Raw genomic sequence first — 71,127 nt, 5'->3', positions numbered from 1 at the left:
TCTCTAGTCATCTAAGTGATCACGTGATCCAAATCAACTAAACCATGTCCGATCATCACGTGAGATGGAGTAGTTTCAATGGTGAACATCACTATGTTGATCATATCTACTATATGATTGACGTTCGACCTTTCGGTCTCCGTGTTCCGAGGCCATATCTGTATATGCTAGGCTCTTCAAGTTTAACCTGAGTATTTCGCGTGTGCAACTGTTTTGCGCCCGTTGTATTTGAACATAGAGCCTATCACACCCGATCATCATGTGGTGTCTCAGCACGAAGAACTTTCGCAACGGTGCATACTCAGGGAGAACACTTCTTGATAATTTAGTGAGAGATCATCTTAAAATGCTACCGTCAATCAAAGAAAGATAAGATGCATAAAGGATAAACATCACATGCAATCAATATAAGTGATATGATATGGCCATCATCATCTTGTGCTTGTGATCTCCATCTCCGAAGCACCGTCGTGATCACCATCGTCACCAGCGCGACACCTTGATCTCCATCGTAGCATCGTTGTTGTTACGCCATCTATTGCTTCTACGACTATCGCTACCGCTTAGTGATAAAGTAAAGCAATTACAGGGCATTTGCATTTCATACAATAAAGCGACAACCATATGGCTCCTGCCAGTTGCCGATAACTTCGGTTACAAAACATGATCATCTCATACAATAAAATATAGCATCATGTCTTGACTATATCACATCACAACATGCCCTGCAAAAACAAGTTAGACGTCCTCTACTTTGTTGTTGCAAATTTTACGTGGCTGCTACGGGCTGAGCAAGAACCGATCTTACCTACGCATCAAAACCACAATGATAGTTCGTCAAGTTAGTGCTATTTTAACCTTCGCAAGGACCGGGCGTAGCCACACTCGGTTCAACTAAAGTTGGAGAAACAGACACCCGCTAGTCACCTGTGTGCAAAGCACGGCGGTAAAACTAGTCTCGCGTAAGCGTACGCGTAATGTCGGTCCGGGCCGCTTCATCCAACAATACCGCTGAACCAAAGTATGACATGCTGGTAAGCAGTATGACTTGTATCGCCCACAACTCACTTGTGTTCTACTCGTGCATATAACATCAACACATAAAACCTAGGCTCGGATGCCACTGTTGGGGAACGTAGTAATTTCAAAAAAATTCCTACGCACACGCAAGATCATGGTGATGCATAGCAACGAGAGGGGAGAGTGTTGTCCACGTACCCTCGTAGACCGTAAGCGGAAGCATTATGACAACGCGGTTGATGTAGTCGTACGTCTTCACTATCCGACCGATCCAAGCACCGAACGTACGGCACCTCCGAGTTCAGCACACGTTCAGCTCGATGATGATCCCCGGACTCCGATCCAGCAGGGTGTCGGGGATGAGTTCCGTCAGCAAGACGGCGTGGTGATGATGATGATGATGTTCTACCGACGCAGGGCTTCGCCTAGGCACCGCAACGATATGACCGAGGTGGAATATGGTGGAGGGGGGCACCGCACACGGCTAAGGAACGATCACGAAGATCAACTTGTGTGTCTAGAGGTGCTCCCCTCCTCCGTATATAAAGGGGGGAGGAGGAGGGGGGCGGCCAAGGGGGTGGCGTGCCCTAGGAGGGGGAAACCTACTCCAAGTAGGTTTGCCCCTCCCTTTCCTAGTCCAAGAGGGAGGGGAAAGGAAGGAGTGGGAGAGGGGAAAGGCAAGGGGGGCGCCCCCCCCCCCTTCCTTGTCCTATTCGGACTCAAGGGGAGGGAGCGCGCCTCTTGCCCTGGCCGGCCCCTCTCTCTCTCCACTAGGGCCCAACAAGGCCCATTAGTTCCCGGGGGGGTTCCGGTAACCCTCCGGCACTCCGGTTTTCTCCGAAATCACCCGGAACACTTCCGGTGTCCGAATATAGTCGTCCAATATATCAATATTTATGTCTCGACCATTTCGAGACTCCTCGTCATGTCCGTGATCACATCCGGGACTCCGAACAATCTTCGGTACATCAAAACTTATAAACTCATAATAAAACTGTCATCGTAACGTTAAGCGTGCGGACCCTATGGGTTCGAGAACTATGTAGACATGACCTAGAACTGTTCCGGTCAATAACCAATAGCGGAACCTGGATGCTCATATTGGCTCCTACATATTCTACGAAGATATTTATCGGTCAAACCACATAACAACATATGTTGTTCCCTTTGTCATCGGTATGTTACTTGCCCGAGATTCGATCGTCGGTATCCAATACCTAGTTCAATCTCGTTATCGGCAAGTCTCTTTACTCGTTATGTAATGCATCATTCCGTAACTAACTCATTAGCTACATTGCTTGCAAGGCTTATAGTGATGTGCATTACCGAGAGGGCCCAGAGATACCTCTCCGACAATCGGAGTGACAAATCCTAATCTCGAAATACACCAACCCAACATGTACCTTCGGAGACACCTGTAGAGCTCCTTTATAATCACCCAGTTACGTTGTGACGTTTGGTAGCACACAAAGTGTTCCTCCGGTAAACGGGAGTTGCATAATCTCATAGTTGTAGGAACATGTATAAGTCATGAAGAAAGCAATAGCAACATACTAAACGATCAAGTGCTAGGCTAACAGAATGGGTCAAGTCAATCACATCATTCTCCTAATGATGTGATCTCGTTAATCAAATGACAACACATGTCTATGGCTAGGAAACATAACCATCTTTGATTAATGAGCTAGTCAAGTAGAGGCATACCAGTGACATTATGTTTGTCTATGTATTCACACATGTATCATGTTTCCGGTTAATACAATTCTAGCATGAATAATAAACATTTATCATGATATGAGGAAATAAATAATAACTTTATTATTGCCTCTAGGGCATATTTCCTTCAGCTCCGGTGCTCCACCATGGTCCAGAAGGAAGATCACCGACTACACAATGTTCACGTCGGAGCGCTGTTACGAGATCCAGCGGGAGATTCGGGCGAGAGAAACCATGCACGCCGCCCGCATCGCTGCCGGGCTGCCTCCAGACTCGTCGGAGCCGGAGGAGGAGGAGGAGGAGGAGTGAAAGGATCGATATGGTTGACTAGAGGGGGGGTGAATAGGCAACTAACAATTTTTAACCTTTTCTTTACCAAATTAAACTTTGCAACAAAATAGGTTGTCTAGATGTGCAACTAGGTGAGCAACCTATATGATGCAATAATGACTACTACACAAGAAAGCAAGGGATGAAACAACAAGTAAGCTTGCAAGAGTAAAGGCACGAAATAACCAAGAGTGGAGCCGGTGGAGACGAGGATGTGTTACCGGAGTTCCTTCCTTTTAAAGGGAAGTACGTCTCCGTTAGAGCGGTGTGGAGGCACAATGCTCCCCAAGAAGCCACTAGGGCCACCGTTTTCTCCTCACGCCCTCACACAATGCGAGATGTCGTGATTCCACTATTGGTGCCCTTGAAGGCGGCGACCGAACCTTTACAAGCAAGGTTGGGGCTATCTCCACAACAATCGGAGGCTCCCAACAACAACAACAACACCACGAAGCTTCACCACAATGGAGTATGGCTTCGAGGTGACCTCAACCATCTAGGGTGCTCAACACCCAAGAGTAACAAGATCCGCAAGGGATAAGTGGGGGGAATCAAATTTCTCTTGGTGGAAGTGTAGATCTGGGCCTTCTCAACCAATCCCGAGCAAATCAACAAGTTTGATTGGCTAGGGAGAGAGATCGGGCGAAAATGGAGCTTTGAGCAACAATGGAGCTTTGGGGGAAAGAGGTAGGTCAACAAGGAAGAAGAAGACCCCTTTATATAGTGGGGGAACACATCCAACCGTTACCCCACTGAGCAGCCCCGCACAGAGCGGTACTACCGCTGGGGCAGGGCGGTACTACCGCTGAGAGCGGTACTACCGCTCCCTGCTCAGCGGTACTACCGCGCAGAAGGGAAACCCAGGCCACTGGCCCCAGAGCGGTACTACCGCGGAGTAGGAGCGGTACTACCGCTCGGAGCGGTACTACCGCTACCACTACCGCTGGTAGTGCCGCAAAACCCGACACGAGAAAACATCGTCCCGAATCGAGGCGGTAGTAGGCGCGGTACTACGGCCGAACCCTCGAGCGGTACTACCGCTCAATGGAGCAGTACTACCGCTGAGAGCGGTACTACCGCTCGGTGGAGCGGTACTACCGCTGGGGGGCTTCGGCGGTACTACCGCTATAGATCGCGGTACTACCGCTGGCACAGGACGAAGAAGGAACCGGAAGAGAAGAGCAGCTCCAAAGTTGCGAAGGGAAGACGACGGGTGAGATAGGGATGTGTACGTGTTGATTCCACCCTAGTCTTACCAATGCGGATCCCCTCTTAATAGTACGGTGACTCCTACGAAACTAGTCCACCAACAACGAAGCGCAGGAGTTACACCGTCTTGAATAAAACACCGAGGGGAGGAAATCGGCTCGTGCCAATGGATGATTCTCTGACAGAACTTAACGCACACGATTAGTCCGCAAAAGTATTGTCATCAATCACCAAAACCACTGGGGAATAAATATGCCCTTACAATCTCCCCCTTTTTGGTGGATTGATGACAACACGGGATTTGCATAAACACGATATATATATGTAAGCATACAAACCCCACGGTCCTAATATGTAGATGGGCTCCCCCTAGATGTGTGCTAGTTTAGATAAGTGCTTTGGACTACACAGTACACATACTAGGATCAAAGCTCCCCCTACATTTTAGAGACCAATAATCTAAGCATTGTGTATGAGAGCAGCATAGATGATATAACAGGATAAGTACGCAACTCATAAGCTAGATAGACATAGATAATGATACTGGAAATGAAGGTAGCATATGTCTTACACCATATGAGTCGAACTTAAGTCTCACTCGAACTTAGGTCTCACAGAAAAACCAACCAAAGCAAATGCGAGGAAAACACGAACAAGACACGAAGGGAGACGAAAGACACACTCGCAAATCCCTAAACTCTCTCCCCCTTTGGCATCGAGACACCAAAAAGGAGAGGGAGTGTTGCTATGGCTCTAGGTGAGAGCAAATGTGGAACACATGCATCAGAGCCCAGCAGAACCATCGGCACCACCATCGTCAGTCTGGAAGTGCTCGGCCTCAGAATTAGTCCACGGGCAGTGCTGCTGAATCCACTCCTCCTCCTCAGTAAGCTGGTCCTCAGATCCACTCTGGACAGTAGCACCCAACTGGCGCATGAGCTCCTTGTGACGACCTCGAGCCTTCTTCTCAGCCACATGAGTCATGTACTGACCGTGAGCCTCCATGCAGAACAGCTTCTTCATCTTAGACTTGAGCTTCTTGGCCCAAGAGGGCTCTGTCGCAGAAGGCAAGTAGTCATCATCCTCATCATCATCAGCTGCAGGCTCCTCCTCTGTCTCCATGGCAGCAGCAGACGAAGGAACTCCAGACTTAGGGGCCTGAGTGCCCCAGTTATCCTTCTTCCTCAGACGCTTGACATCGTGAGAGATCAACTCTCCACACTCCAGAGGCACCTTAGGGTATACATGATCCCAAGCCTTCTCAATGAGCAGCATGATGAACGGACCATAGATCGGGCACTTACGCTCGGAGATAGCAGACAGCAGCTCAGATCACATAACATGAGAGATATCCAAAGACTCTCCGGTGGGATTTTCCTTCTCACGCTGGCAGAAAAGAAGCATGTCCACGAGATAAGAGTGAACCTGGTCCAGATTCCCAATGCGAGGGAAAAGAGTCTCTCTGAAGATGCGGTGAAGGATATCCAGATAGGCAGGCAGCTCATAGGTTTCCTTGTGTGTCTCAGGGTTGATCTTCAGAGTGCAGTATGGCCAGAGAGCTTGCTTGTGAGTGCAATGGGTGCGGGCGTGAGGTCGAAAGCCCACAGGAGACTCAAGCCCTAGATCTTGCACCCCAATCAGCTGCATGAACGCTTTCCACTTGACAGAAAGCAGCTTGCCATTGGTCATCCAGGTGAGAGTCCTGCCCTCATCAGTCCCAAGGTGAACTGTGGCATAGAATTGGGCCACTATATCAGCATCAAAGTCCTTGTTAAATTTCAGGATCTCAAGAATGTTCAGTTGAGTGCACATCTGAAGAGCTTCACCAAAGTAGTCAGGATCTTGCTCCATATGGTCGGTGTCGATGGAGTGCACGTTGACATAGAAATTCTTCTTTGCTTTGAGAACATCGAAGAAGATGGCAAACTGGAACCTGTTCCAGAACGGACGGTTGACCAAAGTGGGATCTTGGTCATCTTCATACGGGTTGCAGCGGCGCCTTGCCCAGAACTCTTTTGGCGGCATTTCTGGCACTGTCTTGCCGGGATTTGGCTTGACTCCTGGCTTCTTCTGGAGTTGAGGTGGAGGTGGAGGTGGAGGTGGAGCACTTGAGGATCCTCCGGCAGGCTCGGTAGTACGGTAGCGCTTGGACGTTGCACGTCCGGGATTGACATGACGAGCCTGATGCTCAGGGACCTCATCACCTGGAACCACACACCAGAACACGCAAACAACCAGAAAGCACAAGAATAAGCCACAAAACACGAGCAAAAAGATCACTGAGAGGTAGTATTACAGTGGAATTTGGTAGAGGGCGGTAGTACCGCGATCTGATAGCGGTAGTACCGCCATGAGCGGTAGTACCGCTCCAAGCGGTAGTACCGCCCTGGAGAGGGCGGTAGTACCGCTCGGGGCGGGGAAACAGCAGTTTCCTACTACCGTGGTCAGATCCGGCACTACCGTCTTACCAAATTCAAATATACTCCAACCAAACATCAATCCACACTGCCTAGAATCATTCTCCATCCCACTTAAGCCTAGATTTGGCCAAAAATCTAGAGATGCAACTGCTACTGCCCCTAAGATGCTAGATTGGAAACCTAGACAAAAAGAACAAGAGAACGGGGGCAATACCGGCATCCATGACAAGAGGACGAGGTGGGGATCGTTTCCACCGAAGGGAATGGAGAGGGACGGCCCGGAGAGGGAGATCCGTCGGAGCCCTCCCACGGCGCCGGTTGCTGCAGAGAAGAACAGGCGAGGGGGCGTGCGAATGGGTATGGGGGAGAAGAAACTCCCCCTGCCCCGATATAACCCACACCTCGCGCCTCTCAGCGGTAGTACCACGCTGGCGGGCGGTAGTACCGCTTGGAGCGGTAGTACCGCTCGCCAGCGGCGGTAGTACCGCCAGCAACCGAAAACTGCTTCTAGACCCCCAAAAAAACGCACGAAAAAGGACGGGAATGCAAAGATACTAACCAAAGATCAACAAGACACCAAAAACATGAGTAACGAACCGGAACCCACTCTGTCAAGGCAATCAAACAAAAAGAGATGGGCTCTGGCCTCTCTCAAGAGAGGGCGGTGGCCGGAGCCACCTATGTTTGAGTCAATTGGTATGGCACCGCGAAGAATTATCCTTGGTCCCATGACCAAAACTCGTCTTTGAAGCACAAGTACCATCAAAAATGGCTAATGTGAAAGAGTTGATCGTTTTATGCATAATGGGGGGAGGAAGAGTTCATTGAGAGAACAACCCTCCCCCTATGTCCATGCCTACATCTAAACTAGACAACAAGTTGAGTGTGGTGGGGGGTGCACGGGTTCAAGTCACATTGCTCGAATCAATGATATTTAGCTCATGCCTTAACTCGCGAAATCTTGCTTCATCCAAGGGCTTCGTGAAAATATCTGCAAGGTTATCATGAGTGTTGACATACTTGAGCTCGATCTCCCCTCGCCTAATGTGATCTCGGATGAAGTGATACCGAATCTCAATGTGCTTCGTCTTGAAGTGTTGCACCGGGTTGAGAGAAACCTTGATGGCACTTTCATTATCACACCAAAGAGGCACTTTGTCACAAATGACACCGTACTCCTTTAAAGTTTGCCTCATCCATAGGAGTTGAGCACAACAACTACCGGCCGCCACATACTCCGCTTCGGTGGACGAGAGAGACACACAACTTTGCTTCTTGGAAGACCAACTTACCAAAGAGCAACCAAGAAATTGGCACCCTCCGGAAGTGGACTTCCTATCCACTTTGTCTCCCGCCCAATCGGAATCCGTGAAACCTTCAAGCTTGAAGTTTTCTCCTCTTGGGTACCATAAGCCAAAGTTTGGGGTATGAGCCAAATATCGAAAGATTCGCTTGACCGCCACAAAGTGACTTTCCTTTGGTGTGGCTTGAAAACGTGCACACATCCCCACACTCAACATGATATCCGGTCTAGATGCACAAAGGTAAAGCAAGGAGCCAATCATGGAGCGATATACCTTTTGGTCCACCGCTTTACCATTGGGATCTATGTCAAGTTGGCACTTGGTAGGCATTGGTGTAGTAGCTGGCTTGACATCACTTAGCTTGAATCTTTTAAGCATGTCTTGAGTGTATTTGGCTTGGTTGATGAAGGTTCCTTCTCTTCTTTGTTTGATGTCGAAACCAAGGAAGAACTTCAACTCTCCCATCGAAGACATCTTAAACTTGGAGGTCATGAGAGCGGCAAATTCTTCATTGAAAGCTTTGTTAGGGGAACCAAAGATAATATCATCAACATATAGTTGGCATACAAACAACTCCCTGTTGACCTTCTTAGTAAAAAGAGTGGGGTCGATTAGCCCCACCTCAAATCCACGATCTTGTAACAACTCGGTAAGGTGGTCATACCACACACGTGGGGCTTGTTTAAGGCCATAGAGTGCCTTATCGAGTTGATACACATGATCCGGAAGGTAGGGATCCTCGAACCCGGGGGGTTGCTTGACATAGACCAACTCATTAATAGGACCATTAAGAAAAGCACTCTTCACATCCATTTGTTGCAACTTAAAGTTGTGATGGGAAGCATAAGCAATCAACAAATGAATGGATTCAAGACAAGCAACGGGAGCAAAGGTTTCACCGTAGTCGATACCCTCGACTTGGGAGTAGCCTTGTGCTACCAATCTTGCCTTGTTGCGAATGATGTTCCCATGGGCATCTTGCTTGTTCTTGAAGATCCACTTGGTTCCAATGATGTTGTGGTTCCCGGACGGTCTTGGCACCAATCTCCACACCTTGTTGTACTCGAAGTTGTTGAGTTCTTCATGCATGGCATTGAGCCAATCCGAGTCTTCGAGCGCCTCATAGACCTTTTGGGGTTCAACACAAGAGACAAACGCGTGATGTTCACAATAGTTTGCTAATTGTCTACGAGTGCTTACCCCGTTTCTTAGGCTTCCAACCACATTCTCCATGAGATGGCCTTTGGTGGTGAGTTTGGAAGCAATCTTCGCGGCACGACGCTCTAATTCCTCCTCGGATGTGGAAGGAGGAGGGTTGACTTGATCATCTTGAGCGCCGTCTTGAGCTTGTTCTTGATCTTGAGGTTGCCCTTGATCTTGAACTTGCTCGAGGGGGAGAACTTGACCTTGGGCATCATTTAGAGGTTCACCACCGTCTTGAGGTTGATCTTGCCCTTGGTCTTGTTCATGAGGTTGAGGGCCTTCACTTTGTTCTTCGGAAGCGTGTGGGTCTTGATGAGGTGATGGCTCTACTTGAGTAGAGCATTATCCTTCTCCTTCGGCCACAAGGGGTTCCTCAATGGGTAGGATTTGACCAATACCCATTCTTCTTATGGCTTGGGGAGGAATTTCATCACCTACATCACAAGTACCACTTTGCTCCACTTGGGAGCCGTTATTTTCGTCAAACTCCACGTTACACGTCTCCTCAATGAGTCCGGTGGACTTGTTGAGGACACGGTAAGCATGAGAGTTTGTAGCATAACCAACAAATATGCCCTCATGAGCTCTAGCCTCAAATTTAGACAAACGAACACCTTTCTTGAGAATGAAACACTTACACCCGAACACCCGGAAGTATTTGAGGTTGGGCTTGTTGCCGGTGAGTATCTCATAAGGAGTCTTGTTCAAGCCTTTGCGAAGATAGAGCCGATTGGATGCATGACATGCGGTGTTGATGGCTTCGGCCCAAAAGTTGTATGGAGACTTGAACTCCGCCATCATGGTCCTTGCCGCATCCATCAACGTCCGGTTCTTCCTCTCCGCAACACCATTTTGTTGAGGGGTATATGGTGCAGAATATTGATGCTTGATCCCTTCATCACTAAGAAACTCATCTAAGGTGTAGTTCTTGAACTCGGTGCCGTTGTCACTTCTTATTGTCAAGATCTTTGCATCATGTTGGCATTGAGCTTCATTTGCAAAGTCGATGACGGTTTGTTGAGTCTCACTCTTCCTCTTGAAGAAGTATACCCAGGTGTACCTTGAATAATCATCCACAGTCACCAAGCAATACTTTCTTCCTCCAAGACTATCAAAAGATGGAGGCCCGAAGAGATCCATGTGAAGGAGCTCCAAGGGTCTCTTCGAGTAGATGATGGTTGAAGGAGGGTGAGCCTTTTCATGAAGCTTTCCTTCGATACAAGCACTGCAAGCACGATCTTTGGCAAAACTAACATTTGTTAGTCCACGAACATGGTCCCCCTTGAGAAGACTTTGCAAAGATCTCATATTGACGTGGGCTAAACGGCGATGCCAAAGCCATCCCACGTCAACTTTATCCATTAGGCATGTCGCGGTCTTAGTGGGTTGCTCCGAAAAGTTAACCACATAGAGACTGTTCTCGACATGCCCAACAAAGGCTACTTTAAGAGTCTTGCTCCACAAGAGGGCCACGGTATCAATGTCAAAGAATGTAGCAAAGCCCATGAGTGCAAGTTGACGAACGGAAAGTAGATTGAATGCAAGGGACTCAACAAGCATGACTTTCTCGGTCGTTAGATCATGAGAAATGACAACCTTGCTGAGACCCAATACCTTAGAATGTGATGCATCACCCCACTCGACATTGGTGGGCATAGATGGAATCTCTTGCACGTCCACCACCAAGTCCTTGCTCCCAGTCATATGATTTGTTGCTCCACTATCGAGCAACCATGATCCCCCACCGGAAGCAAACACCTACACGAGATCAATGCTTGGTTTTAGGTACCCATTTAGTAATGGGTCCTTTGATTTTAGTAACAAGGGTCTTGGGAACCCAAATATACCATTCAATGTACTCATAAGAAGAACCAACAAATCTAGCATAAACATGTCCATCACTAGCACGGCACAACACATATGAAGGGTTAAAGTCGTCGGCTTTGTTTGAGGAAATGCTTTTGCCCTTTTGGACATCAACTTCCTTCACTTTCTCCTTCTTCTTCTTAGAAGCACCCTCTCCCTCTTTCACGAAAGTTTGTTTGAGAGGAGGAGGACGATTGGTCTTGTTGTTCTTCTTCTTCTTGCTCTTGGACTTGGGTGCAAACCCAATTCCTTCTTTGGCCACAACTTCCTTTTGATTTCTTAAAAGGTCGTTGAGGCTTTTCTCACCTTGAATGCAAGTCACAAGGCCTTTCTCAAGTTGATCCTTCAACTTGGCATTTTCCTCCACAAGATGCACATGCTCGCAACAAGGGTTAGTAGCACATGCATTATCAATTAATACCATATGAGGAAAGGTGGCCTTTTCCTTGATTAGCTTAACTTGGAGTTGAGCATGAGACTCTTTGAGGCTAGCATGAGTACCCTTCAAGACCTTGTGGGCCTTGTCAAGTATCTCAAACTCCTCTTTGAGTCTAGCATGATCAACCCCGAGTTTAGCCTTCTCGGAGGTTAGCACACGAGACATGACAAGAGCATGATCAAGATCTTTCTTTAACTTAGCATGGTCATCATTGTGTGACTCCTCAAGAGTCAAACGATGCACACGCTCTTCCTCAAGAGCATTAGAGAGATCCGATATCTCATCGGCATAGTCACGACTATGACCTTCCATCTTGAAGATGGTTTCTTCGTGAGCCTCGATCATGTCATTGGCCTCACCAAGTTGTTCCAAGAGAGCAACAAAGTGCTTCTTGGACTTTCCCTTGAGCTTACTCATAAAAGACTCAAATTCATTCACTTCCTCATTAGACTCAACATGTCCATCAATGCAATCCTCCATGGAGGGATTAGTAATGATGGTGGTTGTGATGTTGGGGGTTACCTTGTTTGAAGCCTTAGCCATGAGGCATCTAGCGGTGATGTTTTCGTTGGGTGATTCGAAGAGAGACACCCGGGGAGTAGCAATGGCAATGGATGCCATGGCCGTTGCCTCTTCATTCTCATCATCATCGTCATCCTCTTGGTATTCTTCTTGAACCACCAACCCACGAGTGGGAGTCTTCTTGGCGAAGTTGTTCTTGTTGGGGAAGGACTTGGCTTTGTCTTTCCGAATGAACTTGCCACCATTGTCTTCCCGCTTCTCGTAAGGACAATTCGCAACGAAATGGCTCACATTGCCACAGTTGAAGCAAGTTCTAACTTGTTGCTTGCCCTTGACGCCACTGGAGTTGTTCTTGTTGAAGTTGGGTCTAGAACTCTTCTTGTTCCAAAATTGTCTTGAAGTAAGGGCCATGTGCTCATGATAATCAAATTTGGTGTCTTCGGGATTGCTTTCCTCATCTTCCACTTCTTCCTCTTCTTCCACAATAACCTTAGCCTTCAGAGCAAGGTTGGGCTTCTTAGCCCTTTGGGAACGAAGCACCGCATTGTTGGCGGTCTTATCCAAGATGTTCATTGCAATAAACTCATCCAACACTTCACTAGAGGACATGGAGTGGAAGTCCGGTCTTTGGCGGATGACAGAGGACATGGCCTTGTTGTAAGGCATCATGGCCTTGAGGAACTTGCGCTTGATCCAGTTGTCATCCGTGTCCTTACTCCCATGATCTCGGAGTGCGACCGCAAGTTTGGTCACTCTTCGAAATAGCTCACGAGGTTCTTCATCCTCTTTCATTGCAAACTCATCGGCTTCATCTTGCACCACTTCATAGTTGGAGCGTTGAATGCTAGCACTTCCTTTGTACATACGCTCGACACACTTCCATGCGTCTTTAGCCATGGAATGAGGTCGAAGATGAGGAAGATCTTCGGGAAGGATAGCATCTTGGATGATGAAGAGAGCACTCTCATTGAATTGATTGTCCACTTCTTCTCGAGGGGTGAAGTTGCTTGGGTCATGAGGAAAGAAACCTTCTTCAATGATTCTCCAAAGGTTAGTGTTCACATGTTTTAAATGTCGCTTGAAGCGATAAACCCAAGAATCAAAATCTTCATTTTTAACATACTTAGGAGGAGGACCGGCATGATTTAAATGAGTGGAGGGAATCGGTCCTTTATAGATAGGAGGTTCCACATGGGCAAAGATGCCGGTGCCATTTCTAACACTAGTAGAAGGACTCTTTTCATTGTTAGCTTCCCCCTTATCGGAGTTAGCATCCGTCACCTTGTTAGTGGGATCACCCACTTTCATAGGCGAGGTAGATAGTTTAAGTCCCTCTAGAAATTCGGTTAACATGCTTTTAACCTCGGCCGTCATGGAGGTTTTCAATGTGTCTAAAGCCACATTGAATTCCTCACGTGAGACCGAGGCTCCCCCTTCGGCCGAAGATGAGATGGGATTCACACCAGAGTGTTCCTCCGCACCATCGTTAGTGTCAACCATACTCTTCGGACGGTAAAGTCCTTAATAAAGAGACGAGGCTCTGATACCAATTGAAAGGATCGATATGGTTGACTAGAGGGGGGGTGAATAGGCAACTAACAATTTTTAACCTTTTCTTTACCAAATTAAACTTTGCAACAAAATAGGTTGTCTAGATGTGCAACTAGGTGAGCAACCTATATGATGCAATAATGACTACTACACAAGCAAGCAAGGGATGAAACAACAAGTAAGCTTGCAAGAGTAAAGGCACGAAATAACCAAGAGTGGAGCCGGTGGAGACGAGGATGTGTTACCGGAGTTCCTTCCTTTTAAAGGGAAGTACGTCTCCGTTAGAGCGGTGTGGAGGCACAATGCTCCCCAAGAAGCCACTAGGACCACCGTATTCTCCTCACGCCCTCACACAATGCGAGATGCCGTGATTCCACTATTGGTGCCCTTGAAGGCGGCGACCGAACCTTTACAAGCAAGGTTGGGGCTATCTCCACAACAATCGGAGGCTCCCAACAACAACAACAACACCATGAAGCTTCACCACAATGGAGTATGGCTTCGAGGTGACCTCAACCATCTAGGGTGCTCAACACCCAAGAGTAACAAGATCCGCAAGGGATAAGTGGGGGGAATCAAATTTCTCTTGGTGGAAGTGTAGATCTGGGCCTTCTCAACCAATCCCGAGCAAATCAACAAGTTTGATTGGCTAGGGAGAGAGATCGGGCGAAAATGGAGCTTTGAGCAACAATGGAGCTTTGGGGGAAAGAGGTAGGTCAACAAGGAAGAAGAAGACCCCTTTATATAGTGGGGGAACACATCCAACCGTTATCCCACTGAGCAGCCCCGCACAGAGCGGTACTACCGCTGGGGCAGGGCGGTACTACTGCTGAGAGCGGTACTACCGCTCCCTGCTCAGCGGTACTACCGCGCAGAAGGGAAACCCAGGCCACTGGCCCCAGAGCGGTACTACCGCGGAGTAGGAGCGGTACTACTGCTCGGAGCGGTACTACCGCTACCACTACCGCTGGTAGTGCCGCAAAACCCGACACGAGAAAACATCGTCCCGAATCGAGGCGGTAGTAGGCGCGGTACTACGACGGTACTACGGCCGAACCCTCGAGCGGTACTACCGCTCAACGGAGCGGTACTACCGCTGAGAGCGGTACTACCGCTCGGTGGAGCGTTACTACCGCTGGGGGGCTTCGGCGGTACTACCGCTGTAGATCGCGGTACTACCGCTGGCACAGGACGAAGAAGGAACCGGAAGAGAAGAGCAGCTCCAAAGATGCGAAGGGAAGACGACGGGTGAGATAGGGATGTGTACGTGTTGATTCCACCCTAGTCTTACCAAAGAGGATCCCCTCTTAATAGTACGGTGACTCCTACGAAACTAGTCCACCAACAACGAAGCGCAGGAGTTACACCGTCTTGAATAAAACACCGAGGGGAGGAAATCGTCTCGTGCCAATGGATGATTCTCTGACAGAACTTAACGCACACGATTAGTCCGCAAAAGTATTGTCATCAATCACCAAAACCACTGGGGAATAAATATGCCCTTACAAGGAGCAACCGAGGGAAGAGGAGGAAGAGGAGGTGGCTTCGATGGAGGCGGAGGAGCCAAAGCCGGAGCTGCCGGAGCAGCAGCTGTCGGGCTTCAACATGGAGCAGGCGGAGGCGGAGTTCGCCGTCGCCCAATCGAAGGATATGGCGGAGCAGCAGGTCATCCTGGAGTCCATCCAGGATGAGGCCTATGTGGAGGCCAACTGAGCGTTCCTCCAGCAGGAGCAGGCAGCATTCGACGCGCTCTTCGTTGAACTCAACACGGAGATAGAGAAGGAGGAGGCCTGCCGGAGCCGGGCGTAGAGATCGTCGATGTCGCCAATGATGAGTAGCTAGGTGATCGACATAGTACATAGATTTATTTCGTTTGCATGTCCTTGTATGGATTTAAGAATCTAGTATGATATGTGAGGATGCCATTCGTGAAATTTGAGGCATGCCCGATTACTACCTACGGACGCATCCGCGCATGTTTGAGGGGCCATATTTGACATATCCCAATGTAGATGCTCTGACCGTCATACGGGATGGCTCAAGCTGAACATTGATGCAAGCTTTATTCAAGAGGCAAAACATGGAGCATCGGGGGCTGTTCTCCAAGATACAAATGGGTCAGTGATAGAATCTGCTTGGAACACAATCCGTAATTGTTTTAGTGCTGAGGCGACTGAAACTGAAGCTTGTCTTGAAGGCATCCAAGGAACCATGCAGCTCATAGATCAGCTGGTAATTATTGAGACCGACTGCGTGAATGTCACTCGGGCAACTCTCTTCAAGGGAATTTAACGGATCCCCCGTTGGCAACTTGATTAGGAAAATTCTAAGTTTGTTGGGCCAACTCCTTGATTTTACTATTGCTAAGATTTCAAGAAATAGCTATAGGGTTGCACATGCTCTCGCTATGTATGGTAAGAGTAGTGTGAGAAAGGGTGTGTAGATTGACTCGGTCTCGGCCTGTGCGCTGTGGCTGGTCGACAATGATTGTAATGAACCTATGTTGATTAATTAATATAATACACACCTTCTTCAAAAAAGAAAACATTACATCGATGCGGGCCTTGGCATTCTTTGCGTTTCCAGTGCTACATGGATCTGACGAGAAACATGAGACGACGGCAGCAACCGGCGGCGACCACGGCATCCAGCAACACGGGATGACGGAGGGGGGGAGGCCTAGATGACGGGGTGGTCGCTGTCGGCCGCGAGGACGTCCAGCAGAAGGGGGCAGCGCTCGCATTACGCGCGGGGAGGAAGAAGAAGATGAGAAAGTCAACGCGCGCAGGATCGAACGGTAGAATCTCGCTGCATCGGACGGCTGGGACTGGACCAGCCCAACTGCCCTTTTGGGAAAGAAAAAAAGTCAAAGTCGCCGGCGACACACACAAGTTCACCGATAGATACGTGTCGCGCCCGCGCCCGTCAATGGCGGCAACGAGTGCAGCAGCGGGGAGCAGCGAGCATGGCGAGCGCATGGGACAGCCCGTCGAGCAGCCTGTGGGGCGCCCTGGGGCAAGCCTCCACCATGGCGCAACTGGTGGGCGTCGACGCGCTCGGGCTGGTCTCCATGGTCGTGCAGGCCGCCCTGGTGGCGCGCCGCCACCGGGATGCCTGCATGCGGCTCGCGCAGCACGTGGAGCTCGTCGGCGGCCTGCTCGGGGAGCTGGAGCTCGAGGATCTGATGCGGCGGGAGGCCACCAGGCGGCCGCTGGAGCAGCTCGGCAGTGCTCTGCGGCGGTGCTACGCGCTCGTGACCGCGTGCCAGGACTGCGGCTACCTCCGCCGCCTGTTCCTGGGAGCCCGGATGGCCGACGAGCTCCGCGCCGCACAGCACGAGATCGACATGTTCATCCGCCTCATCCCGCTCATCGCCCTCCTCGACAATTCTACTGCAGATAGTCGCCGTGTCAAGGTCAGTAGTATCAAAATTGGGGCAATCACTGAATTCAGAGCTGATATCAAAACTGAAACCTCACTGGTTGACGAAAATTACTGATTTCAGAGCGATTTTACTTAAATTCGGTTGAACTGAGCTATTCAAGTGACTGCGTCTGAATTGGGGTCCAATTGCAGATTGTTAATTGCCGTTAAACAATTCGATATGAATTTTACAGTGAGTAATTAATTGTGGACCAATAGGATTGGAGATTGGGGGAGTGAGGGGCTACAGCTAACTTCGATCATACAATCTGTGCTGGTTAGTTGTACATCAATAACGATGATATTTGATATTGTCTAGCAGGCTCATGAGGGGGTGCTCACTGTAGTCACAGATAGTTCAAATCGTCACATCAGGTCAGATTGTTCGTCCATTATGTAGCTTATTATTACAGGATGTACGCCACATCAATGAATCTGTTTGACTTAAGCTACAAAATGATTTGCCATATTCTTTATCAATATAAGCACGATTTTTCCTTGTTAAGTTGATTTAGTGTCATATTCAAGTTATGTACCCTTGTTAAGTTCAGTTATACAGACTCAAATGCATGAAGTTTTCCACTTTTTTTTAGAACGAAGGCTCAAGGAGAGCCCGGCTTTGAATTAACAAAGCCATCAACCGGCCAGGATTACAACCACTGCGCTACAAACTCGAACAACAACAAAAAAAACACGGCAAGATACAAGGGTGCTGGAAGGCAACTCTCAAAACCTCACACACTACAGCTAGGAGATAGCACATGATAAGCATGAGCTGAAGCACGCAGAGGCCCTCGTCCACCCAAGGCTCACCAGGGAAGGGGAAATGGGGTTCCGGGAAGCGCCCGCTGTCGAGGATAGGCTATGACGGCACCGAACACCAAAGCCCTGGAACAACATCACCATCCACTCCCACTGTCGAAAGAGGCCCCTGCCTCCTCGCCTGGCTCGAAAGGCGCCGAGCCGTCGACATATGGGTTGCTCACCCTAGAACATGGATGGAAGGATGCAACCAGAAGGAGTAGGAACAGAGCACACCCTACATGACTAAGAAACTTCACCAGAAACACCGCATCACCGCTGCCCACTGACGATCCTTTGGAGAGGAGAAAGATGCCGGTCAGACAGCAACAGGGTGTCCAGGGAGGACGGAGCAACGAGGAGGCAGGGCCAAGGCCGAGGAATGACGCTCCGGCACTCACAACTTGCACTACTGTAGCCGCCGGAGGAGGGGAACCCGATCCCCTCCTGGCCAGAGGCCGCCGGACCAAGCTGACACCAGTTGCACAGAGAGCACCAGAAGAAACCCGAACACTGCCGGACCTGCCAAGCTGCCGCCGCCGCCACTTGGGGCACACAGTCGCCGCCGCCCGACAACCACCACACCGTAGTGCCCACAATCCAAAAAGCATCCAAGGCGACGACTTCAAGAAGCAAACGGAGCCAAGAGCACCGTCGCCGCCCAACAAAGTTCGAGCTTTCACCCGGGAGGCTAGGGGAAGGGGGGGTGGAGCAAAAGACCTGAATGGCGCCTCCAAGAAGGGGAGCGGCGTCCATGGACGTCGCCGCCATGGATTTCTCCCGGTCAAGGCTCCACACCACCAACACCACATCCAGCTCCAGGCACCGGAGAACCAAGTCGACCCGGACCAGATCTGAAGGGGTGGAGCACGCAGGGCAGCAGAAGGGGGAAGGGGCGGCCAGATCCGGAGCCGAAGAGGCCAGAAGCCCCACCGCCGGCGCCGCGGATCTCGTCCGCCGGGGAGCTTGCTGCCCGCGCAGCCAAGCCCACCGGACCACACCCGCGCCACCACCAGCCGAGGAGACGGTGGCGCCTCACCGAACGAGGCCGCCGCCCCGGATTCCGACGCCCCCCGCTGGAGAAACGGAGCAGCAGAGGCCCCGCCGCCACCTTCCTTGGCGACGCCCCGGGCTTGCCCAGCGGATGCCTCTGGTGGCGGCGAGGAGGGAGGGGAGGAAGGGGGGAGGCGGCGAGATCTAGGGTTGTCGCCCTCGAGCCGCCCGAGAGGGGCGACGCGAGGGAGGGGGGGCAGTACTCTTGAAGTTTTCCACTTCTTATGACTCTGTTGAAACCAAAGATGGGTGGCACAATAATGATGAGATTTTCCTATATTTAGGCTTCCAAACAAAGTAGCTACTGAACTCTGCGATATTGGAGAACAACCATTTGTAGGTAAGCTCTTACTTCTGTGAATTAGATATGGAAACTAATTGACTGAGGTTTCATGTCAATGTTATATGCTTCAAGGATTTTGGATTGCGTCATTGTATCCATATGAATGATTTTGACATTACTTTTGTTACACATGCATACTTTTTCATGAATAACTATTGTGTCACCACATAGAATTTAACTGTAGTAAAATAGAAGTTAATTAGCACGTCATGAAAGAGCACTAGCTACTGGAAGCAGTCATACATGTATGATACTACCTCTGTAAACAAATATAAGACCGAACATAGAGTTCTGTACTTGAGAAATTCCTTTAGCACATACTTACCCCATTAGTAACCACATGAAATCCAAAAAAACTGGATCATTTTCTCAATATTTTTTATACTTTTAGTAGTGTCAACGTTTGTTAAATCTCCATTGGTGACAATGATAGATTATCTGTGAGTCAGGAAAAGTGGACCTGCGAGAACAGAATATCGTTGACATTGAAGAACTTGTGGAGCTTTGTACCCGTATGGAAGAGGCTTGCGCGGGATTCACAAGGTTCGATTTCTGTCAGATCTTGGATGCTACAGAGAATTTCTCAGAGAAGATGATAATTGGATGGGGAGGATTTGGGAGGGTGTACAAGGTAAGCCAACATAGAAACAAGTTAACAAAGTGAATGCATATCCCCTTGTCTTCCTAATAGCGTGGATGTCCGTTTAGAGAAAGTTAATTTTAACCCCCTTAGTAAAAATTGCAGGGCTGGTTGCCTGGTGGACTTAATGTTGCCATCAAAAGAGCTGATGAGCACGCAGCAATGGTTGAAGTCAACAGTGAATTGCAGCTTGCAAAGCTTCAGCATGCCAATGTGATTAGGTTATTGGGGTGGTGCATCCATGGGAAAGAAAGGATTCTAGTGTATGAGTTCATGCAAAATGGTTCCTTGGATCGTTACCTATGTGGTAAGTTTTCCCTACTGTAAGTTATTTCTAAGCGCGCCTCGTTTAATTCCAACTATGTATGTGCACGAATGCAAACCGTCTACAATTAAATCAAGGCTACAGAAACCCTAGTTCCACATCATAATTGATTTGAAACTATTATAGTTTTGTTTAGAGCAGAAGAAAAAATTCCAAAAAGATAATCATTCTTCGAACATTTTGCAGACAGAACAAAAGGGCCATTGCTAAACTGGTCTAAGCGATTCAAGATAATTACAGGGTTAACAGAGGGAATTTTTTACCTGCATAAGCACTCCATGTTCTGGCTTGTCCACAGAGACTTGAAACCACATAATGTCCTCTTGGATTGTAACATGCTCCCAAAGATTGCTGATTTTGGATCAGCTAGAGCTCTGAGTTCAGATGTAGCAGAAGAGCGCACGGGTAGGGTCATGGGAACGAGGTATCAGCTACCTAATATATCAATCATCACAGATTCCCACCATTTTGTCTACAGATGTTCTAATCTTACAGTTTTGATATCTTTTGTTTCACTTTTCAGTGGTTACAAAGCTCCGGAGTATGCATCTCGAGGAGTTTACTCAATGAAGACAGATGTGTTCAGCTTTGGTGTTTTGGTTCTGGTGATTATTAGTGGCCGGAAGAATACCATACTCGACAAGCGAGGGGATACTGTTGGTGATCTTGTACGAGATGTGAGTGAACTGAACATCTATTTAAAGCAAAGATTTCTTATACTAGTTCACATTCATGGGATGTTTACTTTTATTGCCAGGTTATTTTCCTTCTTTTGCGCTGCAGTTCTCTCATGTCAAGTCTGTTGAAAAACTATTTCAGGCCTGGCATATGTGGAAGGACCAAAGGTTGCATGAGCTTGTGGATCCGTTGTTGGGGGTCGGATATGAAGTCGCTGAGATAACGAAATGCACTCAGGTGGCACTGCTTTGTGCTCAGGAAGATCCAGCAGACCGGCCCACCATGACAGATGTTGCAGCAATGCTGAACCCTGAATGCATAAGCTTACCAATGGAGCCTAAGCAACCAACCGCGCTGATCCATGGGTGTACTGAGAGAGACACGACATCGACATACGTGGGCCAATCAAGCAGGACAATGGACATAACCATAACGAGTTCAGCTCCAATGTCGACCAGTGTTCGAATCATTCTAGGCCCGGAGGTTTGATATAATGGAGAACATTCAGTAGTAGCAATATGTACAATGAAAATGTAAGCAAGGATTTTGGGCTTTTTACGACACAGGTAGTGCAGCACATATTCGAGATATCGAGACCAGTTTTGTATAGTGAAAATAAACACGTTTCTGTGGTACCAAAACTACCAGACTGATTTTCCTATTTTCAAACATTGTAATTCAAACATGCAATGTTTCATGTCTTGTTGTTCCTATTTTCTACTGCATCCAGGGATAGGGGCCTTGGAATCTTTGCAAGCTTGATCTTCAGGTTTCTGAGATCATACATGGCAAACCGAAACTGACACTTAGCCGGCACGTTCAACTTCAGAATAATCAGACTTCAACCTTTTTTTTTTGCGCATAATCAGACTTCAAGTCTGTTTTTTTTGGTTTGTTTTTTTTGCGCATAATCAGACTAGACTTCAACTTGACAAGCAGCAACTACAGAGGTCAGCAACTACACACTAGAAACACATCAGGATCTCGAAATAAGCGCTGTTCTGAATTGAAAAAAGACCTTTGATGCACCTGAAGATCAGGTAGTGTACAATATAAGGAAGAACTCTGCAGTCTGAACTGAAGCAGAGAGACGTAAGTAATCAGAAGCTATTAGATTTCTTATAGTACTCGGAATCTCGGATTCATTAGTGCTAGTTGGAAAGATGGAAATATTCATCTTATACTCGGATTCATTAGGGCGCGTTTTAGCCGTGCCTGGGCCGACTCGGATTCAAAAACGAAGAAAGCGCGCGTTTTAGCGATGCCTGGGCCGACTCGGATTCAAACCATCGACAGATAAGATATTGCCGCCCTGTCGCCCGCGTCTCCTCGTTCTTGCTCGCCCCGTCTCCTCCCCAATCCCGATCGATCTGACCTTGCCCTCTGATCGGCCTCCAGCGCATCCTCTTCCTCCCTCCCGCCGCCGGATCCGTGCTCTCGCGACTCCCGCGGCCGCGGCCATGGCCGGCACCACGGTGCTCCCGCTGTCTCTGCTCCCGCGCCGTACCGCCGACCTGCACTCCTGCTCCTCCCGCGTGCACGTGAACCCCGCCTTGATGGCGAACCCCGTGGCGGCTGCCAAGAGGCCAAAGCGTCCCGGATCCGTGCGCGGCGAGCAACCGCCGCCGGCGAAGCGCGTACGCGGTGCCTGCTCCGGGGGCGAGCTCCATGTCGCGCTCCCCGCCAACATCAAGAACGGCAGCAAGCTTCCGTCTCCCAGCAGCGGCAAGGATCCGCTCCACTCCTCCGTCATCAAGAACCAGGTCGCCGAATCTCCGGCGAGCGCGACGCAATCGAAGCCGCCGATGAGCATGCGCCAACTGATCGAGAAAGCTCGCATCACCATGGCTCTCCTTGACAAGGCTCGCTCTGCCTCCAAAGAAGAGGCCGGACGTCGGCAGGACATCGAGCGCAGAAGAGCAGAGGCCCGGCGAAAGGTGGAGCAGATGGCGGACACCGTGCAGTTCAACGACCCCTGGATCCATTACTCCGACGTGACCAAGTCCCCTGAGGAGCTGCTCCAAGCAAGACAGCACGCATGGCGTTATCAAGCTCACCTCCTCGAGATGGCTCGTCGACGGGACTTTGCTCAAGCGATGCAAATCCACGGATGAACGCTCGGGTGATCGAAGCAGAGGAAGGAATCATCAGCAGTGCAGGCTTGCTGGTGGTAGTCTTGCATCAGAGGAAGCAAAGCAGAGGAAGCAGAGGAACCAATTCCTTTCTTGAGTCCGTGTGGGTGAAACCTTCCAGTTAAGCTAGTCCTTCCTAAACCATTCACACATGAGTTTCATTTAATCTTTGCATCTCTAGGTTCTGCACTTAATCACCAAGATTTCTAGTGTTCTTTCAATCTCTTTCAGTCATTAGTAATTTTACAAGAGTGTCAGCAGAGTCTCCATCTAGCTAGGCAGCAAAAACCTTGTTAAGATGTGTACGGCATAGTTACACTACATCCACACCTGGTCCTAAGTAAGGGTTTAAGTAAATAAAGGGCATTTTCAATAAATCAAAGTAAAGCAGATGAGCCTAAAAAGGAAGCTCATGTACTGCAATTCCGGCATGAGACAGAGCGTAAAACGCACTCGCCGCAAAATCCAAAATGCCCGTTTGCTACCTGGCTTGTAGCAGGAAAAAAGGAGTAGAATTGAACTTGTCGATACACACAGTAATCATGTGAGCTGCCTAGCGTCTGGAGACTATGCTGACTCTCCTGTAAAATTAATCTTGGCTGACTTGGATTCTTAGGCATTGGCGTCGTGGTGAGTTAAAGTTGCAGTTTCTGACGAGTAGCATTGGTTGGTGAACTCTTGTGTGTATGTGTGAGTGAAGCTTTGAGCTAAGTAAGTCCTTGATGTACCGACTATCAAGTCATACTGTAATCAATTTTGGATATGAATGAGAGAATTGTTGGTCTGAATTTTGCAGAGCATTTGAGTAATCTTTTCGTATCTATTTATTCTTGTATGCTTCTATGGCTTCTTAAAGCATTCTGGTGCTCTAGTCGGAAAAGTGTGTACTAAGGCACAAATCCAATGGATTCATCTCTGATTTCACAATACTTCGTTTGAGTGGTGATGCACATAACCATGTTTGGAATGTCAAACTCTACACCATCCTTGAAGAAGGTCTAGTTGTAAGCTACAAGTTGTCAACTACGTAATCTAGTTGCAAATGTGTAGGAGAATTTCACTGGCATGTTTTTCAGTAATGCGAGTGAGATTCTTAATTTGACCACGAATTAGTGTGAATTATGATCACAATTGACGATTTATGCAAGGGATTCGGTTTATGTAAAACCATTGGATCACAATTATGATCAGTCTGATGTATGCAAGCATCTGCCACTAGATCTCTTTCTATGTTTTCTTTCATCTGATGTGTGCATCTGATGTATGTACAGCTCGTGTACTTGCTGTCTGAATTTTGCAACTGCTGCAATTTTCGTTCGGTACAATTTGTGCCAATATCAAACCAATTTCATGCCACATTGTAGCGAAAATAATTGAATTGAATTAACATATCCATTGCCACACATCCACTGAAATACAAGGGTCAGATACATCAACTGAATTTACACTACGGATCTTCATTAAAAAAATAACTCAATTACAATGAGAAACGTTGACAACATCCACAGGTGTTGCAGTTCTTGCTCTTCCTCTGTGCCTTAGAGTCATCCGCAGCTTCTCCGCTTCCTCCGAAAGAGAAATTAAGAGTGCCCATTTTAACACTCTGGGAAATGACATGCCCAAGGAGGAGAATTATCAGTACTTCAAAGTAGCAAGGAGGAGAAGAACCAATACTAACAAAAGAGAAAGGGCTTACCCATTGTTTTTATCCATTGCATTTTGCCACTATCAATACTTCAAAACTTCCAGCAAAATTTCCAGCAAGTGTGTAGGAGTATTTCACTGGCTTGTTTTCCAGTAGTGCGAGTGAGATTCTGAATTTGGCCATTAATTAGTGTGCATTATGATCACAATTGATCAATTAATTCAAGGAATTGTTTTATGTAGTAAAAGCATTGGATCTGATGTATGCAAGCATCTGCCACTAGCTCTATTTCATCTGTTGTGTTCCCTCCTAATAACAATTCTTTTCATGATTAAAGAAGATTACTTCTGTGCTTGAACAGATATATGTGCCCCGTCTAGAAAATTTTACACCACAACAATTCAGAATTTGTTTGTCGCATTAGGAAGGTGCCAAAAAGCTTGCTAGGTTATCCCTATCAAAAGGTTTCAAATAGTATTTAGAAAACATTCTCACTGGAAAGAAACATATCATACTGTTTTGATGACCTTTTCAAATTAGCTCTTCTCTGTAATACCCTCGGCCTCGGGTGACCAATTCTTTTTCCTCTGTAAAGGCCATTAGTTTGTTTGCATCTTGCGTCCTAATAAAGGGGCTTGTGTGTCAAGATGATGCAGACACAAAACAGTCCTGTTTCTGGTTGTCTGGCTTGTAGCAGCTCTGAACTTCAGGGTTAATATTGTTATTTCCTTCCCTAAATAGCACTTGTCATTAGCAGTTAAACGAACTACCAGTTAAAAACATAGTATGACATTTGTCTCCATTAGGCCATCACCAGTCATTTGTCTCCAATTCTCAAGGCAAAACTTCCGGCATGACATTCAGATACAACTTTTTTTTTTCACTATAGCCATCGCGGACGTATGGGACTAGTAGTTCTCCATGTCACTATACAAACAAGCCCATTCTTCATTTCATTTTTCTTTCTTTCATTTGTGTTCTTTGCTTCATCACAAGTGGTTTGATCCGAAAACAACGATTGGTCTTATTTTCTACAACATGCAGAATAGTGATCTCAGAATCTCACCTGGATCAATCAAGTTTCTGACATCATAGATGGCAAACCAAAACTTGAGAACCATCAAACTCAACTCAACAAGCAGCAATCACAGAGTTGAAGAGTTAAGACCTGTAGTTGCACCTTGCACATACTTAGAAGAGATTGCATCAGTATTCATTATGTATATGTGTGTACCATCCCCAATAGAAATCAGAAACCATTATTCCTAAAACTGCAACCTGTCATGTTAGATTATCTTTCCTCGAAGATTAACAGGGTCATAGGCATTTCACCATTTTTCTGATCTTAGCACACCGCAAAATGAACACAATGCTACAAGCAGGTGGTATAGATTTCTTATACTGGCAACAGGGCTTTATGCAAGGAAAACTCAACCGATGCAATGTATCAACTACCCAACCAAATGCATCGAAAACTTGATACATTACAGGGAGAAAATTTGCGCTTCTACTCATTAGATCTTACAAAGGAAAAAAGGGAACTATATGTGGGGATTTTCTTTTCGATACGAGTTCTACTTGCAGTGAGCTTTTCTCCATCTATATGTGCAGGGACGGTTCTGAAATAAGCCATACGAGATACAACAACAGCACAAGAAATCAGATAATGCTGCACGATTCAGAATCTTTTGATGCCAACCGAGGGGATACAGTTGGTGATCTTGTACGAGATGTAAGTGAACACTTGGTGGCTTGCACTAATACTTAAACCTAAATCCTAAAAAGTGGTCGGGTGCTCGTTTGCTCGCGCGAGCACACACCCTGAGAGCCGTCCGATCGCAACACGCACGCGGGATCGTGACCCAGGGGTTTTTTTGTCGGAGAAGATTTGTTGGCTCGGCGTCCTTCTTACGACAACCATCAACCTGGGGAGGGCCCACCACTACACCCACTCCTCGGTGTTGTTCCCCCAATCCCTTCTCCCCCGCACATCTCGCTCGGCCGTCGTGGGTTGCATCGCCGCCGCAGAAATTGGAGCGCCCGCCGGCTGCCGCACAGGTCGCGGGTGGTGGTTGAGCGCGCGCGCGGGGCGGAGGCGCGAGAGGCTGTGGTGGTGCGCGCGGGGGCTGCAGAAGAGAGGCGGAGCGGGTGAAGGTCGCAGCGGTGCTCTGTCTCCAGTCCGCCAAGGGGTGCGGGGTGAAGGTCGTCGGCGACGCTGCGTTTCCGGCGAGGGGACTTGCCACGGAGTTTCTGAGGTAAGAATCACGTTGTTCCCCGCCCTTTTTTCACGATTCCATTTCTGCTCGGGGATAGGGGTGGCCCTAGTTCGTTGATGCGTTTAGGATTCATGGGCACACGGAGGGGGAGAGGTGATCATGCGCGCAGAGAGGGGAGGCCCTAGTTCATTGCTGTCCCTTCCCAAACATTTTTCCGAGCCCAGTGGGCAGATCCGTTGTGTGCATCTCGTGTTAATTCAGTCGAATCGAGTATGTGATTTGCCTGAGATTTGTGTAGGAGTTGCCTGACTCATGTCTATTTTTCATGTTAATTCAGTTGCTTGGAGATTTGGGGATTTTGCCTGAGATTTGTGTAGGAGTTGCCTGACTCATGTTAATTTGAGTTGCTACGAGATTGTGTAGATTTTTTGTTGTTGGTGGGATTGATGAGTTGCTTCAAGTTTGTTAGGGGTTGCCTAACTACGTTAATTGAGTTGCCGAATCTAGAGAGGCTGGGGAGTTTGGGGAGTCTTCGGAGAAGAGTGCCCATGTTAATTTGAGTTGCCAATATGATGTGGATTTTTGGCAGGTTAATTCATGTTGTGTGAGGTTATTTTTTTGGTGTAGAAATTTGCCATAAGTCAATATATGAGTTGCGTTGACTTTGTGATCCATAATTCATGGTAATTCATATTGTGTTTACTAAAGTGTTGAGTACCAGGGGTGGGGTGTGGGTGTCTGGTCTGTTTTGTCACTTTTTTATTTGTTGCTTAAGTCATTTTTAGATTTTGGGATTGAGGTAGGATGGCACATCAGCAAGCTCTAGCAAGTTTTTGAGCCATGAAACAGGCAAATATAGTGCTATAAGCAGACAAGTTTTCATCAAGCAGAAGAAATTGTATATGTGGCTAATAATTTTTATATTTTTTTTCATTTCCCTGATATCCTTTTGTGTTTTTGCAGCATCAACAATGTCTGAGACAAGCAAAAAAAGTGACGATCAGGTCGCACAAGCAACCCAACAGGGTGTAGATGAAATAGAGGTAACCGCTTTTTCTCGGGCTGAAATAAAACAGGTGGCAGGACAGGGGCGGTGTTGTTCCTTTTTTTACTAGTGTTTTTTCAAGATGAATATGGGGGTGGGACGGGGCGGTGGTGTTGTCATGTTCGAGTTATGCGACTATATTTTACTAAGCAAACAAGCATCATTTTTTTCAGCGCAGGTACGCCCACCACAGCAACAAAACACGCCGGTAATTGTCTACAAGTGTATGCGCACTAAAGAGATCATCTAACGTGGGAAGCACCCATCAGACATAGATAGTAATACCAGTGCACCAGATGCTGATTTAGAAGGCAAGGATATCATGCAAGAGGAGGAATCGAAGTCAAAACGGCGGAGGACAGGCGAAAACGAGGTAAATATGCGTGCACTTAGTAGTTTCCACCGCCCCTTTTTTTTGCTAAGGCTGGATGATCATGAGTTTTCCAAGTTATGTATCATGTGATGTGAATGCGTGGCAACTTAGAAAAAAAATCTCGAAAGCATCATGCGTAAGCAAGTTCAGTATTGGAGGCCTCGGATGAGTGTTGTTTTTGTTATTTTTTGGTGCGCATTGGAAGGCTATTTGCCTGGTTTTTTGGTTTTACATGCTTGGAATTGGTATTTGAGTTGCCAGTATCCGAGAGACGATATCCAGAAAGTCATCTGAATGCACTCTTTTTTGTTTTGTGTAGTAGGAACTAATGGATGGATCAAGCAAAAAGGACATTCAAGAAGATCATCATGCAGTTAATCGTGATGCTGATCCCTCGCATGCTATTGAATATCATCAAGAGGTGTGTCAGAAAAAAGATTCAATAAACTTGTTGTGTGTTCTTTTAACTCGTTGCGTGTTCTTTTTGCAGGGCTAGAGAAGCACACCCTTTATTGGGTACCAGCATCGGGGAAGAAAGGAGATTGCTGCCCGTGGCAAACGTCCGCTAGACATCAACAACAATCTGAGTGTTTTCACAGATGGTGATGAAAATGTTGAGAAAGACACTGCTGTGGAACAACCACCAAAATTAAAACGTCAAAAGACCGGATCTAACGAGGTAATACACAGTCGCTTCACTTTTGATCAACATTTGCCCAAGTTCTGCTGTCAAGTTGCCTAACTGTCCAGGAAATACACATATTTCATCTGTTGTTGTATTTTTCTTCTAGGATAAGAGAAACAGGGCATCGCCTGCAAGGCTTTTCAAGCTGAATAAACTTCTTGTACCTGTTCAACAAGGCCAAGCTCAAGTCACTTTCAGTCAATTTCTGACACCAGGTACCATAAATCCATCTCTATATGAAAACAGTTGTTGCATAGTAGTAATCCTTTCTTGCCTAACATTATTTTTCTTCAACCAGCTTTTTTTACATTCATTCCTTTCTTGCTTAATCATGACATGTAAGTTGCCTAAACATATCATCAAAGTTGCCGAAAACACATCAAAATTTGCTTCAGAAGAATACCCATGCCAGTTTCATGTTTGATTCACATGATGGATAAGTCTGTGTACTAGGGTCCTTGTGGGGCTGCAGCACATGGTCCTTGTGGCAGTTAGGAGGATAAAGTCCTGGACCATCAAGGACTGGCTGTTAGGATAGAGTTCTGTTCTTGACCATCAAGGACTGTCAGTTAGCATCTTAGACTAGCATCTTAGACTAGCATCTTAGACTAGCATCTTAGACTGGCATCTTGGACTGGCATCTTGGCAGCATCTTAGCATATGCCTTGGCTGGCTAGCAGCCTATAAATATGTATCCCCAACCCCTCGGGTTGGTATGGCATTGTGTGAGAAATAAACCAACGAAAATTGTCCCAACTCTCCTAGTGTCATCCACAACTATCAATGCTCAGGCTGAAAGGTCTAACAAGTGGTATCAGAGCCTCGTTAACCTGCACCCTGAGCATTTCCTGTGAGCAGCCCAAGTCGGTAGCAGCAGCTGCTCCGTCTGCCTCTGGTTACCTTCCTCCCTCCGGACTGTCGAGCAGCAGCTCGTCTTCATCAGCCTCCTCTTCATGCAACAGCCCCCCTGCAGCGAGCCATGTCTGTAGGTCGCTCTCAGCACACGGCTACCTCGAGCATGCGGCGCCGGCAAGAGGCCGAGCGTGCCGTGGCAGAGGAGCGTGAGCGAGCGGCTGTAGCAGCGGCTGCTGCGGCGGCAAGAGTGTCGAGGCTGGCTGCAGCGGAGCTGGCAGCAGCCAGAGCGGAGGTAGAAGCAGCCAGGGCGGAGGTAGAAGCAGCAACAGCAGCAGCAGAAGCAGCCCGTGAGGCTACGGCGGATGCCAAGGCACTCCGCGGCAGCCCCGGCAGCTCCAGCAGCTCCGTGCCTGCGGACGACGGCGCCGACGCAGATCGCGCCAAAGTGGCGCAGGAGCGGACGGCGCAGTGGGCAGCCGAGCACGCCCGCGCTCCAGGTGGAGGCGCGCACCGCGACGGCGGCTGCAACGACCAGGACCGCGGCCTCTACGAGGTCCGGACTGTGGTTAGGGATGTTGGTTCCAGTGTTGGGTGGCCTACCCTCACTAAAACCAACTACGTCGAGTGGGCCGGGATCATGAAGGTCAGGCTCCAGGTGCGGCGCATGTGGGAGGCAGTCCAAGACAGCAACGTCGACCACCTAGAGGATCGACGGGCACTGGACGCCCTCATCGCCGCAGTCCCGCCCGAGATGCAGTTCTCGCTTTCCAACAAGCGGACTGCCAAGGAGGCTTGGGACGCCATCGCCGCAGCACGCATCGGCAGCGACCGTGCTCGCAAGTCCACCCTGCAGGCACTTCGTAAGGAGTGGGAGAACCTGGGCTTCAAGCCAGGTGAGGACGTTGATGACTTTGCTCTCCGTCTCAACACTCTGCTGCAGAAGATGGTGAAGTTTGGCGATGCCACCTACACCGAGGAGAGAGCTGTCGAGAAGCTTTTTTGGTGCATTCCCGAGAAGTACAAGCAGATGGCTCGCTCGATCGAGTCGTTGCTGGACCTCTCCACGATGACGATCGAGGAGGCGATAGGTCGACTCAAGGTCGTCGACACCGACGAGCCACAGCCCCCCTCGGGGCCCGTCACCACCGGCGGGAAGCTGCTCCTAACTCGGGAGCAGTGGGATCCCAGCCTTGGTGACAGGAAGAAGGGGGAGCCTTCCTCCTCGACGGGCGTCCGCAAGCGTGGCAAGCAGCGTAAGGCGCGAAGAGGCCCCCCGGGCAGGGCACAAGGACGTGCCGAAGGTGACGCCCGCGGAGGCGCCAAGGACGGCGCCGCTGGCAAGCCCAAGCCGGCACAAGACAACAGTTGCCACAACTGTGGCCGGTTTGGCCATTGGGCCAATGAGTGTCGGCAACCACGACAAGGCCAGGCTCACGTCGCACAGGCGAAGGAGGAGGAGACGGCTCTGTTCATGGCGCATGCAAGCATTGAGCTACCCTCGGCGACTCCAGTCGCAAAGGCTTTCATCCACCTCGATGAGCCAAAAGCACACGCTCTTCTCGGCGATGGCTCCGGGAAGGACAAGGCTACGGGGTGGTGCCTCGACACCGGCGCCACCCACCACATGACCGGTCGAAGGGAATTCTTCGCCGAGCTCGACTCCGATGCGCGAGGCTCCGTCAAGTTCGGGGATGCCTCCGCTGTGGAGATAAAGGGCGTCGGCTCCGTCATCTTCACCACCAAGATGGGAGAGCACCGGCTGCTCACCGGTGTCTACTACATCCCCGCGCTAAGGAATTCCATCATCAGCTTGGGACAGCTGGATGAGAACTGCTCACGCGTGCTGATTGAGCATGGGGTCCTACGCATCTGGGATCGCCAGCGTCGCCTTCTCGCCAAGGTGCCCAGAGGTGAAAACCGACTCTACGTCCTTGATGTGCAGGTGGCACAACCGGTCTGTCTCGCTGTTCGTCGAGACGACGAGGCGTGGCAGTGGCATGAGCGCTTTGGGCACCTTCACTTTGAGGCCCTGAAGCGTCTAAGTGCCAAGGAGATGGTGCGAGGCCTGCCATGCCTCGACCATGTGGAGCAGTTCTGCGACATCTGCGTACTGACAAAGCAGAGACGACTCCCCTTTCCCCAACAGGCGAGTTTTCGGGCTAAGGAGAAGCTGGAGCTCGTGCACGGAGACCTGTGCGGCCCGGTGACGCCAGCCACACCAGGAGGTCGACGCTACTTCCTGCTGCTCGTCGACGATCTCTCCCGCTACATGTGGGTGATGATCCTCGGCAGTAAGGGAGAAGCGGCGGACGCCATCAGGCGCGCGCAGGTTGGTGTGGAGGCGGAGAGCGGCCGCAAATTGCGCGTGTTGCGCACTGACAACGGCGGCGAGTTCACGATGGCTGAATTCGCGTCGTACTGCACCGATGAGGGCATCCAGCGCCACTACTCCGCGCCGTACAGCCCGCAGCAAAACGGCGTCATCGAGCGGCGCAACCAGACGTTTGTGGGGATGGCTCGGGCTCTCCTCAAGCAGAGAGGGATGCCGGCTGTTTTCTGGGGAGAGGCGGTGCTAACGGCCGTCTACATCCTCAACCGCTCTCCTACTAAGGCACTCGATGGCAGAACTCCGTACGAGGCCTGGCATGGGCGGAAGCCGGCGGTCTCTCATTTGCGGGTCTTTGGCTGCCTTGCGTTCGCCAAGGAGCTCGGCCACATCGGCAAGCTCGACGACAGGAGCACTCCGGGAGTCTTCATCGGCTACGCGGAGGGCTCAAAGGCCTACCGCATCCTCGACCCAAAGACACAACGTGTGCGCACAGCGCGAGACGTCGTGTTCAATGAAGGGCGAGGGTGGCAATGGGACAAGGCGGTGGACGACGGCTCGACGCCGATGTATGACGACTTCATTATCGAGTACGCTCACTTCAAGGAAGCTGGGGGAGCAAGCAGCTCCTCTTCACCGGGCACGTCTACCCCGGCCCCCAAAACTACATCGACTCCGGCGCCTGCTACACCGACGACACCACAACCGGCGACGCCGCATACTCCAGCCCCGGCGGTCGCCACTCCGAGCTCGTCTTCATCAGCACCAGCTCACGCAGAGCACAACCCGATGAAGTTCGCTTCCCCGCTCACTCACGACGAGGAGCGGGTCGACGCATGGTATGGAGGCGAACCGCTGCGGTACCGTACGATGGATAATGTGCTCGGCGACCAGCCGGTGCCAGGACTGGTGCCACGTGACCTGGAGGCGCAGCTACAGCTCGTGTGTGAAGACGGCGAACCACGGTCCTTTGCAGAGGCCGAGAGAGACGCGGCATGGCGCGCCGCGATGAAGTTGGAGATGGATGCGGTCGAGCAAAACCGCACCTGGGAGCTTGCTGATCTCCCTCGAGGTCACCGCGCAATCACCCTTAAGTGGGTGTTCAAGCTGAAGAGGGATGGAGCCGGCGCCATCATCAAGCACAAGGCTCGTTTGGTGGCCCGAGGCTTCTTGCAGCAGGAAGGAGTCGACTTCGACGACGCTTTCGCTCCCGTGGCACGGATGGAGTCCGTGCGACTTCTCCTTGCGCTGGCTGCCCAGGAGGGCTGGCGTGTCCACCACATGGACGTTAAGTCGGCATTCCTCAATGGCGACTTGAAGGAGGAAGTCTATGTGCATCAGCCACCGGGGTTTACGATTCCCGGCCAGGAGGGCAAGGTGCTCCGCCTGCGCAAGGCTCTCTATGGCCTGCGGTAGGCACCCAGGGCGTGGAACGCCAAGCTGGACTCCACGCTGAAGAAGATGGGTTTCGAGCAGAGCCCGCATGAGGCTGCCGTCTACCGACGGGGGAGTGGAGGAAATGCCCTGCTGGTGGGCGTCTACGTTGACGACCTGGTGATCACCGGCACCAAAGATGCAGAGGTGGCGGCGTTCAAGGAAGACATGAAGGCCACGTTCCAGATGAGTGACCTGGGGCTCCTCTCCTTCTATCTAGGGATTGAGGTGCACCAGGACCACTCCGGGATCGCGCTTCGACAGTCCGCCTACGCCAAGCGCATCATTGAGCTAGCTGGGCTCACCGACTGCCATCCAGCTCTCACTCCGATGGAGAAGAGGCTGAAACTAAGTCGCGACAGCACGACGGAGGAAGTGGATGCTACGCAGTACCGACACCTTGTGGGGAGCCTTCGCTACCTCACTCACACACGGCCGGACTTGGCATTCTCCGTCGGCTATGTCAGTCGGTTCATGGAGCGACCAACGTCGGAACACCAGCAGGCAGTGAAGAGGATCGTCCGCTACATAGCAGGGACCCTCGACCACGGCCTCCACTACCCTAGGTGTCCTGGGGCGGCACACTTCGTCGGGTACAGCGACAGCGACCACGCCGGCGACATCGACACCAGCAAGAGCACGAGCGGGATCCTCCTCTTCCTCGGCAAGTGTCTCGTGAGCTGGCAATCAGTCAAGCAGCAGGTGGTGGCCCTGTCCAGCTGTGAGGCTGAGTACATAGCGGCCTCCACCGCCTGTACTCAGGCGCTCTGGCTTGCTCGACTGCTTGGTGATCTTCTCGTTCAAGACACCAGAACGGTGCAGCTCCTGGTGGACAGCAAGTCCGCCCTGGCCCTGGCAAAGAACCCCGTGTTCCACGAACAGAGCAAGCACATCCGACTGAGGTATCACTTCATCCGCAGCTGTGTGGAAGAAGGGAGCATCGAGGCGAGCTACATCAACACCAAGGATCACCTCGCAGACCTACTCACCAAGCCCCTTGGGAGGGTTAAGTTCCTCGAACTTTGCTCCAGGATTGGGATGATTCAACTCTCCCACAAGACGACGTACAAGACTTAGGGGGAGAATGATGGATAAGTCTGTGTACTAGGGTCCTTGTGGGGCTGCAGCACATGGTCCTTGTGGCAGTTAGGAGGATAAAGTCCTGGACCATCAAGGACTGGCTGTTAGGATAGAGTTCTGTTCTTGACCATCAAGGACTGTCAGTTAGCATCTTAGACTAGCATCTTAGACTAGCATCTTAGACTGGCATCTTGGCAGCATCTTAGCATATGCCTTGGCTGGCTAGCAGCCTATAAATATGTATCCCCAACCCCTCGGGTTGGTATGGCATTGTGTGAGAAATAAACCAACGAAAATTGTCCCAACTCTCCTAGTGTCATCCACAACTATCAATGCTCAGGCTGAAAGGTCTAACATCACAATACTACTGAATTTGCACAAAACAAGCCCTAAAAATTTGCCTGCCATTGTTTTCTTGCAAGCAGTTTTTTTACACATCATTTTCGTCCTTTGCTTAAACATAACATGTATGTTGCCTAAAACATAGCACTTAACTGGCTAAAAACATCTGGAGTTTTGCTTCATAATAACCATACCGGTATTTCTTGCTTCACATTTGTCCTAATTTTGCCCAAACAAACCCTCAAACTTGCCTACCATTATTTTCCTTCAACCAGCCCTTTTTTACATTGACTCCCCACCCTTTTTGCTTAATCTTAACATGTAAGTTGCCTAACCATAACACTTAACTTGCTTAAAACAACCAGTCGTTGCACAACACTCCTGGATTTGTCCAAATAGGGCTTGAAGCTTGCTGAAACATCTACACACACACCTTGCTTACGATCTACAGTTGCTCAAAACAGGCCAAGCAAGTTGCTTTACCAGTAAACATACTTGTGTTTCTACCAACTTATTAAGCAGAACAACAAACCCATCAAAGCAATTAGGCAAAAAATCTAACATTTTGCAGCAATTAACAGCACCTGTGCAACTTTGTATTTCTATTTTTTCATCCAGTACAATGCTCTTACACATTTTTTTCAAACTACAGCCTTATACAGATCATGGGGAAAGAGAAAGGGAGGCGTGTGTTCTTCGGTAACTCAGGGGATAGGGATGAAAGAAGCACACAACCATGGGGAAAAGTGAAAGCTAAATCTGACCTTTTTCTGTGCTTCTTCTACCCTTAGTCAATATGAATTGCCTGGAGAACAAATCCTAAACCAACCACCATTGGAGGATTGTGGAGAGTTTTCTGGATCTGGGAGTTGTCCCTTTGTGGCTTGGGAGAGAGAAGAAGATGGGGCTGGGCGATTTGGTGGGGAGAAAAGGAGACGCCCAGGGGGGTGGAGGAGGGAAACACGTGGGGGAGGGAGGATCAGGTGAGTTCCGCGGCTCGATGGTTGGGTGCAAGGAATCGGGAGCGGGGCCAGGTACTTTCCTATTCTGGATAGGAGGGACAGAAAATTACTATTTTGGGAGGGCTGCCAGGGAACGCTAGGGAGCAGCCGGCTGCTCCCTAGACACGTCCATACTTAAAACCCATATCTATGAATTTGGATTCACACTGCAGTTCCATTAACATCAAATGCACTCCCCCGCAAAAAAAAAAACATCAAATGCACTGAAAAATATTTCAGACCTGGCGTATGTGGAAGGACAGAAGGCTGCACGAGTTCAGCTCCAATGTCGACTAGAGTTCGAATCATTCTAGACCCGGAGGTTTGATATAATGGAGAATATTCAGTAGTGGCATATATACAATAAAAATGTAAGCAAGGATTATGGGCTTTTTACGGCTCAGGTGGTGTATATATTCGAGATATTAAGAGCAGTTTTGTATAGTGAAAATAAACATGTTTCTGTAGTACCAACTACCAGATTGATTTTCCATCAGTTACATTGTAATTCAAACATGCAATGTTTCATGTTTTGCTGTTCCTGTTTTCTACGGCATCCAGGGATAGGGGCCTTGGAATCTTTGCAAGCTTGATCTTCAGGTTTCTGAGATCATACATGGCAAATCGAAACTGACACTTAGTTGCCATGTTCAATTTTCAGAATAAACAGACATCCTCAACTTGACAAGCAGCAACTACAGAGCTCAGAGTTAAGATCTGTAGCTGCACACACTACAAACACATCAGGATCTCCAAATAAACGCTGTTCTGGATTGAAAAAAGACCTTGATGAACCTGAAGATCCATGCTCAGGTAGTGTACAATATAAGAACTCTGAACTGAAGGTGGTCCTCTTTGTGTGTGTGTGTGCGCCATAGAACTCTGAACTCTGAACTGAAGCAGAGAGACATAGTAATCAGAAGCCATTAGTGCTAGTTGGAAAGATTCATCTTATACTCGGAATTCATTAGTGCGCGTTTTAGCCATGCCCGGGCCGACTCGGATTCAAAAACCAAAGTGCGCGTTTTAGCTATGCCTGCCTTGGACGACTTCGACTCGGATTCAAATTGCTTCCCGCGTCTCTTCTTTCTTGCTCGCCTCGATTCCAGATCCAGCGTCTCCCAGATTCCCGATCTATCTCACCTCGCTCTCCACCGCATCCTCCCGTTCTGCCGCCGGATCCCTGCTCTCACGATCGTTGTTTGATCGTTGCTCCCACGACTCCGCGGCCGCGACCATGGCCGGCACCACGGTGCTTCCGCCGTCTCTGCTCCCGCGTCGTAGCGCCGCCGCTGCCGACCTCCACTCCTGCTCCTCCCGCGTGCGCGTGACCCCCGCCTTGATGGCCAACCCCGCGGCTGCCAAGAAGCCAAAGCGCCCCGGATCCGTGCGCTACGTCCAACTGCCGCCGGGCGAAGCGCGTACGCGGTGCCTGCTCCGGGGGCGAGCTCCACGTCGCGGTCGACAGCAGCAAGCTTCCGTGTCCCAGCAGCAGCAAGGATCCAAGAACCAAGAACCAGGTCGCCGAATCTCCGGAGAGCGCGACGCAACCGAAGCCGCAGATGAGCATGCGCGAACTGATCGAGAAAGCTCGCCTCACAATGGCTCGCCTCGACAAGGCTCGATCTGCCTCCAAAGAAGAGGCCAGCCGTCGGCAGGAGATCGAACGCAGCAGAGCAGAGGCCCGGCGAAAGATGGAGCAGATGGCGGACACCGTGCAGTTCAACGACCCCTGGATCCATCACTCCGACGTGACCAAGTCCCCCGAGGAGCTGCTCCAAGCAAGACAGCATGCATGGCGTTATCAAGCTCGCCTCCTCGAGATGGCTCGTCGACGGGACTTTGCTCAAGCGATGCAAATCCACGGATGAGCGCTCGGGTGATCGAAGCAGAGGAAGAAATTGCATCAGAGGAAGCAGAGGAACCAATTCCTTTCTTGAGTCCGTGTGGGTGAACCTTCGAGTTAAGCTAGTCCTTCCTAAACCATTCACACATGAGTTTCATTTAATCTTTGCATCTCTAGGTTCTGCACTTAATCACCAAGATTTCTAGTGTTCTTTCAATCCTTTCAGTCATTAGTAATTTTACAAGAGTGTCAGCAGAGTCTCCATATAGCTAGGCAGCAAGAACCTTGTTAAGATGTGTACGGCATAGTTACACTACATCCACACCTGGTCCTAAGTAAGGGTTTAAGTAAATAAAGGGCATTTTCAAAAAATCAAAGTAAAGCATATGAGCCTAAAAAGGAAGCTCATGTACTGCAATTCCGGCACGAGACAGAGCGTAAAACGCACTCGCCGCAAAATCCAAAACGCCCGTTTGCTACCCGGCTTGTAGCGGGAAAAAAGGAGTAGAATTGAACTTGTCGATGCACACAATAATCATGTGAGCTGCCTAGCGTCTGGAGACTATGCTGACTCTCCTGTAAAATTAATCTTGGCTGACTTGGATTCTTAGGCATTGGCGTCGTGGTGAGTTAAAGTTGCAGTTTCTGACGAGTAGCATTGGTTGGTGAACTCTTGTGTGTATGTGTGAGTGAAGTTTTGAGCTAAGCAAGTCCTTGATGTACCGACTATCAAGTCATACTGTAATCAATTTTGGATATGAATGAGAGAATTGTTGGTCTGAATTTTGCAGAGCATTTGAGTAATCTTTCCGTATCTATTTATTCTTGTATGCTTCTATGGCTTCTTAAAGCATTCTGCTGCTCTAGTCGGAAAAGTGTGTAAGAGGCACAGATCCAATGGATTCATCTCTGATTTCACAATACTTTGTTTGAGTGGTGATGCACATAACCATGTTCGGAAAAGAGTAACTAGTCAAGAATGTGAAAAAGGTGGCATCATATTGCAACCATCTGTCAAACTCTACACCATCCTTGAAGAAGGTCTAGTTGTAAGCTACAAGTTGTCAACTATGTAATCTAGTTGCAAATGTGTAGGAGAATTTCACTCGCATGTTTTCCAGTAATGCAAGTGAGATTCTTAATTTGACCACGAATTAGTGTGAATTATGATCACAATTGACGATTTATGCAAGGGACTCGGTTTATGTAAAACCATTGGATCACAGTTATGATCAGGCTGATGTATGCAAGCATCTGCCACTAGATCTCTTTCTATGTTTTCTTTCATCTGATGTGTGCATCTGATGTATGTACAGCTCGTGTAATTGCTGTCTGAATTTTGCAACTGCTGCAATTTTCGTTCGGTACAATTTGGTGCCAATATCAAATCAATTTGATGCCACATTGTAGAGAAAATAATTGAATTGAATTAACATATCCATTGCCATACATCCACTGAAATACAAGGGTCAGATACATCAACTGAATTTACACTACAGAGCTTCATTAAAAAAATAACTCAATTACAATGAGAAACGTTGACAACATCCACAGGTGTTGCAGTTCTTGCTCTTCCTCTGTGCCTTAGCGTCATCTACAGCTTCTCCGCTTCCTCCGAAAGAGAAATTAAGAGTGCCCATTTTAACCCTCTGGGAAATGACATGCCCAAGGAGGAGAATTATCAGTACTTCAAAGTAGCAAGGAGGAGTAGAACCAATACTAACAAAAGAGAAAGGGCTTACCCATTGTTTTTATCCATTGCATTTTGCCACTATTAATTCAAGGGATTGTTTTATGTAGTAAAAGCATTGGATCTGATGTATGCAAGCATCTGCCACTACTCTATTTCATCTGTTGTGTTCCCTCCTAATAACAATTCTTTTCATGACTAAAGAAGATTACTTCTGTGCTTGAACAGATATATGTGCCCCGTCTAGAAAATTTTACACCACAACAATTCAGAATTTGTTTGTCGCATTAGGAAGGTGCCAAAAAGCTTGCTAGGTTATCCCTATCAAAAGGTTTCAAATAGTATTTAGAAAACATTCTCACTGGAAAGAAACATACCATACTGTTTTGATGACCGTGCAACGTTATCTGATTTCAGCAATGAACTGCAGCTTGCTAGGCTTCCGCATACCAATGTAATAAGGTTACTGGGGTGGTGCATACATGGAGAAGAAAGGATTCTAATCTACAAGTTCATGCACAATGGTGCCTTGGACCATCACATATTTGGTATGTATCACTATCATCCGATTTATTTTATAAGACATGCTTCTTTGTATTCCTCATGGGCATCATCTGAAGCTTCTCAATCTCAATCAACCCCACAAGATGTGTGGTTGGCAGCAGGAGACGAAGCAGTGGGAGCATGGAGACGCCTGTGGGAGCACTGGGCTTTATCTTTTCAACTGCAGATGCCACAACATGGGGAGGTGGGATGCTGTACCACTGGAGATACCAAGAGAGGAGCACAGCGTCCCTCTGAGCATCCGGCCATTTGCCTGTGCCCAAGTAACGGACAAAGTTGGCCTTGAGGTTCGGCAATTCCGAAAAGATGTTATCCACACGCTTTACGAGGGATTCCAAGAACGTGGCCTGTATTATGCCTCCACTTGAAATTCTGCCATCAACTAATGCTCCACTGTAGGCCAAGGCAACCTGCATATTCGAAAGGAAAAACATGATACACCGTTACCAAGAAATCCCGACTAATAGGTACAGGCAATCAGCAGAGACCAGAAATGACGATGATGTGAAACTAATAGCTATGGCATATGGTAAATTCGCCAGTTACCAGTACAGTGCCACAAACCAAGAGGGACCAAGTTTACAAATCCTAGCTAGCACTCGTGGCAATTCTGGCCTACACAGGGATCTCTATAACATATTGACATGAGCAATCTATGTGCAATTATGATGAAAAGGAGGAATATGTCTTTGTCTCACATGCCACGAAGATGGAAATTAACTGGTTATCCAGGCAGTGCCTGACACCCTAGTCTGGAAATGAAGCACAGTCGGTCAATACTCCAGGGGGCAATTTGGTCCGCCTCCTGGAAATTGATGCGGAAAACCCGGGCAACCACTCCATGTGAAGTTTTTTCATATGGCTGGCATTGCCAGGACAGATGTTGAAAGGTCGAACTTCTGCAGCATGCCTCCGCATGTGTCCTTTGCAACCAAACCCTCGAAACCACAGGACATCTTCTAGCAACCATGGCGGGAGGTGCTTTCTTGGATCCGATCAACGGCATGACCTCTTAACAGTTCGAGACCGGCCGTTGACCCAACCCCGGCGTCACTGAAGGGAGTATCCTCGATGCTCTGAAAGCAGTGAAACACTGCCATCTTCAACAGAGAGAGACACAGCAGGGGCAGACGGCCTCCAGGCGTCACTAACGGCAGAGCCTAGTGCTTAGGGGTATGGCTAGTGTTGTGGTTGTAATTTGTCTGCTTGTAGCAAAGGCAACCTCACCCTGATGGCCTACCACCATCCCCACCATTGTAAAAAAAAAAGAACATAACAGAACATGTAAAGCCAGTTTCTCTTACGGTGGCTGGACATATCTTGGAACAGTTTCCAGAACCCCAAAAATAACCAGCCTAACCTGGTAACAAAGAGGAACAAGTCATATACAGAATACTAAGTACAAACCTTCAAGCTGGAAGGGAAAAGAGAGTCGTAGAAAGGAAACTGCCCGATCTTGAGATGCTCCCACATCGACTCAACTATTGTGTAAAAACTGATATAGACCTGAAAATGAAATATAAAATATGACTAAATACACAGGAGACGATAAAGCATAAAAAGAGTCAAAAAAACTGGAGACATGTTACTGTAAGAAACCTGTAAAAGTGACGGCCTATCTTTGCTCATACATTCATACAGCACTTGAGAGCAAAAATCTTGAAAATTGCCATTAGATCTGCAATGGGAAGTTACATTACAAAATAGAACAAAGACAAACCGGCCAAGTTGAATGTATACAGAACCAGCTATGTGTTATTCACTGCATGTATAAATAAACAAGAAAAACATCAAACAGAATATAGCACTTGCCTGTCCTTCCATGATTCGCAACAGAGTTTTGCAAAAGCTATCAAGCTTGGATTGGCAGAGAATGTGCTTACTAGCTGATCAACTCTAAATGAACTATGACTTGCACGGTTTAGTTGAGTACTGCAGCTTGTAGATGGAGTGTCACAAACCTGAAAATCAATCGAATTACATGGCAATATATACTTGACCTGAAACATGTCAGAAGTGTAACAAAACATTAACCTCATGCATGGCCCGTGAAAGCAAAGATTGGCATCCAATTGGATCATCTGAGTAGGAGCACGATCCAACTTTTCGCTTTATATATAGAACTCCACCATTGAATGGATCAGGATCAGTCTTGTCTCCAGATCTCCACCATGGCTTGTCTATTTAAGTGGCATGAAATAAAAATATCATACAGATATTTTCTCAAAACTGTGAATTATTCAGAACAAGTTTGTACCTTCCGGTGTAATTTTTATCAGCTGAGGCCAATATCGAGGCCCACAAACTCGGACGTTCTTCAGCTGCAACATAATTAGCCATTTAGACTGCAATCCATGATCATATCGATTGTGTTCCTAATGAAGAAAAAACTAAAAGGGGTTCTGTTAAACAGTAGAAACCACAATTCTAATAAGCTGTGTCTGTATCTCCCAAATAATCCAAAGCTGATTAAGCAAGTCTGTGTGACAATAAAATGTCCTTTCTCATGTGCGCAGATCCAAGCAGGTTTACAACACAGCAGGGATTTGCACCCAATATTTGAGGTATTCGCACTATTACTATCATAGCTCCTCTTTTACTGGACATAATGACAGCAAATGAGTGCAATGAAGAGCAGCGAAATCAGGCATCACTACATATGGCGTGGGAACCACTATTAGATCAATGTGACATGCAAACAAGGGAATCATGAGTTGGGGGAAGATGCTCTCGGCAAAGTATCACAATTTATCAAATGGTCAAGATTAATATTTTGAAGAAAAAGACTAAAAATAAGTTGCTGCCTAACTACTAGTTAAGTTCTCACTACGAGATCTGGTTTAACTGTTTACCCTACGAAACTACTCAGAGAAGGAAGAATAAATCTAACCATGATACACTACTTTAGTTTGGAAGATTGAGCACAATGAAGTGCAGCTTGCGGTGTACATATGGTACCTACGCTCATAGGACCAGAAAGAGGGCAGGAGTGATCATCCAAGTATTGAAGCACTTTTACCTATGAACAGTAATAATCGTCTTGAAAGTACTAAGACAGTGTGAAGTAACAAATATCTACTGCCTAGCTATACCAGAAATAGAATGTTATTTATGATTGCCTCGCATGCATTTAGTTGCTTGACAGACCAGTAGGTTGGCTCCAACTTACTCCCTCCGTCCGGAAATACTTGTCGAAGAAATGCATAAAAACGGATGTATCTAAAACTAAAATACGTCTAGATACATCCATTCCTCCGACAAGTATTTCCGGACGGAGGGAGTATTAGTTATTACATATTACAACATGTGGTATGTTAAACGTTTTGCTTGTGTGAAACAGATATTTCTTATTCAGCATATCAGTCCAAGAAAAAATATTATTGGATTCAAAGATACATACCACTGAGCGTTCTGGCAGAAGACACGGTGTCACCTCACAGTAATTAGTCTCATCATAATACTCTGTTTCAGCAACTGTCACTTCAAGTGGGCAATACACCGGAAGTCCTGTATCAACATCTACTGTTTGAACCCGTCGAGGCTCTGTAGCTATAACATACAGGTGTCTGAAGGCCTATACAGCGCCATAAAAAGAACTTTAACTTGTTTGCCACAAGAGAAGAAACCATACTGCGACAAGCCCAGAACTCAGGAAGTAAAAGAGAAAATACCTGGAGATGGCAGCGATTGTCATTTGGTCCAGTAGGCAAACGTGGGTAAAGTGTGATCAATAGCGCAGCAATTGCACTGTTTGAAGTTGAAAATGAATGTGTGCCACCCCCAAGGAATAAGAACCCTATAGCCAAGCTTACCTACATCCCAGAAAAACCAAGTAAATCATCTGATGGATTTACCGATGTCCTCAGAAACCAAGCTATTATCATATGAAAATGGACATGAAATTTCTCGGTGATAAGCAGAATTTCTTATTTGTTTGTTAAAAATGATAATACGCTAACCATATGATATATCCATGTAGTTTGCAAACTTGAGCATTATCCAACCAGCTGTGGTAACCTCTACCAAAAACCTTGACCAGAATCAACACAATCGAATGAAATTTTTGTCTTCCGAAAAAATAACAAAATTACGACATTAAATTTGGACATTTGTTTTCCAAATCTTTATGCATCATTTTCTTAAGTGTAGAGTTTTAACAGGAAGCAGTATTCAGCGCATTTCTCATATGAATGTACCATCAGCAAGTGATTCTTTTTGACATGAAATGCAACCAAAATTCACTACTTAAGAGTCAAGAGTGAAATTTAGGATCCCAGAACCAGAGTGAATCCTGGCCCATGCCACCTCCTGCGAACTAGGCAAAGGCCAGCAGGTTGCCCCTTTAGACTTGTCAAATACTCCCTCCGTTCCTAAATAGTTGACTCAACTTTGTACTAACTTTGTAGTAAAGTTAGTACAAAGTTGAGTCATTTATTTTGGAACGGAGGGAGTACGTAATGAAGTAACATGTCAGCTCGTGGTCTTCCAGCCAGCATTTCAAAGAAAATATAGTTCATGACAACTAGTAACAATACTCACGGACATCTGCAGTCCATAATTCACTTGTCCTTCTGCAGAACTTCTTCCCCTAAGATAGCGCAGCAAGCGAAAAGTTTGTAAATGTCCAGACCCTGCCATTACCTTATAAAAGGAGGAATGCAAATCACCAATTGTAATCCTTCATAAAAAGTGCATGAGACAACAACTATGAGGATGTACCATTTCTACACAGAATCACAACACATGAGTTGTCACTTACCACAGATAGAGAGAGAGCAATAAGATGCAAGCAGAGCTCAAGAGTTCCACGATCGACATATTGCAGCAATCCCTTTGGCAATATACTTGGAGTTCGAACAGATACGTGTTTAATCTACGTAAGAAAAGATTAATTATACTACCAGAATACCATATGAGAATTAAGATTGAATAGGCATATATGTACCTCATTGAGAAAATTAACAGTGTATGAGTAGAGTAGTTCTTGGGCATCACCGTTTCTGCTGCCTGCATACTTCAGACCTGGATCCATTGACAACTAAAGTCTGCTAAGGCATATGGATATTTACTGTGGTATTCTGATGGTTAAACAACTTCATGAAACCAGCCATGCACAGGCAACTTCAGTGAATTTAAAATTCATTAGAAATGAAATCATTGTATTATTCGATATAATGCAGCAAGGGTGAAAGAGCCAATATATAGACCACATGAGGCACATAACCAAGACTCTAAATAAGACAGGAACTCGGTGAGTCAGCAGCTATCAGAGCTTCTGGGCTAGGTTCAGGAGGAGCAAATCCTAGCCACGGCAGCAAGGATGCAGACACATGAGTCATCATGTCAAGCGACGACAGTATGGCAGTGGCCAGAAAAGCAGAAACGTCAGGAGCACTGGCCAAAAAACACACTGGGAGAACAGGAGCAGACGATGACTTACTCATGTAGTGCAATCACAAATAGTGGAGACGTTAACTAGGAAGATAGTCATGTAGTGCAATCAGAAATAGTATGGACAGCTTCAGGGTAGTATTTAGGGTTTTGTACAGAATGCATTGAACCAAATGAAAAGGGACCCTGATAAGTGCCACACGTGTGGCACGAACACATGGCAACTCTGAACGTTTTTTATGGCAAGTTTAGTGACGCGAGGATGGCAACTTTAGTTGTAAAAAACATCAGGGCCAGAGTGCTTCGTGCCACACTTGTGTCACTTATCATTTGGGATGAAAAGAAGATAGTCATGTAGTGCAATCAGAAATAGTGAAGACATTAACTAGTTAGGTTTATTGAGCCTATAATCAACATATACGGAACAATTTAACTAAGGCTGCATTTGGCATTCCGGTGGATAATACCATTTGCCCTACCACCTTTTGCTAGTTTTAGCGTTTATTTCACCCCCTTTTGCCTACTTCTATGGCTAACTTTCTACAGCAAATTCTAAAATAATCAGGACACGACACAATTCAGCAACCCCAAACTGAGCCTAGCAAATGGCATTCTGAACCAGTAGAATATGTTGGTCATGGTCAACCAGCAGTCATGGGCTCATCGCAAGGCATTACTGGACTAGCAAGTCACTGTAACTACCAGTACAGTAATATTAGCAGGGATATGGTATAAAGGAGCTATAATCAACACATAAGGATGTGCTCGAACACAAGCAATCGTTCAGCTAAGCAAATGGCATTCTGAACCAACAGGATGTGCTCGAACACAAGCAGTCGTGGCACAATGACCACCAGCTAGCAAGGCTATTACTGCACAAGCAGGTCACTGTAACCAACTAGCCATCAATACAGTAACATTAGCAGGATATGGTAAAAAGATTCAAAAACAAACACTGGTTACCCACCAATTGCAATGCATGCTCCTGTCACAATATTAACGTAAGCTTGAAAAAGGGCTTCAGCATCAAATTCATCACAATCAATAGCCTCTTCACTCATACTGAAAACACCACCTTTAATAGTTTCAGGAATTTGAGATCCAATCCAATCTATAGAAGGTTGTATTCTGCAAAACAACATCATTATCTAGCTTGTGCTACCATTTACTGCTAGTATGTTAACATTTATCATAAAATCATATTGAGCCTTCAGATCGAATTAGTAACATTACCTGCTCCACAATATTAAATTCCGGGCTATAATGCGAAGCATAACAAAATCAGGTCTCACGTATTGCAAATCGAAGTAAGTATCGGGAATACTGAGTCTAGCAGCAATTTCTTCTGACTCTGCCTGTAAAATATGAACATGGCAATACAAACCAAGTATGTTGTTGGTAAGATGGGATGAAGGGACTCAAATGACTACGAAACAAACCTTCAGAAATATTAGGGCTAGAGCAATTATTGCTCCAGGTGCAGTAACATCAACATTTATCTGTGATCCATCCATCATCTGTACAAATGAGAACATAACAGTACAAATGAATGCACAGTTTAGGTATAACCGGTGGAATGTGTCCATAACACAATGAATAGAAGATGACCTGTCCAGTGTTTCCGCTTTGATCATCTGCGGCTATTGTTGCATTTAGGAATCTTTCCTGGGAATATTAACAACAATAAGTAATTCATCAGCCAAATTTAAGTGTTTTACGAAGTGAAAAAAGACGCAGATCAAACAAAAAAAAATTGACTAACAAATATGGCAGTAGTATCTTTTAGAAGTAGCTTTTCAGTTAGGCCAAAGAGACACTAAATTAAATTAATAAATAAACAAATAAGCAGACAACTTCCTTCAGTGCTAGTGCCATAAAAGGTATAGAAGAACAATTCTGTACATGTTGGACACGGTGATAAAGAAGGTAAAGATAACGGAGAAACAATAGTAATGGGATCTACAGCCATGTGTGACAGGGTTTGACCAGATTTTAGTGGCTCCATGTAGTCAAGACCTACTGGAGCGTCCAATGCCACTTCCATCACCAAACTGGGTAGTTTATATAAAGAACTTGATATCTAAATATACCAGTATTCTGCCAAATACTCCTAAACAATAATATTTTTGCCTTTCACTTTGTGAGATTAAATTTGGTACATGCGTGGGCGCTTGAGTTTACGGTTTACCCTCTGTGCATCTTCAAAAAACTTAAAAAGTTCATAGATATGCATCATGTTACAATATGAGCACCTACATATACCTTGCACAGAAAAACACAAAAAAAGTCCAACTTACTTTTTGAACAGTGTGACTGCAACCAGTCTTCTTTCTACATGAAATTTTGATCATATTTTTGCACGAAGTTTGAAGCTCCACAAGTTTTCACATGATGCATTTTTTTAGAATATTTCAAGATGCAAGTACCTAAACCCTAAACTTAAGCACCTACCCTTGCATGTACATTTGCTTTTCCCTTGCTCAAAACAGCATGAAAACTAGACTCTTGCCAACACAAGTTTGAGAAGGAACTTGCTGAGTCAGTACAACTGTACGAGGCAGTTGAAAACTGGGTCTAGCAAATCAATTCAGCCATGTGTCAATTATGAAAAGGTGTTTACTTATACCCACTTCGATTGGTTATCAGAAGGTGCCATTTTGTACCTGCTTTCTCATTTCATCCTATATGTGTGAACATCTGATATCACAAAATTAAAAAGTCAAATATTTGCAGCTATTAACATGTGTCAATTATGTGCTGTGAACAAGACCATGCACATAAACAAATTAATCATCAATCACTGTGGAGTAAGACACATCAAGAAAGAAGCACTTTAAGGGGCTCTTGAAACACCAAATATAGAAGAGTACAGAGCTACAACAAAATCTTACATGGTAGACTTCTTTACTGCCAATGTATTCAAAAAGTCGATCCAGAAAAGTGTCCATGAATCCAAATGCATCACTTCCACGACCTTGGGAGAGAAAAAACTGTTATTTCTGCCGGGATGCCAGTTCAAGGTACACAACATGTACTTTTGTCATAAAATGCAGTTCACCTAAGGCAACAAATCCTAATGCAGAGCCTGCAGCAACAGCATACCCTTCCCTTTCTAGCACATTATCACCACCACTCCTTCGGCCAATCTCACCCTGCAGGAAACTCATTAGCGCAGGCAATACAAGACCTTGTAACAGTAAAAGAAACTCGACAACAAAAAAAGAATCTGTACTTAATAGACATGCGACAAATTACCAGAAGTATCTTCATGGTTAATGCATGTGCTGAACCTTCATATAGAAGTCCAATTCCCATTACTGCTGCTGACTGGATCAATAGAAAATGGTGCGAGTATAAGGACAAATGGATATGTAATATCACATGCTAGCAGTCATGTAAAGTTAGCTCAAGTAGCGCATTTTAGAAAATGGCCCAATACAAAAGGATTACTACAACAAAGACTGAGTAAAGTTATATCATGAATCTCTATGCAACAAAACCACAGACAGGACCAGACTAACAAAAATTGTCTGTCCATACTGTTAAGCTCATTATAATGTATAAACAACCAAACTTGTACACAGTTTCTGACGATATGTTATAATCAGCATACATATTCAGTACCAAACATTTTAACACATAATTCTTAAACTAGAAGTTGAATAACAAGAAGGCATTACCGATCAGTGTTACCTGCAGAAGTGTTGGTAGTTCCAACTCTGGTGTGGAAGATGGATGGCGAGAGGGAACATGGAAGTAGAGCATCTGAAAAGTTACCATAAACCATATCAATGTAAATCATTTTGAGTTAACGATACGGCAACATATCAGATTATCCCAGAATTCAAATGACTATACAGTAACAATAGCAGGTCAGACCTGAAATTTTGACTAACGAAGTAAACACGATACAACCAAAATAACTTAGAAAGCAACAGGACCAAGCTATGAGCTCCTTCCCCTATCCTGTGCTGTGGTGGCCATGCCCAGTTCTTTTCAGCTTCTAGGGGGCTTTTGGTGAAAAGGAGCCGAAGCCCACATGAACTCGATTTGGACCAGTTTCTCAGGCCAGCCAAGCACAAGCCCTTCACATTGGAATTCACCAACCGAGTGAAGGAATTGATGGGCTTATTTTCAACAGGGACAAGGGTGGCTCATTTCCAATGTGAAGGAATTGGTGGGCTTGGCTGGCCTGAGAAACTGGTCCAAATAGTGATCTTTTGGGCTTCGGCTCTTTTTCACCCAAAAGCCCCCCTAGAAGCTGAGCAGAACTAGGCCTAAATTGTCCCTAGGTGTGTCCCCGTCAACATCCTTCTAACTACACACCAAACAAGCAAACAAGAACATTCTTGATGGAGAAATGAACATCAAATTCCCCACATCAACCCAGATCAGAAGCATATAATATCTCCCAATAAAGTGGCATCTAGTACCTTCGAAATTGCAGGGTGCATTGTTCCCCTATGAGATGTTGCCAAACCAAGTAACAAACCAAGTGTAGTTATATCATGCTCCTGCAATGAGATATTAGATAAAATTATGCCATACTCCTAAAAACAAAGACTTGAAATTTGGCAGAAAATAATATCATAGACCAGTTTTCTCTTAACACGTCAAGAATAGAAGTGCTTCCTCAAAATAACAACTGATCAAGAAAATGAAGGTGCCAAGTGGTATGACATGTTTCAAGGGGGGAATGGATACATTAACACAAAAATAAGTAAATATAATTATCTTCTTGATGAACTGGACAATCAAAGAACAAGAATGAGTCAAGCTAATTATCTTCTTGATGGGCTAAAAAACCTGGGAGAGATATCGATAAGCATCAGTCATTGTTAAAACTCGTAGATGCTCATGCAGACCGAATGCTAGAAGCAGACCAGCATGAGTAAAATTTGGTTCAGAAGGTCTATTGTATTGTATCCAGGTTCTCAGCATTTTCTCCTGAAAAACACAAGAAAATAAGATTGAATCATAACTATAGAAAACAAAACAAAGAAGCAAAAAATATTTGATCGAGTCTGCAAAAAGTGTGCAGTATTTTTTTTCAAATAGGAGAAAATTTGCAGTTTTTGCTACAGCTGGATAATCACTCTGTGGGTGCTAGTTTACCTGAAAAGGAGCAAGCCTCAGGCCAGCAGCTACACCATTATGAAACTCAGCCCAAGAATTGAATTCTGAGACACTTCTGGTGCTTAGGTCAAGATTAACCTACATAAAATTGTAAAACATAGAACAAACACAAGTGAGAATTAGGAGGCTAGATAAAGCAATGTTGTAGAAAGCTGCGTGATTTGTCCCAACTGTTGTAGGACTTGCTATTCATCATTCCACACATATAATCCATATTCCAAATTTGAGGTGAGGTAGAAGTATTAAATCTCTTCAAACTGTGAAGTGTATTATGTATATATAATAAACTTGGCACGTTTGTACCATCTAGTCCAGGGTTGGCCCAAAAAGTCATTTATTACTGTATATATATTCAGTAGCTAGGAGCAAGTACAATAAGGTAATGTAAGCAGGCTGTAAGGATTAAAGTATCATATATTTGCTGAGTTGGATGAGAGAGAAGAGGAGAGCAAAGGGAAGCGGGTTGTAGATTAACAGCCAGCTGCAGCACACGCTCCAAGAACCATTGTGAGTGTAAGGTGGGCCATGCATTAATAATTAGTATTTCTTACTAACTAGCTACTATACATGTTGGCTATTAGGTTGGCTATAGGTGATGTGACAACTCCATATAGCCAGCTGTTGGCTACCCTATTAAACATGCTCTAATGGAATCAGAAACAAGTGATCATTTCTTCTCTTTACTTACTTACTTACGAAACCTTTTATCCCAAACAAGTTGGGGTAGGCTAGATATGAAACCCTTTCACGAGGACTTCCCAGGAGGTCACCCATCCTAGTACTACTCTCGCCCAAATGGGTTTCATACCCAAAAGACTGGCTAGTTTTTACGTTGGCTCGCCAAGCCTATCACAACCCTTAGATATGAAACCCTTTCACGAGGACTTCCTAGGAGGTCACCCATCCTAGTACTATTCTCGCTCAAATGGGTTTCATACCTATGGGACTGGCTAGTTTTTACGTTGGCTCGCCAAGCCTATCACAACCCTCCTCCTTTACCCGGGCTTGGGACCGGCTATGCCTAGAAGACATAGGCGGAGTTATCATTTCTTCTCTTTCTCTAACACAATATTTTTCAAGGAACAAAACAAGTTGATTATAGACTATAGCACAGTATTAATAGTAAGTGACATTAACAGCGACATTGAATTTATTTATAGGATGGTGTACTGCTATGATGCTATGAAGTGAGATCAACACTGCAGTTAGCAAAATCTACAACAATAAACAAAACAAACTGAAATTGAAAAAGAAACGGAGATATTACTGTTGCGTTCTGCTGTGCAGGCAACCGACCAGCCAAAATAATCTTTGGAAAAACTAGAGCCTGCAGGGAAAGCAAATGGTACCATAACAGGAGGACAACGTGAGTACCAGGAGTGCTAAAATGTTGAATAAAATACAAGTACCAACAATCCTAGATATAATGACACACTGGTATGAACTCGTACCTCTGTCAACAAAGTGTAAGTTGTAGCCAAAGTAAAAGCACCACGTCCAAATGGTAAAGCTGTTGTCCTTTGTGCAAAATTCCATAGTTGTTGCTGAAATACAGGAAAGAACATTGCAACAAGGACATTTATAACCAGTGATATCCAGAAAGGCACGCATATACCCTCATAAAAAAGGCTGATTTTGTGTTTTTCTCTTGTGATATACAGTACTTAAAAACAATGAAACAATGTGATAAAGGAAAGAAAGGTGTACATAGGGAAGTATCAAGGGAATGGAAGAAAGCTGCAGCAGCAATCGGAGCACAATTCAGAACATTCGAAGTTCAGCTGTGACGCAGTTGTCGTTAGGTGAACAATAGTTCAATATGATAATACATTATTCATGTAGCTAACATGTATACTGGAAGGTAGATCCATAACATCCTGAAGCCATTCGCTAGATCAGAGGATGCAATTTGATGTTGGTCCCTTCCCCCCCAAAAGCGCCATATACAATAATATTAAGACTATTCAAAAGAGTAACTGTCACAGCCCACATTCTACATCTGATTCTGATTTTATGATAGCCTAATTTAGTCGAGTACAATGGGCTAAAAGTGTGTGCTATCTAATCATGACTCATGAGCAAACAGCAAGAAAGAGAATACCTGTTGTAGGTCCTGATCGGAGGCAGTAGGGTTAGTGGATGTTTGTATGGCCACAGGTCTTGCTGAGCATAAGAGACATCTAACCTAGTTGAAACAATATGACAGAATAAGAAAAGGATGTATGACTATATAAAAGGCACTACCAAAGATTGAAGCAGGCTAATACTCCCTCCATAAACAAATATAAGAGCGTTTAGATCACTAAAGTAGTGATCTAAACGCTCTTATATTTGTTTACAGAGGGAGTACATCTTAGACAAGCCAGGTAATGTTCTTGTTGTGAAAATATATAAGCCATAGAACAAAATGTAAAGCAACAGACATATCATTGACAAGAAAATCACCTATGGATCAAAAAGTTATGGTGGACGCTGGCTATTTAAAAAATAGGACCTCAACAAGTCCCGAACGTTCGGAATTTAAGCATGTCATCCCGAACGTATTTTGATGATAACTTTAGTTGCTGCGAGGTGGCAACTTTAGTTGTTAACACATGGCAACTTTGTTCCAGTTTGATTTTTTATCAGAAAATTGCCATGTTTGTCAACATCGCCTTAACTAAAGTTGCCATGAAAAGAGTTCGGATTGGCATGCTTAAAAATCGAACATTCGGGATTTATCTATTCCGAAAAAATATTATTCGCAATTACCCCAACATCTTAACAGACAGATCTGATACAGTCCATGACAAGTGTTGAGCAAGTCCGAACAACAGATATAAAAACTCTGACTGCTTTTATGTTGCACACCTTTTCAACAGGTTCAACCAGCCTTTTATAAGCTTTAATTCAGTAACAAGGAAAACCCTAGAGATGAGCAGATCCATGTTCAATTCAGGTTCAGATGCACCCAATGTAGAAAATGTTAAGTGCAAAAAAAAAAATTAAAGATCACATTGTACTGACTGTACAAAAAGACACCTCTTTTGTAGTAATATATAAGTCATCTTTTCTCCTTTTTTATACATTGCACATATGATCATGCTTGTGCACAAATGTCTGCATGAACACATATTCTAATCTGTGCAGAACATTTGTGCATTTAACAAAAATGCAAAAGATTCATCGGTGTAGAACATGTATACTGTGCATCTGCAACCAAGTGCGCAAAAATATTTATCATACTGCACTGTAGGAAAAAAGACAAAAATCATAAACATTGTTTGACATATAAGTCAACTTCTTATCCTTTTGTACAGTGGACACGTATTTTGCATATGTTGCACATAAGATCACATTTTTGCACGTGCACATCTTCTAATGTGTCAACGTCACAAACCAAAAATGGACCATGTGAAACTGAGTTCGTAAAATCTGATCTTAATAACTGTAGGTGGGCTAACATGTAAAAACACTTAAATTTTAATACATGATGAAACAAATACTTTGCTCAATAGTAAGAACAAACTCCTGGTACAGAAAAACTGAACAAACCTCATTTAAACGCAGATCACGGCCATATCGTAGTTGTGTTGTCGAGGTGAAGATGTGTTCCATGCCATCCTCAACAGATCTATAGACAGCATCAGTATCCTCAGAATTCAAAACCTCTGATGTAGGGACGTCAGATGAAGTTGGTACAGTTACAGGTTGTAAATGCAGCATATATGGGACTGAAATTGATGTCAAATTATCGTTGTTCCCAAACCCAGTTTCTTTCCTTGCTGAACCCATCTTTGCTGTAGCTAGATCTTCCCTGCCCACAAGAACATAAGCAGGTGCAGGCCAGTCATCTGGAGGAGACTCACGGCATTTGTCCAGTGCCTGTAACATGAAACCGTATATTAAAAGAAACCCCATAGCAGCATATAACAAATGGCAAAGATAGCATACACACATGGCGGAGAACAAGAGATACGCCAATCGGTAGCAAGTCCAATTGCTGACGCCCAAACTTTTCAGCAACCATAGCCAGAACAGCAAGTTCCTCGGTATTTCTCGCTGAACCATTGGCAACTTCACAGTATACACCAGATGAGAGATTACTCCCTTGCCTTTCTGCTCCCAGTAACAAACTATAAAACGACACCACTTTCCTACCCCAGCTCACAGCAGAGACTTTCTGTTTGCACATTAGAGCAGGAATGTCATCCAAATTCGACAAATGACAACCATGATGCAGACAGTTTTCAAACCAACGAAACAGACAAGGTGGAGTTTTCAAAGCAGTAGCAGAAGCTAGGGAATGGAAGTCCACCAAATTGTGGGGAAAGTCCCTGCAATAATAATCTACATAGCTGCTTTCGCCCAGGGATGAAGCAACCCTACATAACAAAGAGGCAAGACATCCTAGATCCCTGCAAAGACAAACCGCAAACCCAACATAAGTTAAAAGAGTCGTAGAGAGTACTGCAATATACTCCCTCCGTTCCTAAATATTTGTCTTTCTAGAGATAACAAGTGACTACATACGGAGCAAAATGAGTGAATCTACATTCTAAAATATGTCTATGTACATCCGTATGTGATAGTCCATTTGAAACTCTAAAAAGACAAATATTTAGGAACAGAGGGAGTACTCCCTCCGTCCCATAATATAAGAACGTTTTTGACACTAGTGTAGTGTTAAAAACGTTCTTATATTTTGGGACAGAGGGAGTACATTATAACAACACAGCACTGACATATATGTAAAGAAGTCTCAAGTCATTCAAGATCACACTGAATCTCGACACATTAATCTAAGGAAATTAGCATCACCAGTGCCCAGAAACCTAAGAAAATTACTCACTAGAGAGTAGCTAAGTTTTGAGAATATTTGGAAAGAGGTTTATACAATTGTAACTGCAGCTAGAACAGACTCACAGAGATGGTTTGATCTCATTTACATAGTAATTGACATACGAAGCTGGGCACTTCAGAAATAACTACCATGGATTACTGTTGTTACAGAATCAACTCGCACAGGTCAACATACTATAAACTACTAATACCATATCTAGGAGTTTACACATGAAGATTTTTCTTTTTTCCTCATAATTGTATTGACTAAATTATTAGCTTCGGGGAGAACAAGGAACATAAAGAACCATAATTGTACTCTATATGAATTTGATTTGTCAGACTATAAGAATGAAATACATTATGCATGGAATAAAAGATATGGCTAAACATTTACAGTCTCAATAGATATGTATACCAAAACAAGCATCAACATGGTTGACATTTAGATAGGTAATATTAATAGCCCGTTTAAGAAAAAAAGAATAAACAGGACTTACTGTTTCCGCAATACATTCAGCTTCAGGTTCTCATATAGGGCATGCAATGTGTCTAAAGTTTCTCTCATAAGCCCAATATAGAATGCCGCATCTGAACTATGTTCATCTTGGAGGAAGGAATGAAAGCCTATGCTGCTAGTACCATATGACATGGGCAAAAATGATGTGCCCGAGATTGGAGATCTTTTGCAGTACTGAGCATGGTATTTGCTGTCGATCAAAAAGTCCCAAGCAGTACTAGACGATGTCGATGATTTAGTTGGCAAAGTTCGTTCGTATTTTGCGCAAGCTTTTGATATTTCATAGCTAAAAGATTCCCACTCTGAATCCACATGAGAGCTCGAACACAGGCAAGCAGGATCATTATCACCCCAGAGAAGAGAAACAAAATGACTGTAAAAGCACATCTGCAGGCCCTCTGCCATAGCAGTTATGCAGTCACTAACCAAAGAAGATGAAGGATATTTGCGTAATGAACATCTGAGCATCTGCAGAAAGAAAATATATAAAATAAACCATAAGATCAACTGAATAGTAATAACAAACCCATACAAAATCAGAAACAACAGTGAGAGGAACATCACAATTAATCGAAACACATGAATTTGGTTTTAGCTATCCCTTTGTACGTTGCAGTAACTTAACTGATATTATTGTAGCAGTTCACATAGCAGCTGATGAACTGCAGAAAAATCAAAAATGCAAACTGGAAATCAAAATATCTGGTGGACTAGAAGAAAGTGGCCACGCGAGACACAGCTTATGCTGGAAACATGAGTACCCTGACAGTAGGCTTAAAAGCCTCTAAAGGGTCAGAACTGCAATCCTAATTATTATAATAAACGATTAAGTATGAAGGCAGCATTGACAGGGAGCTACTCCCACCCCAACCCAGCCACCAATCAAGCACCGACAGGCATCATAGCAACCTCCCCCCCCCCCCCCCCCCCCGCCCTGTAACCTCCTGCCACAACTGGCTCTGTTAAAGGCTTTCATGGCAGGCGAACTTTACTTGCCGGCAACCGCGTGACTTGGCTTTGGCTTTGGGTCCACCACATTCCTACAACCTCTGTCGAACGATGTAGATGATGATGATTTGCAGATGCCAAAGCGCAAGGAATGTAGCTGCCGACCACTGTGCAGAGGAAAGACTGGCCAACATGACGCTCAGGCGGCTGAAAGCGACAGGTCCAGCTCTGAGGACCACCACACGGCTGGGTGCAACACAGTTGGGTGCCCAGCGCACCAAACTACCCATTGGGTCCATCCGCCCATGACTGGCCGCGACCCTGCTTTCCATCCAGGCACCATGGGACACTCATGTATGGGCCAAAGCCGCAAGAGGCTTCTCTGCCATGCACTTTCTCCCCGCAAGGAACCTAAAAAGCACGGACACGGGGATGGAAAGACAGGGATACGCGTACAGGGGGGACACGGAATACGGCATTTTTCAAAAACAGCCATTCAGGGATACGGTGAGTATTTATAAAATAAATAAGAAATATACAGAGTCAAAACAGAAAAAACAATGAGAAACTGCTGGGTCTGGATCCCACAGAGGATATTTGGAACTACGAACACCAGGGACCAGGCTGTCCTTTGATCTCACCCACGGACGGGTGGCCCCGGGGTGGCGCTCCCTGATGCCATGCTCTCTAGAAACAAGTAGAAATCATTCAAGCGAGCACAACATGGGGAAGCAATTAGCAGCCTCTCAATTGAAGGAAATCATGTCGCAAAGATGAAGAGGCTGAGGAGAGGCTGCTGGCCTTGGAGTTACCTGCTCGAGCGTGGTTGACGGTCGAGTCCAGGCGGCGGCGGCGGCGGCGCGTTCGCTGCTGGTTAGGAGGGTCGTTCGTTATGTGGCGTGCGTGCGTACAAGGGTTTGTATTGGGCCGAGGCTATTATTGGGCCTCCCGTATCCCAGCCGTATCCATGCTTTTTCTAAAAAAAAAATTGGAAATCATGGGATACTGCGGGATACATGTATCCCGGCGTATCCTGGCGTGTCGCCCTGGCGTGTCGCCGTATCCCGCCGTACTAGGACAGCAAATCGGCAGATTCTGCCGTATCCATGCTTTGTAGCAAGGAACAACTTGGGAAACTCTAAGCATCAGCCAGCTTGTAATGTATATTTGCCATTGACACCATGAAAGGTGTCGCGACTTGCTCGGCCTGTGGGTTAATGAGTTCCCGATGTTAAGCTTCATGCACTAGCCAACGCAACCAAAAGTCCAAACTAATGGAAAGGGCTAGGTGATCCACATATACACTTTAACACCCCATCTCACATGTGACGCAGGAAGTCAACACCTAAATAGACTCGGAGGTATGGCTTAAAAGGCCTATACATGGATATAGAGGGGGCAACAACAATTTTTGGATAAATTGCGAAATCCAAGACTTAAACTCATCTTAGGTCCTGATTCCATGTTAAGCTTCATGCACTAGCCAACGCAACCAAAAGTCCTAACTGATGGAAAGGGCTACACAATCCACATATACACTTCCACACCCCTTTCACGTGTCACACCGGAAGTCAACACATGAATAGACTCAAAGGTATGACTACGTGTAACAACAAATTTTGGATAAATTATGAAAGGCAGGACTTGAACTCAAGACCTTAGGCTCTAATACCATGTTAAGCTTCATGCACTAGCTAATGCAACCAAAAGTCCGAACTAATGGAAAGGGCAAGGGAATCCACATATACACTTCAACATCCCTTTCACGTGTGACGCTGGAAGTCAACACGTGAATAGACTCAGAGGTATAGCTCAAGAGGCCTATACGTGGACACAAAGGGGGAAACACAATTTTTAGATAAATTGCAAAAGCCAAGACTTGAACTCAAGACCTTAGGCCCTAATACCATGTTAAGCTTCATGCAATAGCCAACTTAACCAAAAGTTCGAATTAATGGACAGGGCTAGGCAAACATATACACTTCAACAGCCAACGTGCTGCAACAGCTCACAACACACGGCATCACGATGAGTGTAATATGTACACAACAAACGGTCCTATTTTGTCACACTTCAAGTGACAATCTCATTCCACCAAAGGGATCTCGAAGCTCCTTGGCAATGCATCTGGCCTCCACACTAACTTCGACAAGAGCCTGGCTAAACCCACCAATTGCGACGTTGACAAGATAGAGGAGATCACTCGCTTCTTTGAGCGCCAGATTGTTGGTTTCCAACTCAAGTACCTAGGAGCTCCCATGTCGGCATGTTGGATGTCCTCTTCCAGCAAGGCCTTGTTGACTGCATAGCGAACAAGCTGCCCACCTGAAGGTATCGTGCCTTGCACTACTGAAATCAGCTCTCTCAACCATCCCAGTCCACTAGTTGCTACTTGCTAAGTCTTCACCCTAGAGAAACTTCGAGCAGATTGAATAGGATCAACAGAGGATAGCTGTGGGCATTGTCATGTCAACTGGAGCAAGATATGCAGCAATCCATCTATCCATCTCAGGGGACTTGGCATCCACAATCTACCATGGATGGGGCTTGCACTACAGTTTGTTGGCTATGTCTGAATCATATCGACGATATACCATGATGCCTAAGTGTAGGCGCAAGAAATGAAGTGGCAACAGCAATCGAGATCTTGGGCTAAGGACACCCACGGTGCTATAGGCATGGCGACCATGATGCAGTATGTCATGCTTTGGCAAATGGTTTATGTGGTTCAGCTTATGGGTCCTGACACCCTTCACTGGTGATGGAGCGTGTATAGTACCAAACACATAGCATCAGTATTTCACTATTTCTCCATTGTATAATATACAGCGCAACCATACAGAAATCTAAATATCATGCACATCACACCTAAAGATCTTGCGTGGAAGCTAGCAAGCTTCTACCAGAAGCAAGATTACCAAAATGATTTACTAAATAAACTGAAAATACATGCTGAAATAACAAATAAAGGAACATAAGAAATCCAAAAGCTCTGCAGAACATATAACCAACACACGGCTAAAGATCGATAAGCTTCTAAATAATATTAATTGCACAGTAAAAGAAAAGGAGAACTAGCATAGTGCTAGACAAATATGTGTTTGGAAAACCAAATGAATAATTTTGGCTTCAAATACAGAGGGGAGGGGTACATGGACAACCTACCAGGCCATTGCTGCATGTTACATTTACACGACCTTCAACAGCATCTGCTATGCTTGTGATCTTCACACTAGAGTACAATTTTTTAACCTCGGAATTTAGCTCATAATTTGAGAAGACACCCTTTCCAAATTCAGTAGGAAGACTGTAGCTGCAGAGGCACTGCTTTCCAGACTGCACTTCACATATAACAGGGGTAAGAATTACTTCTGATATACGAACTGCTGCTGGATGACAAGATCTGAAAAAGCAATGCAACCTAACAAGAACAAATATGCTTAAAATTACATCTTGAAAAGAGACTTGAGGGAGAGTGACGTTGTGGAAGTCCTAGCATTGTCCTTTTTCATTAAAGTTTATGACCATGATACATTTACACTGGAAGTATTTTATTTGTCAGACAAGCCAACAAAAGGTATTATGTTCGATAACCAAGCAATGAGGCTTGGTCACTTTCATAATCTCTTGCCTACTGAGTAAAATTTCAACATTCACCTCAGACCGGAAGGTCCAAAAGTCAAGTGTGTGAATGACGAATGTTAAACAATAACATCAATAGTCCCAGCTAGGCATCATTCACGGTAGGAGGATAAAAACAGAAGAAAGTTGACTTTATAATCATATCCATGTGATTAAAAAAAGAAGTGCAATGCTTGCAGTGTGATCACAGAAAATATATACATATATAGAAAATTATTAAAAAAACATACATAAAGAAGTAGATCATTCTCAGGAGTCAGAATTAGGATGTCTGTAAAGGGAAGGAGTCCAACCCGTGCCCTGCAAGGTACAAATCAGTAATATTAATACTAGTCGATTGAGGATCCAAAACCATGTGCTAAAATCTACCTTGGGCGAGTTACGACAACTGGTGCAGCAGCAAATGCAGGAATGTTCCAACTCATAATATCGCCAAATGCTTCTTTATTAGACTCATCTGCTTGAATCCTTACAGCAAGTAATGTTTTTTGTTCATGAAGTAAAAAACAAATTATTGGCATCCCATCAATATCAGTTGCCAAGAACACCTGGTAAGAACAACTGAAGTCAATTTCAAGTAATAACAAAACAAAAGATGCTGCTACTGCAAATATCACAAAGTAGAACATAGGAGAAAAAGGAAACTGCGGAGATAGAGATAAACCATGAGCTAAACAGGTTTGATGTCTCTTATTCTCTTAAATTAAATTTATAAAGCATGCAACAAACACCAAGGAAAATGGGCGGCCTATTCATCCAACTGATCTAAGTGGTCATAAATAACTACACACTAAGAAAGGAAAGGTTAAAATTACTATACAAGAATTGCAGAAACATAATACAGCAGAACCATTTACATGCTATATTAAAAACACGATGTTGATAAAATATAACGAAATCCTTAATAGTTATAATGCAATAACATAAAGTCAAACAGTACATAATAGAAGTGACCACAATAAATAATATTGACATGCTTAATTGCAAAAAAAAAAAAAAACTAAAGCCTTTTGGGTGTGAGAAAATTTGTACCGTAACTACAGTTGAGTAAATATTTGCTCAGCAGAAACAGAACTAAGTCATGTGTCATATGAGCTCGTATAATGGCAGGAAGGGGATAGAGGATATAGTGAACACTAGAGGAAGCAGATAAAGATGAAATAATTAAGTAATATCCTTACTTAATACACATCTACAATTAGTTAATCCAAAACTAGGATGTATAAACATTCAAAAAAGAAAAGAGAACTGTCGTTTTCAATCATATTATATTTCATGTCCAGATCTTCTTCTCAATTTGGTACGTTGAATCATGTTGCAAGATAGGTACGCTATGTGCACTAATTTGGTATATACCAAGATGATCACTACAGCCTACAGGTACCCCTTTTAGATCAATGCTCTTAACAGCACCAAAAAGGATATATATAACTCAACTACTTAATCACGCAGAAAATAAATAAAATAACATGCCTGGAAATTACACCAGCACTTAAGAAAAATGGGTAATTTCTGAGCTCTGATAAGGCAGATCTTTTCAAAGCAAGGTCAGCATACAGGAAAGAATAAAAGGAGAAAAAAGATGAAAAATGTGCTATAGATAGAAAGCATGACACAAATGGATTTTTTTAAACATATAATTAGAATGGAGCAACCTTACTAGCAGCAGACTGGGAGCATTTTCCCTGCCATATCTTACGAAATGCAAACTTATCCTGGGAAATATCACGGGGAATTGATAACATCGCATTATCATCCATTGCTTCCTGGTAAGTTGCACCATCAACTTGCCAAACAGAATGCCGAAATTTTCCTGCACAAGAAAACATAAATGCATATCCGGCCATAAAAAGACGGAAAAGTACAGCTCAAGAAGCCTAAAACACTACCTTTATGATATGATGCCATTAGAGGTATTCTATCACTAGTCCATATAGTCTTTTCATCAAAATCTTTCATCATACTTAATCTGCTCCTTTCTTCAAAATATGTGGCCTGAAAGTGGTTGATCGATTACATAACGAAAAAGCATTGGCGGTAAAAAAATGATCATACTCTTATTGATGACAATTATGAAAAGCCATCCAGCCAATAATCTATGGATCAGGTAGCAAATTTCTACGGTCTGCACATGCCCTGATGTGATAGGCAGCAATTCCCTGCTAAAATGCTATCCCATGAGTAACTATGTCCACCCTTGTATTTTTCACATAATGGTAGTTACCAACTAATCCCTTTTCTCAAGGGAGAGAAATCAATCCCTTGACAATCCACCAAGTGTACATGAAGTATAAGGAAAAGTAAGTTCATAAATATACCTGAGGCACTTCAAGTGGATGTTTCAAAATGAGATGAGAAGAAATAATGGTCCCATCAGATTTATTGGCCGACTCCGGCGTTTGGGCTTGGCATGCAACATTGTAGTTCAACCCAAATTCCTTGTTAGGACGAGTTAAATCCCGTGCATTTAGCAGTGAACTAGAGGATGATACCATGCGGCCTCCATCAGAAGATTTCTGAAGTAGAATACCGAATGGAAGAGACCATATTGATGAAACAGCATATGGCAGTGGAATACTAACAACCTCGCCTGCAACACAAAATGTTTATACTATAAGCACGAGAGTATTAAACAGTTCAGTGCTATGCCATTCAGCGTTATAGTAAAACAAGATAGTCTCACCAGTTACATCATATATAGATAAAGTATCAACTTGAAGAACGCACAGAAGGGCATCACTGAGTGCCTCCATACGACACCAGCAGGCCTACATTTCAGGTTAGGATGCGAAAATGAGCACCTATTGTAAGCAGCATGATTACAATTCAATTTCCATCGTCCATCATTAATTAAAAGTGGTGTGGAATAGAACTTAATTGATGAGTATCTCCTTCTTTAGTAGACAGTTTAACATTGGAAAAAAATTGAGATCCAGAAGAAAAGTTGAATATATAAGTATGCTGGTAATAAAAAAAACGGATGAAGTACATTGGAGGGGACATTGCATTGAGAACCACATCCAGCAGAGGGTTTGAGTGTCAGTCATTGCCAGTTCAGCTTTGTTATTTCTAATTCGGACAAGAAATAAACAACTACTACCTCCGAAAAACGTCTTATAATTTGGGACAGAGGAAGTATATGCGAAAATTCTAGGAAGACTGTAATTTGTTAAACAAGGAAGACAACAAAATCAACGTACCATTATGACTGTATTTGGAGAAGCGTATCTTTTGTGAACTCGAGAACCAGTACTCCATATAATCCTACAAGACAGGAGAGACATAAACAGGTCTTACTGACTGTAAAAGAATCTAACATATACAAAATGTAAGACCAATTAGAGTATAACAAGTTTAAGTAAGTTTGGCATCCATTTAATGCAATTGGAGCAACATGAAAGCTCTTTTGATGGGTTTTCATCTAGTTAACTAGAAACAAGCAGATGAAATCCCTTTGGTATGGAGGAGATGCAAGCACATATAGCAGTCTTTTGCTAGGATAGGCAAGGTTCATGCCACGCTTTTCGAAGAAATCCATCACTGTGCACACAAGCTCTTAGTGCTTGATTAACAAGTGCGAAAAAATGATTTGGTGTTGGGAACAGGAAATTAGCCTGCTGGTGTGGAGACTTTTTAACCTCCCACCAACCTGAACTCAAATCCTGAGAAAGACCGACACCAGTGCCATGACCTTGTTTGGTGAATGCGGGAGCTCCCGGTCAGTTTAAAAACAAAATGATTTGGTGTTCTCAAAGAAGCCATGATAGAAAATGAAAAGCAAAGCCGTGGGGCTACGACTACCTAAACAGATTATGTAGCAAAGTAGTGACTGGAGCTCAGCAATGGTTTCCCGATGTTCCTTAAGACATACTAATTCTTCATTTCCAACTTTCCAACAGGATGTGCAGTCACGGGACAGAGTATGGGAGGGGGGGCGTACCGGTTGCCGCGTATGAAGAGCTCGTGGTCGCCGTCGGCGACGGAGGAGGAGGCGGCCTCGTCCTCGGGGTCAGGGGCGGGGGAGGCGGCGACAGAGGGGTCGAAGAGGAAGTAGTCGTAGTCCTGCAGCGGCCGCGCCTCGGGGCCCCCGCCGTCGGCCTCCTCGGCGGCGAGCCCGTGCGGGCGGAACTCCCGCAGCACCGTGAGCTGCCGCGACCCGATTGCTAGCGCCATCTCCCTCTCCGGCGGCAGCATCGAGGAGGAGAGTGGGGAGGCAAAATGTGGTGTCGTCTCGCCTGGTGAGGGGAAACCGAGCTCCGTCGTCGCGCTCGCCGGGGGCCTTCCAAATTATTTGCCGCGGTGAAGGAGGAAACTGAGGAACCCTAGTGGGGGGAACGAAAATTTTCTTTCAGAGACAAAGTGGGAGGAACGGAATGTGGGGTATTGAGTTGGGCTTAGGCCCATTTTCCTAGTGGGCTGAAACGTGGTATAGCGCACTTTCCTTCCAACGAGAATACGGGTGCTACCGTGCAAAAAAAGTTACAATTTAAATAAAAACAACTACGAGAATATACAAGTTTTTTTTGCGAGGAAAATATACAAGTTATATGTCTACAATCTCACGAATAGTGTTCGAAAATTCAACATCAAATTCAATTTATGCATAAATAAAAATACAAATTTGGCGTGAATAAAAAAGACAAACCACAATAGACAAAATTTCAAACAGTGTTCATAATTTATGAGATTTGAGTTTCGTCGTCGCGCTCGCCGGGGGCCTACAAAATTAGTCCATTTAAATTTATTTGTGAAACTTCCCATGAACTTTTTTTGAACTGGGTCACAAAATTGATGGGTTGTTGTGGGCTCATCCATGCAATTAGGCACTCTTCATCAATCTAGGGCCTGTTTGCAACTGCTCCGCTCCACGAAAATGAGTTTTACTCCACCAAATTCTCTTTGAAGCAGTTTCACACAGGAGTTGCAGCTCCACTAAAGAGAATTTTTGGTTTCCAGTTAACTCCAGCTTCAAGAATGGGAATCTGGTGGAAAGGATCTATTTGACTAGCTGGCGCGTGAAGAAATAAAGGGTATCTATTTACTGGTGGCACGGGTGGGTAATTTTCCCCCGACTCTAGTTTCTAAACTTTTTTGAAGCATCCCCCGAAGAGCTTCACAAAAAACAGGGAATTGGACCCCAAATTCTAATTTGTTTTTTGCGAAGCGGCATATTATGAAGTTATCCCGTTTGGCTTGTGTTTTCAAAAGCGGAGCTGAATTTTAAGAAACAAAGCAGGCCCAAACAGTGAAATGACAAGTGGTCCTTGTAAATTATTTTAACAAATCCCTAAAAACATGTTTAAACAGACGGCCCTCCATTGAATTTTACACTCGAAGACCTGTATGTTCTCCCTTTTATGCGGTATATGCTTTTATCATGGTAATTAAAAGAGCTTGAAATATATGTATCTGTGTACATGATCTCTTGTAGTGAGGCCGAGCACCCATGACTTCAGGGCCTTCCAAATTATTTGCCGTGACGAAGGAGGGAACTGAGGAACCCTAGTGGGGGAAACGAAAGTTTTCTTTTCGAGACAAAGTGGGGGGAATGAAATGTGGAGTACTGAGCTGGGCCTAGGCCCATTATCCTAGTGGGCTGAAACGTGGTATAGCGCACTTTCCTTTCAACGAGAATATGGGTGCTACTGTGCAAACAAAGTTACAATTTAAATAAAAACAATTTCAAGAATAGACAAGTTATATGTGTCTACAATCTCACGTATAGTGTTCGAAAAATCAACATAAATTTAAATTTATGCATAAATAAAAATACAAATTTGGCGTGAATACAAAAAAGACAAAGCACAAAAGACAAAAATTCAAACAGTATTCACGAATTATGAGATTTTGAGCTCCGTCGTCGCGCTCACCGGGGGCCTACAAAATTAGTCCATTCAAATTTATTTGTGGAACTTCCCATGAATTTTTTTGAACTGGGTCAAAAATTTGATGGGTTGCTATGGGCTTATCCATGCAGTTAGGCACTCTTCATCACTCTAAAAGATGTACGGTGATCTGACAAGTGGTCCCTATAAATTCTTTTAATAAACCCCTTAAAACATGTTTAACCAGAAGGCCCTCCATTGATTTTTACACTCGAAGAACTGTATGTTCTCCCTTTTATGTGGTTGTAACTTTGTGTATCTCTATATTTAAGGGTTGATTTTGTATATCTCTATATTTGGTGTAGACAGTAGTTATTTCGCTTTGATCTTGTTTCCTTTTTGTTTGGTTACTGAAATATTGGCGTTTCCTCTCAAAAAAAGAAAATGCTATCATGTTTTTTTTGTCATCTTTTACATTTTTTGCTGTGAGCTCATCTAGGCAAGATTTTACACGCACTCATGTTGGCACAGTGACGTAGGCCTACATTTTCTGCTGATTCACAAGGATTCCACTCGTCATGCGTTTACTACCCAAAGGTTGACACCATAATATCATACGGATGACAAGAAAATGCTACCATGACCTATTCACCTATACAAGTTTTTGATTGTTCAGCAACATGATTACATGACCAGCAATAAAACTCTTTTTCTCGGGACATTTTCTCTGAGAGCGAAACAGTGCGGCATCACTTTATTAGCAATATATTGTTATAACAGTCACAGCATCCTTTGTTAATTACAATCCTTTACAGACGAGAAGGGCGACAGTTTTACACCGAGCACTTGCGCACTTGCCTCCCTGTAATGCTAGTCTAGCACAATGGTGAGCCGCTCAGTCGCTCCGCACCTGCGATCTGAAATTATTTTGTAGGTCTTCTTCTTCCACTTTGGTGGTGGTTGTTTGGTGAGATGGTACTGTATTCAGCTGGAGGAAGTATGATTCATCCCCCTCGACGCCTACAGCTTATACACCTGGGTGCCTCTTACTGGTCCACCTCGTCAGGCAAGATGACGTTGTTGAGGTAGACGAGCTGCATTTCGTCTCTCCAGATCTGAAAACCATGTGCCAGAATCTTAGTTAAGGTTTATGGAAAAGGACTGGTAAGGCCATCCGAATCTGCATTACACAAAAGAGGAAAGGGAATAAGGAAGATGTGCATACCAGGTCCCTGAATTCGATCCTGATGGTGGGCACATTCGTTCTGTGGATATCGTTCCCTGAAGGGCCTCTCTTGTAGTAGTTCTTGCCAATCCAATGCGCCTGCAAAGAGATCGAAGGGTCATTTGCTGTTTTCCTGTATTTAAATCTATCGAACTTAGCAAGCAAGGATTTGCTCGATTTTTTAATGAGAATTCTAATCGTGAACGTAACATCTATTGAACTTCGCAAGCAAGGATTTGATAATTGATAAAAATAATAATGAGAATTGTAGTCGTGATTAAAATGAACGTAATATATGGTAATCCTCAGAACCACCAACGGTGCTCCAAAGAAAAACAAAAGGAGATCTGCTTACCTTGAGAGCATGGGAAAACCCTGATTGATACACAGAATTTCTCGCAATTTCACATAGATCACAAGAACTGAGCTTCCATAGCTGAAACAATACCACAATGATTATGAGCTCGTGATGCTTTTTGTGCATGAATGCACTGGTTCTGTACCATATTTCAAGTTATGTAGACAGGCGTATGTGCATACTGAATAACACACATTTATGCACAAGCACATACATACTTTTGCATGACGTGAAAAAAAGGAAGGATAGCGAAAGAGGGGGTACCGAGGCAGCAATGCTGTATTCTTCCACCAATGGCTCTTTTGTCAGATGAATTTGCAACGGATCATCCGTGGACAGCGAGACATTCAGTCCTCGTTGGAAAAACATGGGAAAAGGGTTCCGATGGTAATCAAGAAACAAGGAGTTGTTGCTGAGAGGGGACATTGCCAGACCAATCTGATAAAATTCAAAAGCAATTTGTGAAAAAGTAATAACATCATCAGTTAAACATTAAAAATTGTAAGTTCACAGTATTAAAAGAATGCAACCACATAATAAATTTCTCAAAAAATTTACACCTATGATGGAAACACCAAAACAGGCAGTATTACCTGACCAAGGTAGTACAGATACTGAAGCACAGGAGACTTCCTTAAATTGATTCCATGTGATATACTGTGACAAAGAAGAAATGTTGCTGCCAAGTGATCAACATCTCCAGCCTGCATGACCATATCAATTAGAGAAAACATAAATCCGGAATGTCAGAGTGGAACACTGGAACGTTGAAGATATTTTACCTCACCAGCATGTGGACGGAATTTGATAGTATTCATCCCCTTTGACTCACGCAGCTGAAAATTGAAATTTTGAAAATATGAATTAGTTACTAGTAACATGTAAAGGTAGAAGAAGAATATGCCTACCTTGTTTAGTGTGTACAAGTTAGCATAGCAGTAGTATGCATAATATGAAAATGCCGGGTTGAAGACATTCGTCCATTCTTCAGGTGTAGGCATGTGCTTAGTTGGACGCCTTTCAGGTTTACTCTCATCATCAACCAAATCCAACCCTACGACCTGCAACGGCCAAAAACACAATTGTCATAACCAACAGATTCATCTAGTTAATGGTGAGAATCAACTTGCCCCCAGTACTTCCTTAGCTCAGCCTCAGACACCCACATACAACTCAGTTGTTCGATCGACCAAGTATATTCTGAAGAATTGGAAGTTCATAGTTCACAGATGAAATGGAAACTAGCTTACCTGCTATGGGAGGTATAGATGGTTGTGTAACTAGTTTAAGCGAAATCTAACCTATGATATTTTAATTTTATGCAGAAAACTAAGATAATCTAACCAGTTTAGGCAATTCCAGATGTTGCAAATTAAATAGCATATGTTTCAGATAAACATGATCTTTCTAGTAATGCCATGTGTATTTCAAACTAATACCAGGGCCATCCATAGCACTGACAGCATGTGAGCACTTGAAACAAGCGTACCGCCTTTGTTCAAGTCTCACAGACGCGAATTTGGGTTACTTCTGATACATACAATGGGGGCTTCCCTATCGCTCGAATGTTTCATTTTATTTTTACATGGAAATTTCACAAAGTTATTTCACAGACTTGTTCTACATTAGTGATTAGCAATCTTGGGTTTACATAAAAACTAGATATACAGCAGCCAGCAGATGGTAACGGCAGGCACGTGTGGGGACAAGAAACACAGCAGGGATACTATAAGCATCCAAATCAAAAACGATGACAACAGAGTTTCTGTACCTGCTTTAGGAAGACATGAAGCTGCGGGTGCGAAGTTGGATCAATAGTAACCTCAAACAGAGGAAGGAAAATGTTGTCAAGAAGATTTTGAAATGATGTAACAATGCCCATTTGCTTGTACACGTTATATAAGCGTGGAATCTGCAAAATAGTACGAGAAAATAATTATCTGCATGGAATACTGCATATAAAAACATAATGAATAAAATACCAACTCTGCATCCATGGACATTTTGAGGACTTTGTTCATGCAGAAAGAATAATTTGTTCAGTGCAGACACTAGATCATAAACTGATGGACAACATAATTAGGCACCCACAGTTTGTTTTTCGAGTATATATTTGTTACAAAGAGCAAACGATAGAAAACATCCAAAATATACTATGGAACACACAAGAAAAGAAGGATGGACAAATTTTACCAACAACTCCCTCCATTCAAAAATATAAGATGTTCTAACTTTTTTGTGAATCAGATGTATATAGACACGTTTTAGTGTGATTGTTTATATTTCAGCCCGTATGTAGTCTACATTGAAATAAAAAACATCTTATATTTGTGAACGGAGGAAGTACCAGATTGCTGTGGGAAGTCATTATACAGAAATAATGGTCTGCAAAGTACAGTTCCCCAACTGCAAGAAATTATAGGAACTTCTTGTTGTAGGTATAATGAATACCAGCAGAAATGGAGAAAGGGTACCTGAATCAACCAAACAACATTTTCACTGTACAATTCATTGTTTACTATCCAACTCGCAAGTTGGTCCCACTCACTTTGCTTCCTCCCATAGATTGAAATCCTATATTCAGCCATCTGGTGAAGCAAATTAGAGTAGACTAAGTTCAAACATTTCAAAAAAGAGTTGCATCTGCATAAGAAATGGGAAAATAAATAATCCAACTGATAGTTTTACCTGATACTTGCTTGCATTAAGGTCAGAAAAAACTTGCATCGTCAGCTCAGCAAGAAATCGTCCTAGTTTAAATCAAATAGCAATATAAACATCTCAAAATTTACCATGAATACTAATTTTCTTGATAAAGTGATTATAAGAACTAATCGCAATAAAAAGCAAAACCAGTAAGACGCAACCAAAGAAAAGCTGAAGCTAAGGGTGGTTGCTTGCAGTTCATAAGCACAGGAGCTCATAAGCTGAGTTTGCGAAAAATATTTAGTGTTTATCTGGGAAGCTAATTGATAAGAATCAGCTCGCACTAGGCCTAGTTTAGGCCAGAGAACCTTGTGAAACATATAACTGAAAAACAAAACAATAGTGTGCGCTGGAGAAAATAAATACATGTTATTTGGTCTGGATGTACACTGACACGTCAGAATTTTGCAACAAAAAGAAGAGCCATATAATGATGTATTAACCTGACCGTGTATTTTTTTCTCAAAAGTATCTCATG

General features: G+C 45.1%; 3 protein-coding genes and 1 long non-coding RNA gene across 10 annotated transcripts in view; 2 read left to right on the top strand and 2 right to left on the bottom strand.

The window, feature by feature from the left end:
• Window positions 1–16,446: 16,446 nt before the first annotated feature.
• Window positions 16,447–21,640, top strand: LOC123129141 (putative cysteine-rich receptor-like protein kinase 20). The gene is made up of 8 exons (XM_044549326.1): window positions 16,447–16,995; window positions 17,326–17,378; window positions 19,142–19,197; window positions 19,650–19,831; window positions 19,946–20,147; window positions 20,352–20,589; window positions 20,689–20,842; window positions 20,985–21,640. The coding sequence occupies exons 1-8, from the start codon at window positions 16,546–16,548 to the stop codon at window positions 21,330–21,332; spliced, it is 1,683 nt and encodes a 560-aa protein (XP_044405261.1). The 5' UTR covers window positions 16,447–16,545; the 3' UTR covers window positions 21,333–21,640.
• Window positions 21,641–26,545: 4,905 nt separating this feature from the next.
• Window positions 26,546–28,934, top strand: LOC123129133 (uncharacterized). Its single transcript, XR_006463612.1, has 5 exons — window positions 26,546–26,875; window positions 27,800–27,879; window positions 28,055–28,254; window positions 28,574–28,675; window positions 28,745–28,934. It is a non-coding gene; the product is annotated as an uncharacterized lncRNA (long non-coding RNA).
• A 10,308-nt stretch (window positions 28,935–39,242) lies between these two features.
• Window positions 39,243–64,871, bottom strand: LOC123129112 (anaphase-promoting complex subunit 1). Of its 7 annotated transcripts, none has more exons than XR_006463607.1 (38): window positions 64,476–64,870; window positions 63,736–63,799; window positions 63,219–63,303; window positions 62,854–63,125; window positions 62,425–62,530; window positions 62,191–62,348; window positions 60,905–61,083; window positions 60,766–60,835; window positions 60,059–60,229; window positions 55,926–56,413; window positions 54,542–55,001; window positions 54,139–54,468; window positions 52,706–52,789; window positions 52,056–52,148; window positions 51,872–51,931; window positions 50,584–50,682; window positions 50,275–50,415; window positions 49,902–49,982; window positions 49,162–49,233; window positions 48,724–48,795; window positions 48,527–48,620; window positions 48,360–48,442; window positions 47,077–47,133; window positions 46,908–46,985; window positions 46,702–46,823; window positions 46,436–46,596; window positions 45,023–45,099; window positions 44,837–44,950; window positions 44,617–44,718; window positions 43,749–43,889; window positions 43,478–43,651; window positions 42,335–42,398; window positions 42,112–42,257; window positions 41,890–42,038; window positions 41,677–41,755; window positions 41,485–41,583; window positions 39,566–40,487; window positions 39,243–39,472 (listed from the first exon to the last, which is right to left on the bottom strand). XR_006463607.1 is itself a non-coding variant. In XM_044549281.1 (37 exons), the coding sequence occupies exons 1-37, from the start codon at window positions 64,727–64,729 to the stop codon at window positions 40,089–40,091; spliced, it is 5,478 nt and encodes a 1,825-aa protein (XP_044405216.1). In that variant the 5' UTR covers window positions 64,730–64,870; the 3' UTR covers window positions 39,243–40,088. The 7 variants fall into 7 exon arrangements, 2 of the variants coding, with proteins under 2 accessions (XP_044405216.1, XP_044405239.1); XR_006463608.1 differs by having other exon boundaries at window positions 39,243–39,756; window positions 39,891–40,487; XR_006463606.1 differs by having other exon boundaries at window positions 39,891–40,487.
• A 2,217-nt stretch (window positions 64,872–67,088) lies between these two features.
• The window catches only part of LOC123129105 (probable AMP deaminase), an 8,438-nt gene continuing 4,399 nt past the window's right edge, over window positions 67,089–71,127 (bottom strand). The window contains exons 10-19 of the mRNA XM_044549270.1: window positions 70,632–70,693; window positions 70,418–70,531; window positions 69,715–69,855; window positions 68,852–69,004; window positions 68,726–68,779; window positions 68,537–68,647; window positions 68,208–68,381; window positions 67,941–68,021; window positions 67,586–67,684; window positions 67,089–67,475 (exon numbers count right to left, since the gene is read on the bottom strand). Coding sequence (XP_044405205.1) covers window positions 67,407–67,475; window positions 67,586–67,684; window positions 67,941–68,021; window positions 68,208–68,381; window positions 68,537–68,647; window positions 68,726–68,779; window positions 68,852–69,004; window positions 69,715–69,855; window positions 70,418–70,531; window positions 70,632–70,693 — 1,058 coding nt within the window. The 3' untranslated portion in view covers window positions 67,089–67,406. The remainder of the gene's footprint in view (window positions 67,476–67,585; window positions 67,685–67,940; window positions 68,022–68,207; window positions 68,382–68,536; window positions 68,648–68,725; window positions 68,780–68,851; window positions 69,005–69,714; window positions 69,856–70,417; window positions 70,532–70,631; window positions 70,694–71,127) is intronic.

This window comes from Triticum aestivum, chromosome 1B (genome assembly GCF_018294505.1).
Source record: "Triticum aestivum cultivar Chinese Spring chromosome 1B, IWGSC CS RefSeq v2.1, whole genome shotgun sequence".
Classification (NCBI taxonomy): domain Eukaryota; kingdom Viridiplantae; phylum Streptophyta; class Magnoliopsida; order Poales; family Poaceae; genus Triticum; species Triticum aestivum.
The sequence above is the reverse complement of the archived record's forward strand: the minus strand, read 5'-3'. Positions and strand labels throughout refer to the sequence as shown.

Bases quoted from the DNA above. Each gene is read 5' to 3' on its own strand.
- LOC123129112 (XM_044549281.1), bottom strand. From the start codon at position 64,729: ATGCTGCCGCCGGAGAGGGAGATGGCGCTAGCAATCGGGTCGCGGCAG. The intron at 63,126-63,218 runs GTGAGACTATCT...TTTGTGTTGCAG, and splicing joins ATCTATATATGATGTAACTG to GCGAGGTTGTTAGTATTCCA. The intron at 62,349-62,424 runs GTAGTGTTTTAG...TTTCTTGTGCAG, and splicing joins AATGGCATCATATCATAAAG to GAAAATTTCGGCATTCTGTT.
- LOC123129141 (XM_044549326.1), top strand. From the start codon at position 16,546: ATGGCGAGCGCATGGGACAGCCCGTCGAGCAGCCTGTGGGGCGCCCTG. The intron at 19,832-19,945 runs GTAAGCCAACAT...TAAAAATTGCAG, and splicing joins GATTTGGGAGGGTGTACAAG to GGCTGGTTGCCTGGTGGACT. The intron at 20,590-20,688 runs GTATCAGCTACC...TTCACTTTTCAG, and splicing joins GGTAGGGTCATGGGAACGAG to TGGTTACAAAGCTCCGGAGT.